Source organism: Patagioenas fasciata, chromosome 9, assembly GCF_037038585.1.
Source record: "Patagioenas fasciata isolate bPatFas1 chromosome 9, bPatFas1.hap1, whole genome shotgun sequence".
Classification (NCBI taxonomy): domain Eukaryota; kingdom Metazoa; phylum Chordata; class Aves; order Columbiformes; family Columbidae; genus Patagioenas; species Patagioenas fasciata.
This window is the reverse complement of record NC_092528.1, coordinates 6,082,247-6,154,054: the sequence shown is the minus strand read 5'-3', so window position 1 is coordinate 6,154,054 and position 71,808 is coordinate 6,082,247. Positions and strand designations below refer to the sequence as shown.

The following is a 71,808-nucleotide window of genomic DNA, read 5'->3' as shown; positions in this document are numbered from 1 at the left end:
GAGAGGGAGAGGAGATGAAGAGCAAGTTCTTGGTCCTTTATGGAGTTTCATAGCAAGGCTTCTCTCGTAGTGGTAAAGACTTTCTTTGGGTGGTTTCTTAGCTTTTTCCCAGGTGAAGGTGGATGCAGCCAGGAGATGTACATTGTAATTCATTAAAGGCTCTGGCTAACGAAGAGATTGCCTGGCTGTGAGTGGCATAAGAAGCTGCAGAAGCTGCGTTGAAGGATAGCTGAACCGCAGCTGCGTTCTGAAGAAGTCACAGCATGTCTAAGGTTCACCTGGTGCTGTTATTTCCAAGTGCCCAAATTAGCCAGAAGTCGGTTGGAAGTGGAAGGAGGGGGTGTGAACATCAGTGAGGGGCTCTCAGATGGATGGGTGGATGCATGTGCAATGTGCATGCTGGTGGTGGAGCTAAAAGTGCAGCAAGGAGACATTTTTATGGTGTCAAATATTGCCCTGTTCAACTCATTTTGGAGTAATAATCCCTCTCTGCCTTCAGATAATTCCTGCACCTATATTCTCTAGCTTGGATCCATATCCACCTCCCTTCCCTGCTGGATGCACCAGCTAGAAAGATGTTTATCTTTCTAGCACCCCACTGGTACCACAGACAAACTGAGATGGTGGGATGGGATGGGATGGGATGGGATGGGATGGGGTGGGATGGGATGGGATGGGATGGGGTAGGATAGGATGGGATGGGATGGGATGGGATGGGATGGGATGGGATGGGATGGGATGGGATGGGATGGGATGGGATGGAATGGGGTGGGGTGGGATGGGATGGGATGGGATGGGATGGGATGGGATGGGATGGGATGGGATGGGATGGGATGGGATGGGGTGGGATGGGGTGGAGTGGGGTGGGATGGGGTGGGGTGGGGTGGGATGGGATGGAGACAGGGGTAGGGATGGGATGCTTCGGGACTTTGTCATGGTCACACACAGCACTGGCTGTAGAGAAGATCCCAAGATACAGACTTCTGTCTCAGGACTTTGTTTCAACACTCAGATGAGGGATGAGGAGAAAAAGAAGCACCAGCTCGATAAAAAAAGGCAAACGCAGGTTGTGTGGGTCTATCACATCCCCAGATGCTCTTCTGCTTCTTGGGGATGTCAGCTCAGACTCAGCAAAACCTGTGGCCCTACGAGTGAACTGCGGGTAGGGTCAGAAATGCATCTGCAAGTGAAGGAGCCGTGCGTTTGCCGGAGCCATCGCGTTGTTCAGCACTTGAGCAGGATTTAGTGTCTTTTATGGGGACTGCTTATTTGTGAGGGACATTGGTGGGAGGGAAATGCAACTCCTGCCCAGCAGAGACTGTAGAAGACCACTTACCTGCCCAGGTGCTCTGGTGACCAAGATAAAGTCTTCATGGTAACGTGCACGGGCAGCAGCTTCTGATGATGAGAAGGTCACCAGGGATGCAGGAGCTTCATGTAGCTGTGGCAACATGGAGGGTATCAGCACCAGAGCTGTGTAGATATGTAGCATCCCTGTGGACGAGTCACCGTCCCTTCGGCTGTTTAAAAGACATACAGATGAGGTTCTTAGCGACATGGTTTAGCGCTAAAGCAAGGTTATGGTTGGACTCAATCTTAAGGGTCTTTTCCAACCAAAATGATTCTATAAACCTGAACACGTTGCGTTCTCATTTTGCTGGCTGAGCAGAAGAATACAGGGTTGTAATTCTTCCATGAAGACCCAAAGCTCCATCCCAAACCTGTCTTCAGAGCAAAGCCACACAGTCTCAGCCTCACCAAAAACCTTCTCACCCACAGAGCCCACCTGGACATGCTCTTTGCTCTCATTTACCAGCCCCAGGGAGACACATTGGCTGGGAACAGCGAGGGAATGCCAACATCTCCTCTCCCCGGAGCCAGATGCGATCACCTGCTCGTCAGAGCCAGCCGCGGGCTGTCTGTGTCAGCGAACAATCTGACAAAGTGCACCGGATGAAATTCTGCTGCCTTCTGTCTTTAGATAAGGGCGCTATCACTGACTCAACATATTTTATGTATAACACACCCGATGCAAAAAGCATTCAAGCATCAGGCTTGTTTAAATGTATTTGATGGTATCTGGGGAAAAACCAGTTAACACTTCTCGGCTCGCTGAGGGATGCGCTGTACGGCGAATCCCATCAGGAGGGGCCATCGTGCCCAAACAGGGAAAAAAGGAAGGGAGGGCGACACTGGTTGGAAATGTCACCTTCATAAGGTCACAATGAAGTAGTTTAGCCCTCCGAGGAGCACAAAGGAGGAGCAGGATGCACAGCCTGTCTGCAAACACTCCTTCTACCTCCACATCCGTGACAGCGGGGACATCTGGCCAATGTGTCAGTATTTATCGGTCAGTTCCAAACACACCTGAAGATCCAAGGGTTGGACTTCATGATCTCTGAGGTCTTTTCCAACCCAGTCGATTCTGTGGTTCTGTGATCTTGTAGGAGCCTGAGACCGCTGTGTCTCTTCGCCAACGCCAACGCCAGCACCATGGGTGTTGTCCCCAAACCTCTTCTCACCAACACACCCCTCTGCTTTCAACGGAGAACATCCCTCAGTATGACATTTCCACCTTCTGCCTGGGTTTGACCTCATTTTCCCGTACCTGGCAAGAAAGCAAGAGTTCAGAGAAACATCTTCCAGAAAATCAAAATGCCATCACCTTTTTTTTCAGAGTATTTTTTTTAAACTGGATTTTCCAAGAGCACAGAAAAAGCAGATAGAGGCAAATCACTCCTAAAGGTTTTTTTTTCTCTTTACAAGACAGTTCTTTATCTTGAATTTATGATCCTTGATCCAAGCTCTTGTGCTATCTGTAGGAAAATAGAGAGTTTTGGTGTGCCGTGCCAAAGAAAACACAACACACCTTTACTTCTGAACCAGCAGAGATTTTCTGGGGAGAAGTGAGAAATAAAGAGACACGTTACTCTGCCTATTACTTCTCATCAGTTCCATCTCTGCTCAGCAAACACAAGGTGGAGTTTGGACACAAAAATCCTCCATTGTACATATATCTTAACAGTGGACTTCATGCTATTTCATATGTTATCATTAATTATGAGCAATGATCAAATGACTTCAGGCATCATTTCCTTGGAAGCCCATCACTACTTTTCCCAGTGGTAAGGAAAAAATTGTGCAAACAGGAACCTCTGCTCCTTCTGAAAAGGCAAAATCCCAAATATAGACAACCTAATACTTGTTGATTGGTTTATTCTTGAGGTCCAGCTAATGCTTCTGGGATGTTTGGGGGTATCGGTCCAAACAGGTCGAAATACCGGGAGAGAGAAGGTGGTGGTGATCGGTACAAGAATGTACATTGCAGCACAGGGTCAGCACCAGGTTCTTCTTGTACAATGGAAAAAAACAGTGAAAATACTTGTCCCCTCTCCCATTTTTGCCATCACGGGGTGATATTTGAAATGCTCTGAGTGGCTTTAGCTTGCTGGAGTTTAACGATGCTTGGTGCAGGTGTCACCTTTTGGCAAGTCAATGATGGAGAGAATGAGTCCCCAGCCTCTCCCAGATGTTTGCCCCACGAGAGGATGAACCCCGCTCCCCACCTCCTCATTTTCGGGGGACTAAGAAGCATCAAAGCCAAGAAAAACTCACATGAAGCCTGGTTACCACCGTGGAGAAATTCTGCTGTCCCTTCTCATGGCTGCTAACTGAAGAAAAGCACGTTCCTTATCCTGGAGCCCCGTTTCTCCATCTGCAACGTGAGCAAACTGTTTGGGGAAAGAAAGATAAAAAAAAGATTTTAAAAAAAGCAAAAAACAAAACGCACACACACACAACCCACAAAAGACCAAACCAACCAACAAATACAAAAATTTAAAAAATAATAAAAAAACAAACCACTTAAAAATCCATGGAGGGGATTCATGAGCTACCTGCAAAAAAACCCGCACAACTATTGGTCTAAATTACAGGTTAACAAATGAATTATTATACCCTGTGAGTACCAAGGGGCAGCACTTTGCTGGTGTTCAGAATTTGGGAGGAAAACTCCAATACTACTACAAATAATAGAATGGAATGGAATGGAATGGAATGGAATGGAATGGAATGGAATGGAATGGAATGGAATAGGATACTATAATATACTATAATATCCTATAATATACTATAATATACTATACCATAATATAATATAATATAATATAATATAATATAATATAATATAATATAATATAATATAATATAATATTAATATAATATAATATAATATAATATAATATAATATAATATAATATAATATAATATAATATAATATAATATAATATAATATAATATAATATAATATAATATAATATAATATAATGCAATGAAATGTAATTAGGATAGGATAGGATAGGATAGAATAGAATAGAATAGAATAGAATAGAATAGAATAGAATAGAATAGAATAGAATAGAATAGAATAGAATAGAATAGAATAGAATAGAATAGAATAGAATAGAATAGGAGTGGTACAGTATAGTTTAGTGTAGTGTAGTATAGCATAGCATAGCATAGCATAGCATAGCATAGCATAGCATAGCATAGCATAGCATAGCATAGCATAGCATAGTATAGCCTAGCATAGCATAGCATAGCATAGCATAGTATGTATATGATAATATATTTTTTTTCTGTTTAAAACCCCTTCTCTGCTCCACGGTTGGGGTGCAGGAGGATGAGGAGGAGGTGAGGAAGAGCATGTGCATGTGTGTGTAGGGCGGCTGGGGCTGGTGGCAAAGGATCCCTTTGTGAAAAATCAGCAGTTCTCTGCTCTTTTATCCCAGGCAAAGATTACATTGAACTCCCAGGGGTCTCCGCTTCCTCAGATCCTTTTCAGCCTGAGTCACTGTAGCACTGCAGATAGTTTTGGGTGTCCTTTCATTTTTTTTGACAGTATTAAATATATACCCCAGTGAGCCATAAATCAGTGGTTTATCAGAGAATAAATCATAACTGTAATAAGGGACCACTTCTTTTTAATTGGACAGTGCACTAAATTAAACAGATATACTTCCTCAAAGAATACAAAAATGTGTCAGCTAGCCTTCTTTAATGAATTTTAATTTTAAATCACCTTTTCTTTGAAAGAAGAGCTATTTTCCCGGTTCGCCAGTAAAAGCATATTCTAACTGAAGGATTTGCTGAGTTTTATGGGTTATTGTAGTTGCACCACTTTATCTTTCATTCCTACGGTAATGTAGCAGCTTTTCCTCCAGGTTCAGATGGGTTTGTTTTGGGAAGGTTTTACCCAATGTGTTTCTGCAAATAGACAATTCAGTTCACAAAATCATCTATTAATTTGATGATGGGGAACTGGTTGGATGAGGCTTTATTTGTGAGACTACCTCTAATATCTGCCTGAACCCCGGGGAAAATCTCTGCACGGCAGTATTAATACTCTCCTAGATGACTTTTAAATAACTTGGGTAAAGTTCATGCTGAGCAATGACCCAAAGGAGCAAATTCCTTGGGAAGAGGAGAACTTGGTTTATTTTGTGAGCAAGTCTGGACCACATGATCAGGCGATCACAGAATCATTCAGGTTGGAAAAGACCCTCAGGATCAATGAGTCCAACCATAACTCAACAATGAAGTGTTAAATGTGTTAAAGGATTGGAGGCACAGCACAAACGAGGTAAAACTGTGAAATAAAGATTATGGCCTTTCTTGCACATCCTCATTCAGATCCAACCACTTTAAGGCAGCAACACCTGACGGAGAGTTGGGATTTTGGTCCTTTGGGAAATTCTGACATTTTTGGCATTTTCTTTTTGTCAGGCGGCTTTTGTGTCAACAGGGGGGTCAGTGTCACAGCTGAGCAAGTGTCACATTTGTAGGTGATGAACAAGAGGAGCCCTTGAGGAGGTGATGGATCCACTGCAGGAGCTGGGGATCTCCCACCCAATGTGGATTCAATGCGGGTGGGGAACAGGTCCTGGCGTCTGATGGGGTGGCGAGTGTGATGAGGCTGGTGAACAGGGAAGGGGAGGGTTCCAAAGCCAAGTAGGACTTTGGTAACGTATTGAAGGCAGAATTAGATGGCTTCCACTTAAAAAAAAAGAAGAAATGAAATTAAAAATTTAAAGGAAGTAAAAGAAAATATAGAAGAAGATAATTAAGAATTGAATGAATAATTAAATAAAATTTTAAAAATAAAAATAATCATTAAAATGAAAACAAACACCAAGTAGAATAAAAAATAGACCGAAGGAAAAGAAAATAATCAAAATTCAAATAAATAATTAAATCATTTTTAGAAGAAAATAATAAAAGAAAAATTTAAAAGAAAATTTTAAAATAAAAGAATAAAATAATGTAAAATCAAATAATTACATTAAAATAAAAATAAATAATAAAATTAAAATAATATAAAATTTAAAAAGAAAATACAAATAATGTAAAATTAAATAAATATTTTAAAAATAAAATTAGAATTAAAATAAAAAGAATATTTAATGAGAATAAATTAAAATAAAATAATGTGACATCAAATAAATAAATAATCTAAAAAAAAGTAAATAATAAAATTAAAATTAAATTAAAATATGAAACAAAAAATATAAATAATAAAATCAACACAATTTTTAAATAAAACAAAATATTTTTAAAGGAAAAATATAAAATATCAAACCAAATCAAAAACCACAACCAAAAACCTCCAAACTTTTTCAGTGTCCAATTCTACCACTGCAAAATGGCCCGGCCCAGCAGACATCCTGTGTCCCCATCCTGCACCCCGGGCTGTCCCCTCCCTCCCGTGGGGACGGTGACCGGTCACCTGGAGCCAGCTCAGCGTCCCCTCCCCTGTTGTGCCCGCACTGGTGTGTTCCCAGTCTGCTCCCAGTCTGTGCTGGAATGTCCCTCTGGTCCCCACCCTCCGCTCCACCATCCCCTCACAGCATCACAGGCTCTGTGACAATTTTCTTCTCGATGCACTGCTGGTAAAATCCTTACGAATTTGAATATCTTTTATTATCTTCAGGCCCGTGCTCCTATTTCCTGCCAACACCCTGGGTCTGGTTCCCTACCCGGAGCCCCCAGCGGGGTCACCGTAGGTAACAACTGGTGAGGAGCTCTGGGCAGAGCCCAACCAGGCACCACAAGACATCACAAAAATATCACATTATTTCAAATAATGGCTTTGGAGTAGGTATCATTCTCTTTTTGTGTTCTGCTGGCTACATTTCTAAGAAACTAAAGGCTTAGAAACATATAGAAAATTCTTTATCCTCATCATATCTGCTCTAGTATGGCTGTTTCTTGGTGTCATCATTTCTGTTAAAATGCTTTGAAACCATAGCGCTTTTTCTTTTCCCTACCTTTTATTTTTCTGTTAAATTCTGGAGTAGCCGAATGAAGACACTCACCCAGATCTGTATATTTCTTATACAAGTTATTAATTGTTCTGCAGCTTAAAAAGCAAAATAAATCTGCATGGTCACTGCCGTATATAGTACATTAAGCCTTGAAGCTTAATATTGTATATAAAGCATGTTTCTTCCTGCATAATGAGACTGGGAAATCTAGAAGACAGCTGTTTTTTTTTTTTCAACAAGCTTCCAAAATTATAAAAAAAATAATAAGTCCCCAATGAAGTATTTGGGAAAATGTTGAAAATGCTGCTTTTTTTTCCCCTACCTTCAGTTCAAAAGAGATTCGTCACCTCTGCCAGGCTGAACTTTGATTTTCTGTGTGTGCTGACTCGGTACCCGAATGCAAGAGGATGGGGGGGTCCTGCCTGTGTTAGGAAAATACCATCCAAATTGCTATATAATAACAGCAATATAGCACGGGAGCCGTGCGCAAGGAGCGGTATGCCATCTAGTGTGCGCTGCTCCGTTAATAAACCCCTTATTTACTGCTCACTTTAAAACATCACATTCTTCTGCTCCGCGGTGGTTTAACGAGTCTGCCATCGGTTTTTTGCACGGTATTTTGTGCTTAAATAACTTTTCAAGGCTGGGCACACCCTGTGCTAGACGGGATGTCTGGTTTAAATCTAGGCTCTCGGCGCTGGAGCATAGAACCACAGAATCATAGAATCACTTTGGTTGGAAAAGACCTTCAAGATCATTGAGTCCAGCCATTCCGCCACCCCTGGCACTGCCCCATGTCCCTGAGAACCTCATCTATGTGTATTTTCAACCCCTCCAGGGATGGTGACTCCAGCACTGCCCTGGGCAGCCTGTTCCAATGCCCAACAGCCCTTTGGGGAAGAAATTGTTCCCCACATCCAACCTCAACCTCCCCTGGCGCAACTTGAGGCCGTTTCCTCTCATCCTATCATTTTTAGTCTGCACGTGGGCTGCAAGGCAGAACCATGCAGGTTGGTGTCACGGAGGGTTTGCTCCTCCATCCGAGCACCGGGCAAACCACTGCCCAACATTCGTTTGTCTTTGCCATAGAAAGATCCACCATAAGTTTCCCTCTCCTCCAGTTCACGTTCAGCCCTGTCCCCCAGCATCACCACCAGGTCCTACAGGGAAGGAGCCCATGGGTGCAAGACCTTTGGGTGGATGGACAAGCTGGGTCTTCAGGGCTCTGGGTATACTTGGGCTCCCACGAGGAGATGGAGGACACCCCGAAGCAGGAAGGTGATCACCCCCTTGCTCGTTTGGGGTGTAGTGTCCAACCCGCCAGTGGGGAACTAGGAGGTCGACCAAAGTTGGGCCGGGAGAGCCCACCATGGCACGTGGCCACCAACGGCCTTCTGGTGTGATGTGCTCTTGGATTTTATTTAAATCAGCAAGACGAGAGGACAGTTCAGAGCACTGGATTAATTCCACTTTCTCCCTCTCGCTCTCTCTCTCCTTTTTTTTTTATTAGGAAAATAAAAGAGACTTTGAAATATTAAGAGAGAGTGGGATTAGAGCCCTCTCCTGCTACCCTAGTCTTTCCTCCCCTATTAATTTCCACTTGATTAGAATTCTTTTTGAAGTATTTAAATATGGACAATAGGAAAAAGGGAGGGTGAACTTATTGAATATCAGTTAAACTGTATTAATATAAGCTCAGTTCCAGCTTTTATATAGATACTTCATATATATGTATAGTTTCCACTAGGAATAAAGTAGATCTATCCCTCCTCCCCTACCTAAAGTAATTATGATTTAAAAAAAAACTATAATGAAACTCTTAAACTTTAATAGCCCATTTATAAATCCCCAGCTTAAAATTTAAATGCTTTAAAAAAAGTTTTAGAACTGTAGAAATTTGATCCCCCCCCCCTTTTTTTTCCCTTCTTTTTATTTTTTCTTTTACATAAGAGGCACTTTTATAGTGTAAAACTTTTGAAGCCACACGGCATTTCAGGAACAGTCCCCCCTGGCCTTGGTGGAAATGGGAGTTTTGAGGGGTTGGTAAGGAGGACGGAGGTGGTGGGACTCACCCTGTGCCAGCGAGATGGTCCCGGTGGTCTCACCGATGTGGTCCTGGTGGCCTCACCAAGGTCTGCAGAACATCTGGACGACAACTCCTCTCTTTGATGGCCAGCACCCAAAAGCTTTGACACTATATTGGGTGCGATCCAGAGGCCCTGAGCTTCTATTTTCTTGGTGAAGAGGAAATCCGGCATTGCTGGTGGACGGTCCCTGTGACAAACAGCGCTGGGTGCCCATGTCACGGTCATTCTGCACCTCCCGACACATCACCTGCCGGAAGCTGAGCTGTTCTTCGGGGTTTTATTTATAAATCGGTACTTTTTATAAACCAGATTTAGATATCTCCCTCCAGATTCATAAATCCTCTCAGCTAACCTAAGAACTGCAGTTTGATTTACAAACCATGACTTTGCGCATCAGATTTAACTCCCTGACTGACTTCTGAAATGTTCGATTGGCTTAGAAGTCAGGAGATGGATTTACAAATCCTAAAACAGATTTACAAATCCTAAAACATAATCACAAGTCATGCCAATAAGTTCTAAGGACGGGGGAAAAAAAAAGTGCTCATTTACAAATCTCCTATTTGCATTTGGAATACAAGAGACTGATTTATAGCCCAGGACTCGGAGGTCCTGTCACCTTTACGATCGGCTGTATAGATCCAGCTCTTCCATTTGAATGCAAAACGCCGACCTGTAAATCTTAGTTGGCTTTTCTAGATCTGATGGAGCCCAACCTCCAGCTGGGATGTAGGACACAACACCATCACCAGCCTCAAGAGATGACCACAAGCTGACCCACGAGAGCACACCACCAACCATGCCAATGCGAGGGACTCAACTACCACAGGTTCAATGGAATTATTTTTAAATGTAAGATGCTTAACACAAAGAAGATGGTTGCCCAAGCAGGGGACATATTTAGGAACATGCGTTGTGGCACGAGCTGTGATTCATGTCCATCATCTCCATCATCTCCACACCACCGCACTCTTCCATCCCATCTTCTAGGATGGGCTTAGCACCCAAATCATCACAACTCCCCATGTTGTGCTCTTATGGATGCATCAGTCCAGCTGATTGATTTTTGCGGTGCCTGCATTGTGGCTTGATGGGCCCTGCCTGAAGGGGAAAGAAAAGGGATCCTATATCTGCCTGTGGATAATTTGTTATAAATATCTTTTCAAAGTGTGTTGTTGTTTCTCTGAGGTGCTGGACCTCCGTACCACATTCCACAAATAAACTCGGTAATTCAGCTGCTTTCCCTTGCAAATTGTTGCTAATGACGCAAACTCCCGTCTTCCATAATGTTCTGGAGGGACTTAGAGGAAAAATAACTCGTCTACAACATCTAATGTTAAAATGTGCAAAAGCTCCTTCGTAATTCAAAGGTTTCTCTTTTTTGTACTACTCCATCTTCCAGATATACATCATAAAGCAACAACTGGCACTAATTCATTTTCTCCTTTGCAATCACCTGTAAAGGGAAAAACAGCAAGAGTTTTTCTACCAGGTGTAAACATGAGGAATAAAAGGCCAGATAACAATGAAGATTTCATGGCAACTCGCAGATCTGGGTACTCAAGTGTAAGGTCCGCCGTTAAATGATGGGCAGCAATTTTCAGATGACATCTTGTAAGCAGAAAGTTGAAAAATGCAGTCTGAGAGTAAATTTTCACAGAATCCCAGAATCCCAGAGTGTCAGGGACTGGAAGGGCCCTGGAAAGCTCATCCAGTGCAATCCCCCCATGGAGCAGGAACACCCAGCTGAGGTTCCACAGGAAGGTGTCCAGGCGGGTTTGAATGTCTGCACAGAAGGAGACTCCACAACCTCCCTGGGCAGCCTGGGCCAGGCTCTGACACCCTCACCCCAAACAAGTTTCTTCTCATCTTTAAGTGGAACCTCCTGTGTTCCAGTTTGCACCCATTGCCCCTTGTCCTATCACTGGTTGTCACCCAGAAGAGCCTGGCTCCATCCTCCTGACACTGCCCCTTTCCATATTGATCCCCAGGAATGAGTCCCCCCTCAGTCTCCTCTTCTCCAGCTCCAGAGCCCCAGCTCCCTCAGCCTTTCCTCACACGGGAGATGCTCCACTCCCTTCAGCATCTTCATTGCCCTTTTGGTGTCAGGAACGGGAGAATTTAGAGGAGGTCAGTGGAGGAGGTACCCATCACCAGAAAGCTTGGTCTTGTTTATTTTAGAAAGAAACAATCAATTTAAGGAATAACCCCCCACCACCACCCCTCCTGCACTCTCCTGAGGTGGGTTTTCACTGAAGATTTAGTCTGGGGGAGGAGATTTTCATCCCTTTTGCCATTTTTTGTGCTGGCTGGGCAATGAGCTGGGTTTATCTTACTGGTGGGACTTGGATTGCAAAGCAACGCCAAGATCCTCCTCACAACTTCACATCTTCTGCTCTCATCCCTTCCCTGGCGGAATATAAATAAAAGGCTCCTTTCCGAATTAAGATAGAGTTGGTACAACGCCCTGGCCTAAACCTAGATGCAAGAGCCAGACTTTAGGAGGCTGGCTTACTTCCTCACACCAAGATGCCCAAGAAAATGCCATTTCCATTTCCCTCCCACAGGGACAACTTCTGTCTAATATCCTTACGCTTTCTCCATCCGTCCCTTCCACCGCGTGCCCTCAGGAGCTAATAATAACATTGCCAAGCCTGTAATAAACATTGCCATCACTGCCTAACAGGCAGTCTGAAAAGGTTGATGATATATAAATAATTTTAAAAAGAAGAATTTTCCCATTTATCTGCGAGCATATGTGCGCGCTCGAGAGAGAAGAGAGTCAGCTATTAAAGATCCCACGTAGCCACAGGCAAATTCGAGCATCGTCTCCTTGCGGAGACCTTTTTAAGAAAGCAGAGATTACTCTGGCGGTTCAAGGTGCTATCGAGCTCGAACCAGGGACAATTACAAGGCTCCAGTTGGAGCGTCTGAGACGATGCTTATGTCTGATAAGGTTGAAGGGGAATAATGGAAGGAGGGAAGTGATAATGGACTGCTGAATGGGTGGGTTGAGGTATCATCGCCATAGAGCCTGGAGACAGAAGCAGCTGCTGATGCAGAGAGAGGATGTGGTTTTTTTCATTTTTTTCCCCATTTTGTTTCTATTTTCCCTGCATTAGAAAAAAAAAGCCTCTCTGAACATATACTTCAGAATGATTTTTTTCCTCCTAGCTCCAAGCAACACTAGTAATACCACTCACCAACGCGTTTTACGCCAGAAGAGCATTCATAAAGCAGGCGTGTGTGCCTTGCCTCTCTCATCGCTCAGTTCAAGAGGTTCAGAGACCATTTATTTTCTGTTCTCTGCCCATCGCCGCTTTCCTGAAGACCAGGCTGGACTCCATAGCTGCTCTCAAAGCACCCAAGGAACGTCCAAGCCAGGGGTGTCCACCCCGGAGATGAGATTGAAGAGCAATCTCTGCTTTCAGGTCCTGGACTCTTCCATCTGGCACTGGTCCTCCACTGTTTTCTTCTGTTTGGAAGATCCTTCTGTGTCTGTCTTTCCTTTTTGGAAGTATAAAATTAGGTCAGGATTTTATTTTCCTTCTTTAATCAAGGTAAGACAGAGTTGTCCCTACCTTTTGATATCTATCTCTACCACTGAAGGCCAGCAAGTACCATCAGAAATCCCTCTTTGGGCAGAGGGGGATTTTGGAAGAAAAAACAAATTAAGCCTTTCCTACATTGGAGGTCCAAAACCCCCATCTGACATACATAAATATAGAGGTTCTTGTGGAAAGAGAACACGTTGCTTGGCCCAAGAAAAGATGCTTTCAGTTTCCTGAGAGTTGGACAAATCCCGGATTCCGAGGTGTAAGATCTCCAGAGTATCCAAGGGAGACTTTGAGGGGTGGAGGGTGAATCACCAAACCAGACAGTCATCTGCCTTGACCAAAACTTGCAGAAAGGTTGTGCCAGACACATATGAACCCCCCAAACTGTGTCCTTTGCTTTAAAGAAGTCACAGAACTTCTTTAGGGGTGGGATTTTTCTCACCCGCCTTCGAATACTGACCCACCAAGAGCTCATCTAGGGGCTCCAGGGAGACGAACATGGCTTCATGGTATACAATTCACCCAACTTCTTCTGAAGATCAGCCTGGAGATGGGTGGATTGTGGTCAAGAATTGTCCATTTCTCTCTGAAGACCCTAACGTGAGCCTAAACAAAGAGTTCAGATGAAAACAAGCACTCTGTTCACCTCTAAAGGCAATGACATAACCCCACCTTTGAAATATAACTCACTTGCCTCCCAGGTTTGAAACCAGTAGAGATTTTGAGTTTTCAAGCAGGTCTTCTCGGCCAGATGGTGTCGGGTTTGGTGTATTCATGTGACTCCAGGATCTGGGCACTTAGGGGAGATAGGACAAGTTGTGAGAAGAATAAATGATAACACTATGAGTTTCACTCTGCTCACATCCATGTAATGCAAGACCCCTCTCTCTTTTGTCCCGTACCTGAAATGTACCCAGGGAAGGCAGCACATCTTTACACAGAGGGCACATGGAAAGGACAACATGCTAAGGCAGGTACGTTTTCATTTCTTTCTTACAACAAAAAGAAGTAGAAAGAGCTGGTGCTATCTGCAATGACTGAAGATATTTGGTGTTTGCTTCCTTACTACTTCGATTTACTCTTCCTCAATACTTCGATTTACTCTTCCTCACTACTTCGATTTACTCTTCCTCCACACAAGTGGGCAACAAAGATGCTGAAGGGAGTAGAGCTTCTCCCATGTGAGGAAAGGCTGAGGGAGCTGGGGCTCTGGAGCTTGGAGGAGACCGAGGGGTGACATCATTAATGTTTACAGATATATAAAGGGTGAGTGTCAGGAGGATGGAGCCAGGCTCTTCTGGGTGACAACCAGTGACAGGACAAGGGGCAATGGGTGCAAACTGGAACACAGGAGGTTCCACTTAAATTTGAGAAGAAACTTGTTCCCGGTGAGGGTGTCAGAGCCTGGCCCAGGCTGCCCAGGGAGGCTGTGGAGTCTCCTTCTCTGCAGACATTCAAACCCGCCTGGACACCTTCCTGTGGAACCTCAGCTGGGTGTTCCTGCTCCATGGGGGGATTGCACTGGATGAGCTTTCCAGGTCCCTTCCAGTCCGACATTCTGGGATTCTGGGATTCTGTGAAGCTCCCCACCTTGAACCTTTGGGTGAGGTAAAAACACGGAACTCAGAGCAACAAATTTCTGTATGAGCTTCACACAAACCTTCCCCCTGTTCTCCAGCATCTGCCTTTTCAGAGGAACAGGCAGGAGAAAAGAGCAGGTAATAGATGGAGAAATGCCTTTCTGCTCTCTGCCATTATAATGGACTAAAATAAAGAAGCTGCTGGGTGATGCCAGGAGAAAGGAGATTATATCTGTCCAGGTTATACTCTGGATACTAAATCCAAACGCATTTAAACCAAGATCAGTTGCTTTAAAAAAAAAAAAAAAAAAAAAGTTGATTTTCTTTCCAGCTCTTGGAAGTGAATCTATTTGGTGTGAGGCTGAAAGAAGACAGCGTGTAAGTAACTGAGAAAGTGTTTACTCAGTGAATTAGTTCAGCTTTCATTGTGCACAGAGGATTATGGCCTCAGCAGTGGATGAGCTCCATTTCAGGCTGGAGTGGCTCACTTAGCTACCTCCAGGGCAGGACTAATTATCATAGGACTTAGGCCATTAAAGGGCTTTAACTACCAGTGCTCTCTCCCAGGTCTGGATTAACTGTTTGCCTAGAGCAAACCGCCCAGATAACCATTCCGCCTAATGGTCTGCTTTGATTTCTCTGCCCCCACTGCCCACCCCTTTCGCCTTTACACTTTAGGTTATTGGCAGATCCGGAACAATAGCTGAGAATATTAATACCATTGCTGCAAAATGTCAAAGGGGTTTTATTACAGATTTTTTTCCTCCTCTTTTTCTCTGTCATTGCTAAAATAATTTTAGAAAGTGGTATATTGTATGGCAGAGAGCCCCTTACCTGATGCAGGTGGATTAATAGGGGCTGCTCATGACCCCCAAGGGAATATACAGAAATGCCCACAGAGCCCAGCTCTGTCTTACTCAGTTGTCTACATGACAATAATTGTAGTAGAAAGCATTCTACATAGAAATAGCAAAACACTGTTGTGCCCCGAGGCACTAAACAGCCAAGATGAGAGCAGAGTTATTACCCTGCTTCGCAGAAGAAGGTACAGAAGGTTTAAATGGTTTGCCCAAGGTGACAGATGGAGAATGCGGTGGCGGCCGATCTGCTCCTTATCATTAAAAATACATTTGAAAAAATTATCTAGCAATTCTTCTTGAAGACCAGTCTTCTCAGCTCGTCTGGTAGCATGTCAGCACATCTGGGTAGTTTTCGGGATGGAAGAAGATACAACCCAAGAGCATAAAATCAGATGCAGCTTGGACAGGCGGTCTCTTCCAGTACAAGGCCTCAGGTGGGCATGGAAGGAATCCGGCAGCTGGAAACAAAATAGGTGGTTCTGCTCACCACAGAGCTGGTTTGTGCTGAAGGTTTGTGGGTTCAGAGCGATAGTTTATTTTCCATTCCGCCTTCCGGTTTTACACAGCGAAAGAAACACTGTTTAGCACCAATCCCCAGGTTGAGTGTGTGTGGCCCAATTCAGCAACCGTCTACATGCACATTTGGTCATGTTCATGTAACTCAGGTGTTTTGGAAAGAGTATTTAACCAGCTGAAGCTCGTGAAATCCATGGCAGCACAGATTAAAAACTGGGATTAATATTTGTACTCCTCCATGTACTTACATTCTTCACAAATACGTAAATAAATAGGTATTTGTGCACAACAATATATAAAAATCAGTATGATTCTTGTGGTGCTTCTTGTTGTTACCAAATCACCGGAGCGCAGCTCAGAAACGTGTCCTGACCCAACCAGACGATGTTTTAGATCGGTAGTAGATGCTCAGCTTCATATATTCATAGCCTTCTCAAACTGGAGAAGGCTGCATGTCTCTGAGGTTAACTACATGCTCAAAAAGCCAAAAACAGATGTAAAATGAAGCCCCAAAAAGGATGTGACTGAGCACAGCCTGCGTAGATTAAACCAACTCAGATTATCTACGTAAAATCAAGTGCCTGCCCATAACAGGGTGTTTCTTCCTCCTCTGATGCTTTTCCCCATCACTTTGCTCCCAGCCTCTCTTGGCTAACTACGTCCTGCACTTTATAGCCCAGCCTACAGCTTTCACAGCGTTTTTCAGAGCTCTGAAGTCTCTCGCTGATGGTTGAAACGTGCCAAAATTGCGTTCTGCTGCTTCGTCTATATGGAAATTGTCTAATTTCTGCCTTCCTCTGATCTCTTACTCTGAGGATAATGGGGTTTAGTACTTTCCCTTCTTGCCCCTGCTGCAGGTGTGAACTGGAATACAAGACAAACTGCTTGCTGGAGTGCAAGTTATTTGTTGTTTGGAGATGAATGGAGCTGGTTTTCATTTCCTGTGATGCCGAGTATTAAATTCCTTCCGCTCGTCATTTACCCATTGCTTGACATCTCCTGCTTTCAACTCATTCATTCCTCATCGCATCTGAAAGCCATCACATTGAAGCCCATCAAGAAAAACATAACTGAAGCAACTCACTAAGAAAAAAAGAGGCCGGTAATTGTGCAACAGCAAGCAGGTACCTTTGAGGAAAATGCATTTCTCAGAGGAAAAGTAGAATATCTGAGGATTTCCCCTCTTGGTACCAAGGATGCTCCAAGACTGGCTGAAACATCTGCTTTGGAAATCTGTCAGAAAAGACTCAAAAATAAGAAACAGGACTGGAATAATCAAGGAGCAAGCAAATCTGCTTGGCTAAGAGCTAAGCCCAGGCAGGGAAAACATGTTCTGGTGCTTCTTTCTCTTATTTATCAAATGCAGGTTTCCCACCTTCTATTGAAACCACAATTAACTTGCGAATGTAGGCTACAAAATTAATTTTCCACCAGCTGCTGTTCTGTAGCTGAGAGGAAATAAGTCAATGAAACACCAACGCGAGCTCTGATATGGCCCTCAAGACAAGTTCTGCCCTGATAAAAAGAAATGAAACTAATAAGCCCAGCCCAGCTTACACAGAGCCCAGGACTAAAGGGGTTGCAAGCCCACTTGGAGATATTCCATCCACATCACTCCTGTCACTAACACGAACAACAGGGATAGAAAACAGCAGGCTGAACTCTACAGCCAGCTCAGCTGTTGTGCAGGACTGTGTTGAGTTTGAATTAAAACAGTACCAGAAATCTCAGGTGTAGGTCTGTATTCTGAGAAGGCAGTCCTCATTTTGGAGAGACAACCAGCTTGTCATAGCCAGGCATCCTTGAGTCCCATCCCCAAGCCTGTGCTGGGTCTCTTCATCCCACATTTGGAGACCAGACAGACACTAGCATCCCACTTACCCCGAAGACAAAAGTATATGCACAGCAAAAGAAGGTCCACCAAATGGGTGAGTACTATACTGTGTAGGCTGTGGACTGGGACAGGTTTGCCTTTTTTTTCTCCTTGGTATTTCTCGCATTTCAGCAACATTTCCCGTCCTTTTGCTATGATCCCGGTGTGTCCTTCTCCCCTGAGCTGGGATGATGGCTGGAGCTACAGCTGTGGCCCAATCTGAACCACCATGACATCCCAATCATCTGTCCCACTTGGCTGTCACAGTACATCCTTAGCCCAGACCCAGGTTTTATTCCTCTGGTGTCTTCCACCCTTGGTGGCCACAGGGACGCGCATCGTTCCTACCTCTCCAGCTCAAGGATTAAATTAAAGGTGTTCTTGCACATCCCCCTGTTGCAAGGGGATCCATTAGATCCCTAACACATCCCAGTGCTGCAGCCAAAAGATGAGACAAGGTAGATAATGGCTTTAACTGACTGGGACCACGAGGTCTTTGTGTTTTTATATACTCTATGGTAAAACATAACTTTGCCACCACGTATTGTGAACAGACGCAGCTCTTGACGGCAAGCGAGAGAAGTTCCTGCTGCAGATGCAGAAGGCATTAGTCATGGTGAAAAGTAGCTGAATACATCATCTGCTCAGAGATGCGGGGTTCTTTTTTCTGAAGGCTGGCTCTACAGGAGACAGCTGTGCTGAGGAACGGAGAAAAGACTCTTGAAACAAAGAGCAAGATTAGCTGGGAACCGAAAACAGCCGCTCTAGAAAAAAAAAGCAATAACCCATTCCACATGGACACAATGGCGTGTTATGGGAGAACGGCTAATCTTGTAGCATAGGCGCAGAACTCGGCGCTGGGAGGAGATAACAAAGATCAGGGGCTCTTGTGTTACGGGTCAGCTGCTGGCCCCCAGCTTTACGTCTCCTCAGCAAGACACAACAGGCACTGTCACACAGTGTCACTATGCCTGCGAGAGATAAGCTCCTGGACGAAAAACAGCTGGCTCCAGCTCAAGCCAGGCAAGATGGAAATGATGCTTCTAGGAACTGAAAAAAAGAGAATTGATTCAGGCATTTTCTAAGACAATGCAGATGCTCTCTTCCCCCTCACACAGGCACACTGGGGGACTAGGACTGCTCTCACTCCTTAAGGCTCAGCCTATGATAGTCTCCCATGGTACTGTGGTCCCTCTCCTGCTCTCCCCTCTCTTTCTGCGAACCCTGGTGAGACACGGGACTTCACCGAGTCATGTTTGAGATGTCTCTTCTCCAAGACAAGGCTGGCACCACCACATCAAGATGAGTCGCAAAGAACAGAGGATGCCAACGAATGGGAGCAAGATTTCTCTCCTTACCCTGTCACAAACCTGTTCTGGGGGCACAGCACCTCCTACACATATAAAAGGGACAAAGGTGTTGGGTGGAATAGCAGGAATATTTGGAAATTCTAGGAAGAAGATGTTCCATTCATTTTAATCCAAGAACTGTTAGGTTCTTCTAAGCATTATCAGCATGGGAGGGAGCTATTCCCCACGTGGAAGAATTAATGAACTGTGTTTTCCTCCGGGCTTCAACTTCTCTATCCCTTCCACAATTACCACAGTTTCCAAAATAACTTCCTGCTCTACTCCCTAGTTTTCTTCTACCTGCCCATGAAGTCTGCTTGACATGCTCTGGAAATCGGACAAAAAAGAAGAGATACAAGCTACCATCTGCTAGCCAGGGTGATGTCTAGGTGGAGAAAAAGGGAAGAAGTCACCTCTTGAGTTAATTATCACATCTAGAGTTAATCCAGTTGACCTACCAAAGCAGTCACCTGGAATATGGCAATTCCTTCTGCGTGGCACGGATTAGCCGACTGAACTTGAACTTCCTCTCTCCTACATGGTTGCCTCTTCCTCCCTATGCGTGCCTTTTCTGAGACATGTGGGTTGTCTTCTGATGAAGAATTCGCAAGGTCTCCATCTCATGCCAATGTGGAATAAAGGACAAAGAATTCCTCATGAAAGAGAATTCATGTTTTCTATCCAGCTCACACAGAGTAAAGGGCAAGAAGTCTCCTCATTGGCAGCTCCACAACACCTGCCTCCAAGGACGCTTTCCTGCTAATCCCCAGTAACAGGAAGATTTTTGTGCCCTGAAGCGTGAAGGTTTATGTCTCTTCCCCAGCGCTGGTTGTTTTGTTTAAAATTCAGAGCATTATAAATTCTAAAATAGCATCTGCGTTCCCTTTCCTGGGGATGTTCCAGCAGCTGAGATCTGCTGACTTGGTTCTTTCGGCAATGATGCTTTTCGCGGTGGTGCAAGCAAATCCAGCGAGGACGGCAGCGGGAGGGCTTGAACATCCTTCCAGGAGGAGAAAGAGGCTGAGTGACCAGGTCACCCCATCACTTGGGTTGTCAGCCATCCCCGTCCCTTCTCTAGGACATGTCATTGTCACACAAGGAAGCCCTCAGACCTGCTCATGGTGTCCCCACCAACAGAGCAGATGGTTGAGCATCTGCTCATTCATTGTGTTCAAGGTATAACCTTCTTATTTCATATCTGCTCTCCTGAGATGTGTATGGCTCCCACAGGCTTGGAGGTTGCCACAATCTGGGGACACAGAAGAGCAGGTTGACCCCATGGCAAGGTCACCAGTTGAACATGAGCCACCTTGCAGAACATAGGGACTACCGCTGCCCGGTAGCCTGCTCCAGACTCTGGGAAAGCACTTAGGATTTCCTACATGTTTCCTTCTGCTGAACAACAAAGTTATTCAGATTATTCTTCTGCCTGCCCCCGATTTGATGCTCCTTGCAATGGCTGTGTCCATCTGCGACTGGTGGATCTGGGACACGGTTTCCAAAAGTTGGGTTGCCAACTGCTCTGCCTGTTAAAAGTTTGACATCCAGCTCGCACAAACCTCTTCCTCCTCTTAAATCATGTGCAGTGTACTTCTTGGTAGGGCACAAAGAAAAGCCAAGCATCTTAGAGAAAAATTAATGTGCTCTCATGGATATGTATAAAAGCGCCCAAGTCTGTGAGGGCAAACTGTGTGTTTTCTCCTCTTTGGACTTGCTCCTTGCTCCTCTTAACACGTGGAACCAATGTCTCCCTTGGACCGTGATGGGGTAACTTGGAGAGGTCGGCAGAATTGCTGCAGATGGACCCTTGGCTGGTTTTATTTTCCTATTGAACCCTGATGGAAACGCATGCACAGCAAGTCACGGCCTGTCCCTTTTCCTTTCTCCTTTCTCTCTCTCTCTTTTTTTATTTTTTTTATTTCTTCCAGGAGTGCTGATGATAAGAAAAGCAATGTCTAAATCTTCTTAATGGTGTTTATGCAAGCAGTTTTGCTTAGCTGCAGTCCCTGCCACCCCCTCCCTCGTCCACCCTCCCCTCCCATCTTCCTGCTAATATCGCTGCTTCATTCCTTTCCCTGTTGGCTATTACTATGGACTACAGCGAATCTAAAACTAAATAATCCCCTTAGTGTCAAGTTTTCTGGGCTGAGCAAATAAATCTAACCAAATGCATTATCTAGGTGGAGGAGGCTGTTGTAAGGGGGAAAAAAGATAAAAGCTATTTTACTTTAAGGCAAAGAGTAAAACCATCATTTTTCATTCGCATTGTACTTTTAAAGTTGTTTTTTTAATTTTATTTTAACTTTACTGTTCAATCTCTTTCTCTTTCCATCGTAATTAAGGGGGAAAAAAAATGCAGCAAAGCTTCTGATTTCAAGCATTAAAGAGAGGGAGAAAGACACACCAGATAAGGTGCCATTCAAATCCCCCTCTCAGACGGGTAATTCTGATCAGGCAGAAAAGCAGTCTAAATAAATAAACCCTTCCCCATGTCCCCTTCCCTGCGGGAGGGGGGGCACCAAGGATATTAGAAAACTCATTTACAGGAGGAAGAGCACATGGCAGATCTGCACGTTGCAGGACAAGTCGGTGGCTCATAGGTGTTTGTGTGCAAGATGGCAAAACAATTTGGCGATGAATCACCCTGAGTTTGGAAGCAGCGTTAACCCAAACCTGGGGACAAGGTGATTCAGATCCGGAGAACCATGGGCTTAACTTGTATTTGCACCTGACGGGTCTTTGCAAGCGCAAGCGAAGCCGCTCAGCTCTGCACCAGCTCCTGTCTTTGGCAAATCCACGGCCAGCATCGGACCCACTGGATTTGCACCAGCCAAAAATCTGGCCAATATCATCCCCGTAGCTGCTGGCATTCACAGGCTTGCTCAGCTCTGCCTTTTTCACCAGCCTTCCCTCTTTTCCGGGTGTCTATACTACATGTACACTACGTATGTATTTTACATATATATATATATAAAATACTATGATTCTACAATAATGAGCAACAGAACAAGAAGAAATGGCCTCAAGTTGAGCCAGGGGAGGTTGAGGTTGGATGTGAGGAACAATTTCTTCCCCAAAGGGCTGTGGGGCATTGGAACAGGCTGCCCAGGGCAGTGCTGGAGTCACCATCCCTGGAGGGTTGGACAGACGGACATGAGGTTCTCAGGACATGGGGCAGTGCCAGGGGTGGGTTATGGTTGAACCCCCTGCCTCTTTATTTTCCCTTTTTTAAATTTTACAACCTTATAATTTTTGAGACCCCTCTGGTTTGGAGAGAAAACCCCGTGGTGAAAAATAGAGGGTTTGTTTTATCAGTTCTTTTTATAAATCTTCTCAAAATAAGTAAAATCTCAGGCATTGCTCACATTGAGAAAAAAAAAAAAACAGCAAAGACCACTCCACTGCATGTTGGGGATCAAGATCCACAATGGATGTCACAAGTAATCCCAGGCCAGCTCTTGACCTGCTCTTGGTCCTCACAGCAAGGACACCAGATGAGGACCAGGCTAAATCAACTTGCAATACAATAATGCAAGCATCTTACTCATTTTAATCTAACACTCCTTTAAACATCTGCCCAAAACTGCCTGCTGGGCTATGGATGAACTCCAAAAGTTGAGGAAGAACAGCAATCCTTGATAAACAAGCTGTATTATCTGAGAAGATCACACTGGATTACCCATGTGCCCTAAGATATTCTGCAGTTCCTACCACGGTCTTACGACACCACCCAGCACTTCTGTCCCCTGGAAAAACACCACGTGCAATGGGATTCACGGGCACAATATTTTCTGTAAAATCTGGCTTTGATTCCTGCCAATATTAATGGTAATTTTGGAGACCTAGCGGAATATCGAGTGTGTTCCAGTGAGCTCCTGATGATCTGCAAAGTCCCAGTAAGTGTGTGCTGGTACACACCGAGCTGCCTGCACTGCCAGGAGGTGCTTCCATACCCATAACCCTTCTAGAGCGTCCTGCTCGGAAAACAGGTGTCCCCACTCCTCATATTAGTGTTTTGGCTGGAATCTCCTCCCGTAGAAATAACTGTATCCCAGGGGCATCGCTATAAAACACGCGATGACTAATAAAACAAAGTTTTGGTGGCCGTTTTTACTCACTCCACTTGCAGCTCTACTTTTACTACGCAAATAGGAATAACTGATGTCTGTCACCTGTGACATCCACCCATTCCCGAAAAGGAGATTCTAAACAAAACCATTTTCCACCCTCATTGTCCACAGTTGTTCCCCTCCCACCGCAGAGAATCCTCACGGCAGAGCAGCATGGGGTGCATCCTCATGCTGGACAGGGCTACTCCTGCTTTCCCCACCACCTGGACAGCAGTGCTACATCACAGGGCTTCCTAAACTTCTTTTTAACAGTGCTTTCCCCTCCGAGTTCAATGTCTTGGCCTCTGTTGTAGAGTTTGACCAACCCCCATGTGGAGAATTTTTTCTTAAGTCTTGAATTTCCCCTTGTAAGTTGTGTCTGTCAACTCTTGCCCCTTGGCTGGGGGACTTCGCACAGGTCCTGTCTTCTCCATAAACCTTCTTGAAGCTAAATCCACCTCTTTTCTATGTTCAGCAAACCCAATCCCTTGTTTGTACAAGGAGGGGGCCCCACATAATCCACAGCACACAAAAAATAATCTCCCTTGCCCTGAGAACTGTGCTGCTGCTGCTTCAACCACCACGCACTGAGACTTCATCATTCAGGAGCACATAGATGAATCATGTTCCATTTGATGTTCCTCAGGACCCCCAATCCTTCTCTACAAACCCCTTCCAGAGTGCTGTGGATGGGAGAGCAGCATGTCCCACCAGTTCTTGGTGTGCAAACTCTCCTTTGCCAATGAGACCACCTGTCCATGGACCTTCAGCCCCACTGGAGAACCCCATCTCCTGCTTTCTCACTAGGTTGCCACCTTCCTCCTAAGCAGAAGATGGTATTTGCTTCCCACCACTTGCCTGTTGTCCAAGCACTTGCTTGCAGTTTAAGGGGTTGTTTAGCAGAACATCACATCTTACAGAAATCCCATCTTACAGAAGTTTTATGGAGGGTTCTGTGCCCATCCCAGGACTTAGAGTCAATCTGGATCCTTTCCCGAAACTTCACATTCGTGGATCTTGTCTGATGCTCTGCCATTCACTTCCTCTGCCTCTTCCTGTTTTGTATAAGGCTGAATCACCGTTGTCTACCGGGGTAGCCTGCCAGGTGACTGATCCTGGGTTGGGGCCAGGATGGATTGAGCCTGTCATACGATGTATGGGATTTCTGGGTCCAAGCCCGGAGGGTTTGAGAGGAGGAGTAGGACCAGGAGCCAAGCAGAGACACGACAGCTCCTGGGACATGAGGCAGCAAGAGCAGGGAGCAGAATTTGCTGTGGGGGGTTGGTTGAACATGGCCCTGATCATCTCTCATCACCAAAGAACTCCTTGGTGCCACTGCTAGCAACAATAACTGCGTAAAGCTAAAGAAAAGCTCTGCCCTCCTGCATGGGGAGGCCCCCTTGCAGTTTCACTGCCCTTTTCCCCTCTCATGGTCAGGTTTGTATAATAACTGAACCCAGGAACAAGCAGCTGGAACTGACAGAACTTCTCAAGTGCCACCATCAATCTGTACTAACTGTTCTTACATTTGGGGAGGTTTCTGCCTTTTTGCTCACACAAAAGTGCAGAAGTGATTTGTCCAGATCTCTCCGGTTCTGAGCACCACAGGTCCCTCTCCTCCTGGACCTCAGACACGCTTGCTGTGGTGCAACAAGTTACTTCACGCTGTAGCGTTCCTGACATGGGGCTACGTGATGTCCTACCCATTGAGAGATGCAAGGTGGTCAGAAATGCATCAGCCCATGGTGAGACCTGGGAAAGTTGAGGCAGATGCAGTAGGAACATATAGATGGAGGATGCCAGGATGGAGAGATGGAGGATGCAGGGATGGAGGATGTGGGGATGGAGAGATGGAGGATGTAGGAATGGAGTGATGCAGGGATGGAGAGATGGAGGATGCGGGGATGGAGGATGCGGGGATGGAGGATGCGGGGATGGAGTGATGGAGGATGCAAGGAGGGAGGATGCAGGGATGGAGAGATGGAGGATGTGGAGATGGAGGATGCAGGGATGGAGAGATGGAGGATGTGGAGATGGAGGATGCAGGGATGGAGAGATGGAGGATGCGGGGATGAAGAGATGGAGGATGCAGGGATGGAGGGATGCAAGGATGGAGGGATATAGCAGACAGTCATTACATCACAAGTCTAAGCACAGGGTCAGTCAGTGACCAACAGAAGACTGAATGTTTATACACTGTTAATGACAACATCAATAAACTGCAGCTTCGCCACAGGCTTCACAATTTTACACTGTGACAACTTACCCCTGGATTACTTAATTAGCAGGTTGCCCCCTTCTTCAGAAACCCAACATGTCTTCACTTCAGAACCTTTGCCACGTGTGTCCTTCCTCTTTTAGAAACCTGGTGAAAACATTTTCACTGCCTTCCCACAGTTTGCTTGAACACCATGTGTAGGCTGTGCCATCCTGTGTGATTTTCCATATTACCCCAAATTTATCGCTGGGTGGTGATTTAGCTGCCAATGCCCCAAGAAACTTCCCTTCTCTGGGTGTTTTGCAACGTTTTTCTGCTGGGCACAGAAACCTGACGACAAAGGTGCGTTGCTCCCAGGCAAAACTTTTCCCTGGCATGTGCCAAATTTTGGCATCGAGCTTTGCCCATCACTCGGCAGGTCGGGGATGCCCAGAGGTTGCTCTCCTGTGGCTTCTCTCTTCAGCTGAAACAAGGAGGGTTTAGAGTCCGCTCAACCCACCAAATGAAGCAGGCTAATTACTCACAGCTTCTCCTTGCAATCTGGGTGTATCCCTCTCCTGTGGCTTTCACGAGCAAGCTGTGACTGGAAAAGATTTCCAGCATTGCTGCGCCAGATCTCTGCCAAAATCAGCTGAATCTGCTCCCACCATTGTTTTCGACCACATCATTTACCCAGAGGTTTGTTTTTGTCTATCGGCTCTTCACGCCGCCGATTGCTGTAGGTTCCCAACAGTTTTTGAACGGGTGACAGGTGACAAACGTGAGAACAGCCTGCTAAAGAAACGGGACCACCTTAAATCGCACTGCCAGCTTTCTGTCACCGTAGCATTCCAGGGCTGGGAGTGCGTGATGGATTCGACCTTGATTATATTGATGATAATCCATCTGCACAAACACTATGTATGCGTGTATATATATATATACCTACAGACATATATACACATACATACGTGCAAAAAGAAAGCCACATTTTTCTTACAAGGCCTTTTAGTGCCATAAGAATATGGCACTGAAAAGGACCTGAGTTGGCTTGTCTCTTCATGATATCCCTTTTATAATCTCTTTTTTTTTCGTTTGATTCCTACGAGTTTGGCCTTTTTGGTAGGCTCTTCCAGAATATGAATCTTCCCATGGTCACTGATTTCCTGCTTAAATTTATTCATGGCTGTTTTCTGTCACTTGGCTCTTGCGACAATGCTGCCCTTTGACTGCAGTGACTCATCTCCCCGTTTCATCCCGAGATACTCCCTGTGTATTCCCCCAGTTTCCCTTTTACTGGAGTAACCAAGCCAAGCTCTTTCCTCCTCATGTGTGGGACACGTTTCTGCCCCATTTGCCCCAAACACTTCCCTCTCTCCACTGGGAACAGCTTGCCTGAGACACCCCAGAATTGCATTTGTATCACATCAGCACCACGGCTCTTCTTGCCACCAGGCACCAAACCTTCTTCCCCCCATCATCCCACGGAAAGCCCGTTGCTGCCCCACCAGCCTTCACTTCACCTCCTTTTCTGGCCCACACCTGTGACCCAGATCTGAGTGTCTTCTAATATCTTTGGGCATTGTCCATCTTCATCTTTCAGGTCATGCTGGACTGTCATGTCCAGCCTCTGGCCCTCACACAGCTGAGTGTATTGTACAAAGACTCAGCCCCATCTTTTCACCTGATCCTGTGTTTCAATAGGTCCCTGCGCTGCACCTGTGCATCGACCCACACTTGTTTTTGCCCTTCCCGAGCAGAGCAGTCTCATAGGCAGTAACAGGGTTATCCTTCTAGCTCAGCTACGCTGGAACCCAGCTTCACGTGAACCTCACACATAATGATTTTCCCCACCTCCCTACACCTGGATGAACAATCAGTAATTGAGGCTCTAGCATTACTCACGCGTAGCCCCTGGCACGTCTGCTGGGACTGTCGGTGATACACCACAGGCCTTTCACAGCACACCTGCCTTTTGCTCCCAGGTGCTCCTGCTGTGCTTTTCTCCCTTGTTTCCTCTGCAAGGGCCGTTCACACGGCTTCACAGCACAGATGCTTTGGGTCACCCACTGCACATGCACCAGCGAGGGCTCCAGGAGGTGACGCGTCTGAAGAGACAGCAACCACCAAATGACTTTGTCACAGCACTGCAGTAATTTCCACAGAAACCTCGTAGTAATATAGAATAGAATCATTTTGGTTAGAAAAGAACCTCAAGATCATTGAGTCCAACCATTCCCCCACCCCTGGCACTGCACCATGTCCCTGAGAACCTCATGTCCGTCTGTCCAACCCTCCAGGGACGGTGACTCCAGCACTGCCCTGGGCAGCCTGTTCCAATGCCCCACAGCCCTTTGGGGAAGAAATTGTTCCCAGATCCAACCTCAGCCTCCCCTGGCACAACTTGAGGCCGTTTCCTCTGCTCCTGGCGCTTGTTCCTGGGGAGCAGAGCCCGACCCCCCTGGCTCCAAGCTCCTTTCAGGCAGTTCAGAGATCAGAAGGTCTCCCCTCAGCTCCTGTTCTCCAGCTGAACCCCCCAGGTCCCTCAGCCGCTCCCATCACACTTGTGCTCCAGCCCCTCACCAGCTCCATTCCCTTCTCTCAACTCGCTCCAGCACCTCAATATGTGTCTCCTTTTTCATATCGTACACAGGAGATCGTACACGTCTCACTGATGTTCCTGGGCTGACTGCCCCACACAGACTGCAGAACAGCACCATTTCTGAAATAATTCAGCGGTTTGGGGTGACCTCCAACCATCATCACATCAAGACATGTTGTCCCCGTGAGGACAGAGAGGGAAAGGGAGGTATCCTCACCAGGTCTGGTGACACCTCTCCATGCTGACCCAGGGGACCACACCGCAGAAGCCCCCAGCCTCTATTCAAGAAATTACACCTGTATTACATTTGTAAAAAATAAAACACCTTAAGAGTGTACTAAACACATCCCTCCTACTTAAAACGTCACCATGAGGTAGCCCAAAAGCTTTGTGAAAGCCACGGGGCACATCTTCATTTAGACAAAGCTGCCATGAGGTTCAGGGCCAATAACAACACAATAATAGTAATAATAACAATAATTAACACAGGGAGGAGTTTTGGGCAGATCCGCCGCAAGACGCATGGAGGACACGGGTTCCACTTCGGTATTTATAGCTCCTCCTGGTCCAAAGCAACAGAAGCCCTGAGAAGGTCTGAAATGAGTCACCAAAGGGTCCCAGCTCATTGGAGACACAAAGCATTTTGTTTCCACCGTGACATCGTTCAGTGGCATTATTTACAAGGGAATTTTTCAAAAATAGAGCGGTTTTAGGACAAAGTGGAAGGGTTTCCTATAAATGTGAAAGCTGGACCTCCTGGGATTGTCATAACTTTACCTTCCCTTGGTGTTTTCCTCTCCTAATTCAGTTTTTGATAAAATGGGTGCAGCTTTCAAAGCCTGAGAGCGTTGGAGTCAGCACGAGCGCCAGTAAAAGAAGTTTGTAAGTAAATCTAACAGAAACCATAGACTATACATAGTAGCGAAGCTTGATGCAGCAGTTCTGCTGACCCTTTTTCATAAAATAAGAATAAATAACTGAAAATAACGCAGAATGCATTTGCATGCAGGGTGTTTTTATCTTTTTTTTTTTTCCTGAGAATAACTCAGTGCTGTTAGACATAATTTAGGCCAAGAGTTTAGTGGAAGTCAAACAACAAATATAGCATTTTGCAGGAGCTGGTTGCAATAGTGGTTTAAGGAAAGCCGTGGGGATGATATTCCAGATACACAGCTCAGGGCTCCATGATCCATCATTCCCAGCTGAGCATCCCGACTCTTCCCCATGGAGCAAAAGGCGACAGGAGACCACGGCCAGAAAGAGCGGGCAAAGCAGAAAAAGTTGGGAGGGTGTTTCTGGAACAAAAAGCAGAGATATTTTTAAGATGCTGATTTAGAGCGCTATTAAAAATGCTGCCCACATAGCCTTTTAACCCTCAAAGATATCAGATAACTTTTTCTTCCCCCTGCAGTGAGATGAAGTGGCTGTCATTATCTGCGAAGGTCTGTATCATATTGGAATCTGCCGGCGCAGGTCAGCGAGTCCGTGGTGTTCTGGTCCCAGCTCCGGCGCTGAATTACATTTCCCAGGCACAATGGCTGCAGAATGGGTGGGTGCTTTGTCATTTAAACTGCATAAAGAGGCAGAAATTGATTTTTATTGTGGATCTTCATATCTAATAAAGCTCTGAGGGGCTCTTTTCTTCTCCGATTGAATGGCCATTGAATGCTTTCAATCTAGTTCTGTGTTTCATGCCTAAACTGAATAGTGGCAGGAGGAAAATAGATGGGGGGAAGAGAGGCCAAGTCACTTTCCAGATTGAAAAGGATACAGAAGAGAAATAAATAAAAAAATAAAATAAAAATGAATTAGAAAAAAAAAAGAAAAGAAAAAAAGCCATTTAAGTGGAAAGGAGAACTTTCCTGACGCCGAGGAAAAATTGCTTTGTGCAAGGTGCGGGCGCACGATGCGGTTGCATGGATGAGGATGCAGCTGCATGGTGGTGTGGAAAGACATGGGACTGGATTAAATGTTAGCGAGGGACCCTGGTGCTGCCTGCATCTGCATCCCATGCTGGAAACCACCAGCTCCCTGCTCAAAACACATTAATGTTGCACATCCCAGAGCTGCCTGGCCTGCATTGCCCTCAGTAACTCATATTTTGCTTAGGTTGCTGTAAAATGGGAATGACTCGGGTTATGTTGACATTAATTACAGGAGAGATTGTTTTAGAATACAGTGGTTTTTAATGTAATTAGTATCTAGTTCACCACGTCCTCCTCAAATCAACAAAGAGACAATAATACATAATGGCTTCTCAGTTACTCTTTGATATGTATTGCTCGTTTAGTCCCGTTCCCCTTGGGAAGCTTCATCACAATTAACACGGCCAGTAGCGTTAGCATTAATTGGTCGTGCCAATGGTCTGATCTAAGGTCCTAAAGAGTTCTCCTGTAGCACTGCAGACTGTGGTCAGACACCCCTGGGAGCTCTGCCTAATTGAATGTCGAGTCTCTTGCTCGTTAGACCCCGGAGAAAGAGTCATTACAAGCTTGTAGGCTCAGCTTAGAAGGAGCAGTCCATGAGATGAAGGAAACACTCCCTGGAAGGGGTCTCCCAAAGCAGAACCCCACCAGGGTGTCTTCCTGTCCATACCACCAACCTGGAGCTCTCCTGCACACCCAGTCTTCATCTTCAAGCTCTGCCCAACTTCTTTGAGTCCAGTTTGTGGAAGCTGAGCTCAGAGGTGTCAAGATGTCTACTGCTGTAGATGCAGTTCTTAACTGCAACACAATAAGGACAACAAATCCTTGACAAACGCTCAAACTGAGCAAATGTAAAACTCCGAGCCCTGTGTCTGAAGAGCTGGTCCTTAAGTTTGAGCATCCCTGTCCTTCCTTGTATCCAAGAGCATTAAAACCTCACGGAGAGCCCCCCAAAATGCGCAGTGCCTCCTCAGAGCCACTGGTTACTGTGGTCAGGGGGACAGCGGGATTCCTGGCAGAGTATGGATGCTCAGATTGCATCTTCTCTCCCACCTACATCCCCGGCTGCTTTATTCTCAGCATGTAAAAAAGAAATATAGAAGATGCCAGCTGGATCCTTCCTCCCCTGTTCTGGAGAAGACGACTTTAAAAGTTAAGCAAAGCAAACCTCCTGCTGGATACATGACTCCTTACCTCCACACTTCCGTCAGGAAAGAGATTTTCCTTAGGCTGCTATAAAATGGGAATGACTCAGTTTATGTTGACATTAATTAGAGGAGAGATTGCTCTACAATACAGTGGGTTTTAATGTCATTTGGCTTCTCACTTACCTGTTTCATCACCCTTAGAAACCTCGTCCAAACAGGTTTGCAGGTAAGCCCCAGGCAGTCAAAGGAATGCCAAATAATAGCAATAAAAAAATAGAGTGGTTACAACTTTAACTTCCCTCTGAAAATCTTAAACCAAGTTATTCAGAGATTGGGAGAAGGAAAGAAGCTGTTCGTCCTTATCCCACCCTGTGGCAGAGAGCTCGGCACGAACCTTTGTCAGAGGACCTGCCCTTCCTAGCACTGCGCTTTTTGGAAATCAGGACCCAAACACAGCATCTAGAAAAAGAAATATATATATATATTAAAAAAATTATATATATCTACATATATATATGTAAATTCCAAGTTGTTGGTACAAATCCTACTTGTCTTTGCCAGGAGCTCAGTGGAATCTCGCAATGCATTGATGATCCAGAAACCCAACATGCCGGGCTGTATTGAAAAAGAGAGAATAATACGGAAGATGCTGTAATGGAATTACAGAACGGCATGATACACCTTCACTCAGAATAATGTTTCCTATTCCGGCCTCTCTGCCTCAAAACGCAGACACGGGAAAGGTCTCGGGGAGGGCAAAGGAAATTATTAAGGGCATGGAAAGACGTCCATGCAAAGAGAGATTAGAAAGATCATGGCTATATAATTTAGAGGCGACATGAATAAGAGAGGCCATGATAGAGATATATAAAATAATTTGCCTTTTCCTGGCTTGCAGAGCTTTTGCATGCTCAGCCTGTACGGGTTTTCCTTCAAATCCACACAGGACTCGGACGTGCTTGGCGAGCAGGAAAACAAACACCATGGAGCTGGAGGGCATTCCCCAAGAGCCTGGAGTACAGAGTGTTATTTGAGCTTCAAAACGAGTCATTTTAAACAACGTGGTCTTTTTTTCTGGTCCCAGATTCAAGGATTATCCGTTATCATCTCAGCCAAAGGAGGAGCCAGCCCCTGTTCCTTGAACCAGCTTTGTGCTCAGAAGATCCTGTTTTAGACCCAGCTCTAACATCCTGCAGGTCTCCTTTCTCACACCCCACCAACATCTACAGAACCCCAAAAGCAAACAAATCCTTATTTTCAGCACAGGACAAGGATGGAAATGAAGCTTTTGACCTGGAAACTGTCTCTCAGGGGAGAGAGGGTCTGTCTCCCCTCCCAGAGAGCATCTTGTGTAAATGCTCTGGTAACTGTTTTAAGCAAAGATAATGTGAATTTTGGACAGGTACAAAAGGGCTCATATGCCTCAATACTTGTCTGTTCCTCCCAGCTGCACTGATTGGCCTAACAAAAGGTTATGAGATCTCTCTATACAGAGTTGCCTCTATTCAAGAGGAAACACTTCTGACACTCTTACGATACCATCCAAACTCCAGGCCTTACAAAACAGTCGTCTTGGACAAAGACTCACCACCTGAGGGCCAGAATGGAAGGGGAAAGAACCCAGAATACAACAAAAGTATGAAGAATACAGACAACAAAGGTGCAAGTAAGAACGATCCGAATTAAATGGCGAGATTCCAGATGAACTCGAGAGACATAAATACCTCGTCTAACCTCAATACACAATGGGAGCAGCAATGAAAGCAGACATAAGCTGGGTACCAAATAGCTTGTTCTCAAGTTTCCTCGAGGGGCAGAGAGGTCCACAGCACTTAGCGGAATGGTTTCTGTTCCCTTTGGGTTCTGCCAAGGTCCAGAGTTTAAAAGTCTGGGATGTTTAGAAGAGCCGATGGGAGCAGCAGAGGTACCTGGAACACAGGACCCCAGCTGGGTTGGGGACCAGAGCCTGGGGAAGGAGGGATGCAGGTCAGGGCTAACAGGGAAATTTCCTTGAACACAAGTCTGAGAACAGGGCAGCATTTCTCAAAACAGCTTATTTCCATATATATATATTTAAAAACAAACAAAAACCCCACTAACTTTTGATGTCATCAATAGCAGGGAAAGCATGGAAGGCCTTTGAAGGATGGAGGCAGTTGAATAGATTTGTGCACAGTGTCTAAGAGTTAAGTGCTAATAGTTAAGATAATAAGTAGTTAAATAGTTAAGGTAATAATATTAATACTAATAATATTAAAATAATAGTTGAATAGTTAAGATAATAATAGTTTAATAGATTTGTGCAAGGTTCCTAACAGTTAAATACTAATACCTAAGAGCTCTTAGATCCCCAATGTCATTTTGCAACAAATCCAGGCACAGCCAGACCCCACAAAACCCTCTAGGTCTGGCTGGTATTTCCTCACCAATACAAGGTCCAAGCAGCTGAGGATCCCATCAAAGAACAGCACAGCAGACTCACACCTGAAATAGAGACCTTTATCTGCAGCTTAAATAAACGCAAACCACGTTGAACTGATTCTCCCCTGAATGAGGAGCAAACTTGCTGAAATAGCAGCTGGGACAGGTTAGAGACATCATAATTGTTATGGGAGGTGGTGCCCAGAATTGCAGCCAGGCTGGCCAGGTTTATATTAATAAACTGAGGGGATATCACCAACTGTTGTGAGTCGTTGAGCTTTGTACTCATAGCACTCCCATTAAGGCATTTGTATTGGAATGTGGAATGTTTCCAGCCTGAAAAAGCCGGGGAAGAAACAGAGTTGAAACAAATCCTCTCTTAAATACCAACTCTTAACTATAGGTTATGAGTCCTTTAAAAAAATAACGTAGCCTCGAGGAGAGAGGTAACTGTAAAAAGTCATCTTTATTTTTGTTATCCGATGTTGGCAGGCAGCTGAACCCACAGTGAGGGAGATGAAGGACAGATGCCACTCTCCTGGGCTTTTTTGCCCGGTGTCCCCCTGTACGTGACTCTGATCCCAGGGGAGGGCTGCGCTGAGGGTCAATTATCAGTAAGTTTTAAAAGTGCTGCTCCGGGTGATGATAAGAGCTCCGGGCGAGGCGGTCAAAGCCAGGCTGAAATGAGTGATCGCGGTGGTTGACGGTGACCCGTGACACCAGGTGAGTCTGTCAGGCTTAAGGCGGCGAAGGGGATTTTTCTCCGTGTCCCTCTGAAGCATCCTCCCTCGTTTGCGCTGTCGCAGATTTGTCTGACGCCCTGTCAGAGATTTATTCATGGGAATTGGTTTAGCCATGGAAAAATAAACAGCAGCTTCTCGCTACAGGGAGATGGTTGGTCTGTGTCCAGTGAAGACCTGATTTCCAAGTAGCTCCTGGAAGACCATGTCACCTTCACCTCCCATCGGTGCTTCTCCCAACCCACCCCTCCATTAGATGGCATGCATATGGAATCCCATACGATAGAGCCACTGCATTTTTATGAATAACTACAAAAGATGCAAACCTTCACAAAAATTATCCAAGAGTAAAAAACGCCTCTTCCATTCCTCGCTCTTCCACCTTTCTTCTACTTCACAGCATGGTTATCTTTGAACTAATTCACCATTTCAGTTCATTTTTTAACCACTGCAAGAGGCAGGGTTTGGAGATGGATGGCTTACCACTCTGATCTGGTAGGACAGATCCTCAATCTCTGCACGCCTATATAGATTTTAGATCAGCAGAGTATCATGTCTGATATCACGTGGTCTTTTAATGCTGTTGAGGAGGTGGCGCTGGGCAGTATTCACACTGCAATTCTGAATCTGCCATACCTGCTAAGTATTTCCTGTATTCTTCATATTATATTTGCTTGTTGCAACACCTATTTGCTTGGGCACTCCTTGTTTTGAGGTGTAACGGTCTGGTTTTTAACCTCAGAAGCGTTGACATCTTGGATCCAAACAGGGTTCTGGTAACAGAAATCAGCTCCCCAGGTCTGCAAAGTCGTGGCTGCTCTTTCAGCCTTGTCTGGGTGGTTTATTTTGCCATGAACTTGAGCTGCTCTGTTGCAGCGGTTTTGGTTTTCTCTTTTCACCAGGGCTCCCACCCTGCTGGAGCGTGTGCATCGGTGGAAACTGCTCCTCATCTCTATTAAAAATTATTCAAAATGATGCAGGGAGTAGAAGTTTGAGTTAATTACAAATTATTCTCCATTTCACTAGCATTTTATTAACAAATCCACATTAATCCAGTATTAAAGCAGGGCGGGATTATGGGATTTCTCTCATCTGAAGCTTGGAGCAAGGGAAGTCTATAATAAACCCACCTATTCATTTGACACAAAGCTGTTCTATCAAATCTACCCCAACACGTGGCCCACCCCCCCCTTCCTTGCGACATACATATGCAATCCTATACAATAAAAACGGTGTATTTTTACCATGAGCTAGAACGGATACAAAAATGACTATGGGGTAAAATTGCCTTTCCAGTACCTCTGGCCTTGAAGTCACTTCTCTGGTTTTCCAGAGTCCCTTGTCACCAGTAGAAGAGTTGACCCCATAGCAACCTATTTAACCGCTTAAAAGCGAGATGAGATCACGCAAAAGGACGTTTCCTCTGAAAACTGTGGTTTACACCACGAGGTGGGACACACCGAAGGAAGAAAAGGACCTGAGCACGTTTGGAGAGAGCTGGAAGAAGATGGAAAAGCAGAACTGTTTCATCTCCATCCTGCCACGGTCCTCAAAACTGTCTTGAAAGTTTCCCCAGAAAGGAGCCAGCTAAGGGACTGAAGTAGTTTGCTTTAAGGTATAATCCTTTTAATAAAATGTAAGGGTCAGAATTTCACGTTGGCAGTGAATATTTTGCTAAATAGGGCATGATGAGTTTGCTGTTCTGCTCCCAGTCTGGTCGCTCGCGCTCGTGTGTCCTGGCGTGTAATTATTGCGTGAAATTGCCGTCTCCGCTGGGGCTGGTGCAGGTTGATCCGGCCCAAGTGCAGCAGCTCCTGAGCTGAAATTTCCCTTCTTCATTTTACAGACTTCTGACTAGAAAAACATTTTCCCCGGCGCAAAACAAATATCCAGAGAAAACGAAGAAAAAGTTCAGGTTTTGCAGACCTTCCTTGTCTCACTGATGGGGTCACCAGGAATATCTGAACACTGAATTTTATACCTACAAAACCTATGCGTTTTCCCACAGGTTTTGGATGAAATAAAAAGGGGGTTTGCTCATGGATAATTCTGCGATGTGCCTGAGGAATGGGGCTCCTTCAGAACCATGGGATTTTGGGGGGGATTTTTTAGTGTCTCTTTCTATTACCTGCAGTCCATGTCTGTTTTCCTGTTAATATTTTTTGAGACTAGTAAACAAGTGCAGATGCACAGGCAGAGAGAAATGCTACCCCGCTTCCCCAAAAATAAGACCTACCCTGCAAATAAGCCCCAGCATGATTTTTCAGGATGCTCAAAATATAAGTACTACGCCAAAAATTAGCCCTAGTTACAGTTCCTAAAATAAAGTCAATTTAAATAGTGTGCAGACAGCTATACGTGTAAAAAAGTCAAATTAATTGGCAATAGAATGCGGTGATGACATGAATATATTTGAATAAATGTTGGGTTTTTGTTCAAGAATAAATGTAGATTGTTGTTTTTGGAAAAATGAGACACCCCTGAAAATAAGTCCTAACACATCTTTTTGAGCAAAAATTAATATAAGACCCTGTGTTATTTTGGGGAAACAGGGTATTCTCAGGATATCAGCCCTTGCCTGTCTCTGAGCTGGTGATTTTGATGTGTCCTCAGTGCTCAGAGCCTGGCCAAGCACTAATTCCAAGCCAGGCATGGACAGAGCTTCTCCAGCTCCTTGAAAAGCCAAGGGAGACGCACGGAGAAGCGACCAAGAGCGACAATCACACCTGAATTAATTACCGCCTTTTTTCCATGGTTGTGGTGGAACAGCCACCACCCTCCAGAGCGCTGCGGGGAGGACTGGGCCGTAGCTTTTTCTTTACAAGACCATTTATTGTCTATTTCTACTCATTGCCAAGGCAATTTGGAGGACAAACAACTGTCCCGTAAGGAGCCCCTTGATAAACATGTCTGCGGAGGGAAGCTGACAGCAATAGATGAGATTCCTCCTGCCCACAGCCAGTCCCAAGATCCGAGGCAAAATGCACCATCTGCATCAGGTCCTATTAAGTAAATTAATGCTCTAGAATATTTTAAAAATAAAAATGTAGTAAAAAGAGAAAGAACCCAAGGAAGTTCTTTCACAAATTAGTCATGATTTGCAAGAAAAATGGTGCGATCAAGGGAGCTCGAGGACAACAAATGAGCCCAAGGCTGAAACGTTCATTGAGCAGACTGTCTGTGTGGAGAAGTTTTTTCTCTCCCACATCTTCTGATGGGTTTTTTGACCATGGGTCAAAATATGGGTGCACATGCCCACTTACACAGAAGGCAACGGTCCCCTAAGCTGGGCCTAAGCCTGATCTTGGAGCTGGAGGGGAGGCAGCAGAGCCCAACACGAGCAGTATTCAAGGGACTCCCAGCCTGTTTGCAGCTCTGCCCCAAGCTGCCTGGAGGAGCTGGAGGGATAGACAGACGTCACTGTCATTCTGGACAAGTGACACTGAGGACAACAGAAGATCTGGGTCAGGGAAAGCAGAGGCATCTTCCATGGGATCCCATCTCATGGGCAATGACGGGGGCTGGGGCATGATGACCACAGGCAACACCAGGTCCTTGCTGGGGACAAAAGGCACAGACTCACAGACTGGTTGGGCTGAAGGGACCTCTGTAGATCCCCCAGTGCAACCCCTGCTCACGCAGGGTCACAGAGCAGATCACACAGGTGGGTCCAGGCGGGTTTGAATGTCTCAGAGAAGGAGACTCCACACCCGCTCTGGGCAGCCTGGGCCAGGCTCTGGCACCTCCCAGCAAAGAAGTTTCTGCTCATGTTCAGATGGAGCCTCCTGTGTTTCAGTCTGTGCCCGTTGCCCCTCACCCTGGTGTTGGGCACCACTGAACAGAGTCTGGTCCATCCTCTGACACCCACCCTGAGCTACTGATCCATTGATCAGATCCCTCTCAGCTTCTCTTCTCCAGCTCAACAGCCCCAGCTCTCTCAGTGTCTCCTCAGCACAAAGATGCTCCAGACCCCTCAGCATCTTTGTGTCCCTGCACTGGACTCTCTTCAGTAATTCCTTGTCCTTCTTAAACTGGGGAGCCCAGAACTGGACACAACTCCAGATGTGGCCTCACCAGGGCAGAGCAGAGGGGGAGCAACAACCTCCAACCTCCCTTGACCACTTTTCTTAATGCACCCCAGGTACCGTTGGCTTCTTGGCCACAAGGACACATTGGTGTCTCATGGTCAACTTGTTGTTGACCAGGACCCTACGCTTGCCTTCACAGAATCACAGAATCATTTCGGTTGGAAGAGACCCTCAAGATCACTGAGTCCAACCATAACCCACCCCTGGCACTGCACCACGTCCTGAGAACCTCATGTCCGTCTGTCCAACCCTCCAGGGATGGTGACTCCAGCACTGCCCTGGGCAGCCTGTTCCAATGCCCCACAGCCCTTTGGGGAAGAAATCGTTCCCCAGATCCAACCTCAACCTCCCCTGTTCCTGCAGCCAGAGCCACTCCATTCAACACAACTGAACAACACGCTGCACACGGCTTCCAAAAAAGCCGGTCTCAAAATAACTCGCACTCTAATGCGAGCAGTAGACAAAGCCAAAGAAAAGCAGAGGAGCAGGCACCCTTCAAGCTAAAGCATGTTATTAAGGAATATTCCTTTTTTGAAGTTTGTTGATTTTATTTTTATCATATTTTAGCACAAACCCTTTTCATGTTATAAATTAAGTAACTGCTGCAGAAGGGTTATTTTTTTTTTTAGATGCATTTCCTATAGAGAGATTTTTAAAGTTTCCAGTACAAAAAAAAAATCATGGAAAGCTGTGTTGAATTATGTGATACATTGAAATTAAAATGAAATTCCAAATTATCTTGCAGTCAGGGGCTGATGTGGACTGAGTGATAATAAATAAAGGTTAAAAGGACATTGGCAAGTCTTTTTTCACGGCTTTCAATTTTTCCCCTCCCTGTTGTTTGTAAAAACCTCTTAGAAGATTAAAAATAATATTTCTTTCCCTATTGATTTTTTTCCTTTTTTTTTTTTTTCCCCACATTTGAAAACAGCATTTATTTATTTTCTGTGTTTCTAATGGAGCTGGGATTAATGTGGCTTTATTTGTTCTCTGCTCGGCTGTTGCCTGATGCAGGGACGCGGTGCAACCCAGGCTGGGGGCTCGTTAGCAGGACGGCCCCAAAAACCTCATCAAAGCCCCAGCCAGGGGCCAAGGGCAGCAGTAAATATTTTGACCCTGGGTCAGACACCCAAATAACTCACCTCATTTCACTTCCACACTTGATATCCCCAGCTCTAGGCTTGGTCCAAAGGCTCCGTCCATTGTGTTCCGGCGGGAAGAGGAGATGGTGTCCACTTCTGAACGGAGGATCTGCAAAAACATAGAGTGGGAAATAAGTGTTTTCACCTCTGCGTGGAAGGCAAGGCTTTAATAAAACATCCTGAGCCTGCTCGGGGGGTGGGAAGGTACATAAAAGGATTTCTCTTGTCAAAAATACCACTCTTCATCTTGGTGTGTCTGGGTTTTGTGGTTTGGGATAAGTTCTGGTGGGACAGAGGCATTTTCTCATTGGTTTTCATTTTTTCAATTTGGCTGGGCTTTGGGGATGGGGAAAGTCAGGTTTGAAAGCAATCTAAACATGGAGACTTTAGACCATGTTGTGGTCCCTGCTCAGGGCAGCGGGTTGGACTAAATGAAGGTCCCTTCCAAACCAAACTATTCTATTCTAACGGTGTAAACCATAATGGATATTACAGTCTTCATTAGCTGGAGGGAGAGGATTTTGGTGCAGTAAATATTAAACTATTTAAAAATACATAAGCAACAGAAAACTGAGATAGTCATATTACTCATATAAGCACTCAAGACAAATTTATGAATTTTAAATGGACGTATTGTGCGTGCCCATAAGGATGGTTGACTATACAACTATTTAAATACATTTCCAAGCTAAGTTGGAGGAGGAGAACAAAATAAAAACTCAAGTGCCTTAATGCTTTTAGATCAAGAGGAAGAGGCTCTGGTAAGACTTGGAATTTGCCAAGTAGATTATTAGTTACTAATTGCTCACTGCGGTGTAGCCTGCACTACGTGGGCTGTTTGCAGCTCCATGGGGGTGAAAATGCCATGGGAGGTGAAAATTTGGCGCTAGTTTAATAAGTTTCAGTTCAGCAGATACCTGCGGGAAGAGGAAACGCCAGGAAAGATTGTTTTCTTTCAGCATAATTCATCAGAATTGGGATAGACTTGTTTCTGGATGCCACGCTTCAGGTATATATTTTTAAAGATATAATCCTACCACTCTGTGACAGAAGTTCAATCAAGCTAAAATTTGGCCTTATCCATTGACGGTGAGGGTCAGTTCAGGGAAAGATGTGAGTTTTAGAAACCGCAGCAGTAAACTGTTAAATGAAATATTTGGTGAGGTCGTTTGTGGTGAATAAAGCTTTCCGTGCTTCTTCCCCCCCATTAGCCCAGAAAACAAGGGATCAAATCATCTTCACTCTTCCCAACCTTGTCCACCAACATTTTTCTGTTAAGAAGACCAACGTTACACGGCGGGGAAAGCAGTTTTCTTTAGTAAATACCGATTTCTACTAATAAAAAACATGGTTTTGTAACAGGATGTGTCTTCCTGTCCACAAACCCTGTGTCTCCAGTGAGCTGGCTGGGGGTACAGCCAGGACTTTGGGGTTCAAACCCCTCAAAAAAAAGAGTACAGTAGAATTAGGGGGGTTGGAGCCAGATGATAAGAATCTGAGATGTTATTCATGGTCCATCTCAGCATCATGAAGATCCTTGACTGATCAAGGCTGGAAGGGCATCCTCACCTCGCTTTCCCCATCAGCCTTGTGGGGAGGAGGGTGGCATTTTACTATTGATTTTTACTAATGATTAAGGATGCTGGGGATGCAGATGTCGGGGACACCCCCTGATGGGAAATCCTCTCCTAGGTTGTTCATTTTTCAGTGCCTCGGCACGTCATAAGTAAAACAAAAGCTATTAATGCCTCTGTTGTTTTGTTCAGGCTGTAAGCTCTTTAGAACGGGGAGAGCCTGCCAAGACATATTTGTGTAGGACCCAGCATGGCATGAACTTACCAGTCAAAAAAACACCACCAAGAGATGCTGCTGCGTTTTAATTCCTCAGGGTGGTGGCTGGTGCCTTCGTGGACCCCCGTTGGAGACGTGAAATATTCAGGATCTGTCTGCAAAATCATTTCTGAGGGGCAGGAAAAAGAAACAAGAAGAGAATTAAACAAACCCCTCCCCACTTTGAGGTCTGCGCTGGGAAGGCAGCAACAAGTCCTAAAAGGCTGCTTGGTTTGCAACTCCCAAGTTTCGGCAGAGCGGACTTTCTTATCGCTCTGCCTGCAACGCGGAGGAGACTTTATTAGCATCTTCTGCGGTAATCCCAGCAAAACTGAAGGGGGAGAAGAAAAAAGTGTCAGATCAAAAGGGGGAGTATGAAAGCGGGCGGCTAAGCAGGTTGCTGGGATGCTAATGATTGCTTCCTTCATTCTCTGAGTGTCACGCACAACATCTCTAAGCCCCGCGCAGCGCGTAAGCCACACAAATAGCCATATTTGTTAACATTCATGTGACTCTTTCGTCTGAGCTGTATTTCCTTGAGAACACCACAATGAAGAGTTTCTTTTAATAGGGATCAACCGGGAAAAACAACTGTGAGGGACTTTTCTCTCCCTCTCCCTCCCTCCCTCTCTCTCTCACTCCCTCTCTCACTCTCTCTAAACCTTTTACACTGCGGTTGAACAAGCCTCTGGATAAAGACTTTATCCAAAAACCCCCTCTTTAAAGTTATTTCAAATTTCTCTGCAAGGCTTTCAGAAATCTGTTTGTTTGAGGGCAGAATTAGATGTGACCGGCGTTTTATTGTGACATAAAACCATATTTCTTCCCTGGAAGATTAAAAAATAAAATCGGTTAATAAGAAAAGCTGTCAGCAACAGAAAATGGCTGACATAATCCGTTTATCCTCCGAGCAATAAAGATATTGGTCCTTGGGAGTCTATCCTCTCTCTCATGTTATTTCGCCCAAAACATTATCTTCCCAGCATTCTGATGGATTAAGAAGTCATATGGGAGATAGCAGGGAAATGACAGATACAAAAAAAAATAATATCCTTTCATTTCCCCTCCTCCCTGCACTCTCTGTCTCTCCCTTTCTCTCTCCCGTTTTCTCGCCAGCCCCTCCTTCCCCTGCCGCCCTCTTTCTTCTTTCACTCTGTCCCCTTGGAAAACTGGCCCAGCTCTTTATTCCCAGCATCCCTACGCCGGCGAGGTGGGGAGAAGCGACACGGAACGTCTTGCGTGTCTTGGTCCCTTCTCCCGCACGTGGATGCTGACGGCTCAGAACCATTCGGTATCTGAACATCTCCTAGATTTTTAGGCACTGCGGTCACAGTTGTCTGTCCCCACATTGAAACGTGTCTGAGCAACTTGTGGGGGGAAGAGAGATGAAACCCACCACTGGGTTTGTGTGGAGCAGAAATGGGGTTTTTTGGTGGTGAAATTTACAGATGAAGGCTCTGGGCTTTGGAGGCTCTGGTCCTTGGTTTTTGGAGGCTTTGGTCTTTGGAGGCTCTGGTCCTTAGTCTTTGGTGGTTCTGGTCCTTGGTCTTCGGAGGTTTTGGTCTTTGGAGACTCTGGTCTTTGGTGGCTCTGGTCCTTGGTCTTTGGAGACTCTGGTCTTTGGTGGCTCTGGTCCTTGGTCTTTGGAGACTCTGGTCTTTGGTGGCTCTGGTCCTTGGTCTTTGGAGACTCTGGTCTTTGGAGACTCTGGTCCTTGGTCTTTAGAAGCTCTGGTCTTTGGAAAACTCTTCTGCACTCCAGAGCATCTTCTTGACACCCTCCTCTAGTGAAGTGTGGCCACCACAGACTGTCATCTCCACAGCAGATGAGTGAGCAGGCCTGGTGGCCTCATGCTTAGTCTTGTCTGTCTGTCTTTCTGGAGGTCTGGGCACAAAGCTGAAGTCCCAGGGCTCTGAGATGCTGCTTTGACCCTGACACCTCCCAGCACAACGTGTCTGGTGGCTTTGTGTTCTGCTTGAGCAGACTTTGCATTTCCCCTTCTCTCAGAGACTCAGACATCTCTGTGCCAACAGCTCATGTCCTGCCATGGATCTGTCTGACCAGGGCTTGCGCCAGCACCAGAACATATTCCCCGAAAGGCTTTGGTGATGTAGGACTCAGGATGGAGAATTTCATCCCTTCCCCCTGCCCAGGGCAGGACCACGCAGATCTAAAGCATCTCTGAGGGATGTTCACCCAACCTCTGCCAAAATACATCCACTACTGGCCATGTCGCCACCTCCACAGGAAATTTATTCCAGCGCTTCTCTATCCTCGGCACCAGCACGTTTTTCTGAGCATCTGACTTAAATCTTCCACATTGCAATTCAGGGTTGTTATTTCTCTTCCCATCCCCAGCAGACACGAAGAACAATTTATTGTTTTTCTCCTTTTTTATCAGCAACTTCTCAGTCAGCAGAAGACTATCCAGAGAGGAAATGAGGAGGAGGACTGATCTCCTTCTCCCCATCCCATCTGTTCCTTCTCCAGCTGAGACTTTCCAGCAAGATTGTGTTTTTCTAGATCTAAAACCACTTTCCTGCCCATGTCGTCCTCAGCTGTGATCCAGCCCAGGTCCCTGGGGACGGGCATGGACTCCTCTCACCTTCCTCTTCCTCACCACTATCTCCTGCTCACCTCACAGCCCCAACTCACTCGGTTCCAGGTGACTGAAATGTGTTACCAAGCAGTTTTTGCCACAAGAAGTCAAAATACATGGAAATTCTAAAGAAAAATGTCACCTGCCTTGGGAAATTTCATGACAATTCTCCTCTTTTTTATTCTCCTTTTCAGCTTGTGAACATTTTAATTCATTTCTTCACTTTTTGCCCAGCAGAATCAGTTGTATTTGCTATTTTGTGTGATTTAATGGATTATCAAGGATGTGTTGTCAACTTTTTAGCTCGCTGTTTACCCCACACCCGGATTGGATTATTCGCCCATGAACGTTTCCCCAGATCCGTCCAACTATATCCACAAACATCCTTATTCTGACAACCACGTCGTGAAGTAAAAAATACATATACCCAGCATAAAATGCAGCATTTAAGATCTTGAGTCTCACCTAAAAGAGAGAATGTGATCAGTCGGAATGCCCATTAAGACTGCAGCACCAGGCCATGGGCACGGTCTGTGTCTCATGAACAAAGCGATTTGCTTTCTTTCGTCAAAAAACCTACGAGGAAAAAGGAAACCACCAATTGAATTAGGCAGAAGGGAGCTGAACCAGGTTGAGAATTGTTTCAACACAGCATTCCTAGCTGTATTTTGGACTGCACTAGTAAGAGCAAAAGGTTGGTTTATTTTAAATAGAAGATCCTGAAGAGCTTGTTAGAGCACTTTAAATATAGTAAAAACCAAAATCATAGTAAAACAAAAGACAGTAAAATATAGTAAATAAATATAGTGAAAAATCAAAATAAATATAGTAAAAAAATATTGTAAACTGTCATTTTCACTCCAAGTTTTAGTCTACGCTATCTTCCCATAAAAAGTATATAACATAGAAGTTTTATCGGCCACTAATCATTCTTAAAAGCCCTTAAATGCCTTTTATTCTTTATTTAATGAATAGAAATATCTCCTTGATGTTACGTCTGAAGCTACCGGAGGGGCTGCGGATTCAGTGGGGAACATCTGAGAGACGACCCTGATACCAGTGTGAATACGAGCAGCTGATTTTCCCAGGTCTGAAGAACCGCTTTGTTAGATGATCTCCAAACCTGACCAGACCGTTATAACACATTGAGAACACCCGTTTATGGCCAGAAAACATATTCCTTTGTCGAGCAGAGCTTTGAGCTGGAAATTATATTCAGCCTTAACTCCATCCATCACTTCTATGTCTATCCAGACACCAGCAGAGGATCAAAAAATATTGTTATTTATTTCCTCGATGGGGCAACTGAAGCAAAGAAGAGCTTAGAGACCCTTTCCCAAAAGCTGGCAGGCAATTCCAGGGGTGAAGAATCTCCAGAAATACCTGGAAATATAGAAGTACGTGGAAAAACCAGAACAAGGGAGTCATCTGCCTATCAGCACCAATTCAGGGTGTTCTCTGGGGAGGAAGTCGCACTGATTACCAAATAAACAGAGGCTGTTGGCGGCAGAGGTGGAGGGAGATGAGTCTATTTACTTCCAGCTGAGCAAATTTGTCAACTGCCTGTAAAACACATGATTACTATGGAATTACATGCATTACATTCGGGGTGTATTCTTATTCTTATTTAAAACATAGATAGTCTCTAGGACTGGAGTCAGATGAAAACCGAGGATTAAATACAAGAAACAAAACCGGAATTCAGTAGCAGCTGAACACAGAAAATACTAAAGTGAGAAAGAATTAGAAGCAAGGCCAGGATTTAAAGAATAGAGAGGAGTCAACATCACAGACCTGGGCCAGTCCTCAAACAGCCACCTAGACATTTCTAAAGTCCTCAGACCAGTATATGCTTTATATTTAACAGTTGTACACCCTTCAAGCCTCCTTCATGGGTTATGGTTTCTCTCTAGATGAGTTTCATTGGTATCACATGAAAATCCCACTGTGCTACTGGGTGACCTTGGGCAGGACACTTCTATTTTCCACATTTTCATTCCCCCTCTGCGAAATGGTGGGGGGAAAACTCCTAAAATATGCAGAAACCTCCCGATGAGGACTGTGCCAGCAATGAGAGGGAGGAGGCACAAACGCTTCCCGAAGGCAGAACGGCTGGTGGGCAGCGTGATGGGTTAAGGTGGTGGCACCTTCATGGAGGAGCCCAGTCGATGCTTCTGCACCCAACCGTTCACAGTCCTGCCATGATTTATGGGGTTTAAAAGCTCTGAGGGGGCTTTGCATTTCTCCCATCTCACCTGTGGCACCACCAAGATCAGGGAATCTCCCAGGGCTGGCTCCTCTGGTGGGACTTCTCCTCTATATGTGCGTGAAGGCTCTGAGCCCAGTGACTTCTTGCACTGTGATGTATCTCCCAGACTATAAACCCATTTATTTTGTGATGTGAAGAGAGAAACTCTTCTGCCGAACTCACTCATACCAGTTGAAGAGGCAAGACTGGAAGCACAGGGCTGTGGGCGGCAGCTGTGGACATACCATCACCCTTTGGCACAACCAGAGAAGATGATCATAAGGGTGTCTTTCAACCAAAATGATTCTATGATTTGGACAGTCAGATTTGGCATCAGGCCACCCTCTGTGACCCCGTGTTGTGGGGGTCTGGTGTTTCAGACACTGTTCAGCGTGGTCTTTGCTCTCCAGTAGTGCCTGGAGATAGCCCTACCAAGACAAGGCCACTTTGCTGGGAGGTGCTGTTCGTACATCAGAAGCCCCACCTTTCCAAAAGTCCCCAGCAGGGATGGATCTGCGAAGGTCTGGAGGTGATGCAGAGGCTCACGCAGCAGACTGGCAGCAGCTCTGGCAGCACAAGCATTTCCCAAGTCACAGACTGGTGTCCCATGTAGGGAATGGCAGAAGATGTGCCAGGGAGGGTCAGCGGGACATGAGGCAAAGGTTCTTCACCCAGAGGTGCTGGACACTGAACAGGCTCCCAGGGAGGTGTCACGGCCCCAACCTAGCAGTGTTCAAGAAGAGACTGGACAACGTCCTCAGACACACGGGGTGACCGGTGGGGTTGTCACTGCAGGGACAGGAGTTGGACTCCATGATCCTTGTGGGTCCCTTCCAGCTCAGGACATTCTACGATTTCCCTTTCTCTGGTGGCACCCCAAGGGCTCCTCAAGATGTGGTGAGATGCTGTGAAGACTAGATCCCAAGTTCACCTTTTCCCAAATAATTTGGAGCAGCCTGAAAGCCCCTCATTGGCACTGACCTTGAGCATCTGCACCTCTGCTGACGTCCCACAGCACCCTAAGAGTCCTGCTCCATTGGCACAAGAGCCAGCAAGGAGGATGGAGAGGAGGAGACACAGACACACACACGCTCACAGGGATAAAAAGGATAACCGGATCCATGAAAATAAGCCAAGCGCTGCCATCGTCGGTCTAAATGCAGATAAGTATTGTACTGAAAACAAAGATTACTTGTACTTTGTAGATAGAGACGTGTTTTGTTACAGGATGCTTTGTATGGAATTGGGTCACAGCAGAATATGAGCCAACCCCCCCCGCCCGCCTCCTCCCACCCTCCCTCTCCGCCTGCCTATCCTTTGAATCTGGAGCCAAATCTCAAGGGTAACCGAGTAGAAATCGCTACAGTTTTGCCGGGCTGGTTTTTTTTTCCCTTGGCTGGGATTTGCTTTTCATTTGTGGGGCAATACTCGCGCCTCTGTGCCATTCAGCTATTAATTAATGTCACTGATGATGAGCTGCTCGCTCTCAGCCTTGTGTTTTCACAGCTCTGGAGGGGAAGGGGAGGTGAGGTGCATCCAAAGGATCCCAAATTCAAGGGACAAGGGAAGCACCAAAACCTCGCTGTCCTCCCCACTACCCCAACCCTCTTGTCATCTCTTTGTCCCCTCGTCTGGTACACGCGCTGTGCCCATCACCTTGGTGTCTGACCACTCACCTCATATCATCTCCTGTTGCCCTTCCCGCATCCTTCTGCTTCAGGAAAGACCTTTGGACTCCCATGATTTAGGGGGTTGTCCTGCTCTTCGCAGCTACTCCAGACACAAGCCTGTGTCTTGGTGACCATCTACCATGCGTTGGAACTGATCAAAAACCCAACGTTAACAACCCTGGCCAGTTAAAGTCTTTCTACATACCCGGCATCTCAATTTCTCATTCAAGACATCCCAACCCAGATTAAATATCCCCAGAAACCTCTGATCTGTGCCTGGTTATGGTCTCCCTTGGTTCTGATGTTGGCGCTCCTTCAGAGCCATGTCTTGTTGGCCAGGAAAGCCACAAAGGACTGCCAAATTCTGGCCACACCATGCCCACAAATGTCCATACACAGCTGGAGAGATGGATGGATTTTTCTCCAGCTAAGGAAGCTAGAAAGAGACCTTTTCTCTTTTTTGATCTCCAGGGAAGGTAAAACATTTGGATTCTACAAAGCACAACAAGTATTTTGACTTAATGGGTATTAAATAATTTATTGGCATGTGCGTTGTTGGATTACGGTGTGATTGCTGGTGGCTGGTCGCTCTTTATTCTGCCCATAAGAAGTCAAACTTCCAAAGGTACATGATGGAAACTGATGTTACTGCACTTTTACTGGTCTTGTGGACAGACTAACAATCTCTAAACCCTCTCCCACGTGTTGGGCTTCTCCCCATCACCAAAAGCCATGGAAACCACAGGTTTTGGGCTGGTATTCCACATCAGGAGCACCGTGGATGAGGCACTAGGGGTGCGACACCTCTAACCTGTGTTGTCCAGAATGAGTTATCAGACTTAAAATTTACATTACGCCACATCTTCAGCAGCTAAAATAACATACAGGTCAGTTTAGACCTTTCTCATCTCCTTGGGGGATTTAAGTAGGTGCCCAAGCGTTTGTGATGCTGAGTCAGGGCTCACGTTCCTCCACCCGCCGCATTTCACTCGAGGGCCCGATCCAGCCACCATTAGAGCTGATGAATCCCAGATCGAGAGAGGACGTCACGGCGCGGCATAAAGTTTTTATGGGTGAATATGGGGAATGAGGTGCATAACTCACCGACGCCGCTGCCGCTTGTGAGTAATGCGCCCATTCCGCGCTCCCGCGGATAAAACCTTTATGGCCCGCCGCAGCACCGGGGATTGCATCTAATATATGCACCGCCATAATGACGAGCACTGAAAACATGTCTTTTTTAAGCTGTTTTCTCCCCTTTTCTCCTTCCCACCCTTAAATACCCCTCGGCGTCTGCTTCGTGGTGCTTTACTTCTGCTTTGTCAACCGCCTGGGGAACCCGCTCCATCGATATTCCGGACAAGGTTTTGATTTGGGGGAAAAAAAAACCGGCACAGAGTGAGCGGCATAATTTAAAAATCAAAGAAATTCATTTCAGTAGTAAAAGGTTAACAGCCTTTAGGAGGAACACTTTTTAATCACCCACGTCTAGACTCTATCACTTGAATCACCGGCAGCAGGAGTGAAATATGGCTAAGCCCCCGTCACCAAACAGCACCTAAAGACTGTTGTATTTAATCATGTCTGTGCACTAGTTATGGATTTTCATTATGATTCCCGATGCTGTTGCGCTGTGTAAAATATTAATATCCATAGTAATGATGCATGAAGCTTGGAGTGTAATTTCTTCACTCTCCTTGTCTGATATTAAATTGTTACCACTTTATCATTTGTGTAGAACTGCACGTTTCAATTAATCTTTCCGTATCAGCAGCCCTGATTAATATAGATCATGATTCATAAGCTTATCGTCACTATAGTTTTAACAGATCATTTATAAAGATCTTAAATTTCAGGGCCTGGGAGGCGCAGCCACTCCGTCCAAGGCTTTTCTCACTTCTGGTTCCAGCAGGTTTCACCACTCAAACAACTAATTCCGGGGAGGAAAATTAGCCAGATAAAAATTCCAGCTTGATGTTTTTTAACTTTACCCATGAACTTTTTCCCCGTTGGCCTCACCGAGCAGAAGATGCTCACCAGCTTTGGTCCATCCCCTCCGCGGGATCTGCCCCGGGCTCCCTCACGGGTTCTGCAGCTCCTCAATAATTCCTCACCTCCATCTCCACGTCACGGTGGTTTTTGGCGTTCCGGAACCAGCTGGAAGACACGTGCTGGAGTCACCGCCTGTAGAAACCCCGGGGGCACACGTTTGCCTGGAAAATTAATGGCAAAACCGCAGCAACCCCGCTCGGCTGCGGATGAGCAGACAGCATCTCACGTGCGGGAGCGCAGGCATTCTCAGGACACCGTTATAATCGTCCTAATGAAGAACAGCAACCAATTAGTCATTTTTTAGTGGATAGAGTTGGAAAAGACGCATTAGATAGTTTAAAACATCCATCAAAGGTCCCTATCTGGCTTTCTGTATATTCTCCAGGGCTTTGTCAAGTGATTTTAAGTGTCTCAAATAATGGAGAGACTCATGAGACTATTTAAAATCCTAATAGATGATTTTTTTTTTTCCTCCCTACTTAAATATTTTCTTTCCTGACAGTCCTGGAATTCCTAATTATAACCCTCAGTTCAGCTTTGTGAAGAGAACGTGGGGTTAAGACGGAGGAACAGCTCTGGGAATCCCACCGAGGATGATGCACAAGCCACGTAGGGGCAGGAACATGGAAAAGGGGGAGTTAGCAAATCTCTGCCGTCTCTTCCCCAGCCCCTATGCCCGTGGTACCCCTGCGCATCGCTCCCGAGCGCCTCCATCCCTGGGTAGCATCACCCAGAGCAGGATGCCGGTGGCTCCTTTCCCTTCTACCAACATGAGGATGACGACGGAAAAACTGATTTTTATTTTTAACCTCCCGCACTCCCTGACTTACAAGGGGGAAGGGAGTTAAAAAAACACCCTGGGAAGTATACATCCGTATCTGAAATCTATACAGCAAGACAGATCTAGCTGGAGCAGTCTTTAGGGCATATATGCATTACCAGGCTGGAGTGAAATATAGCCTGAAATTTGTCTCCTCAGATGAGATAATGTAGTTGCGTTAACAGCTGCAACTGTCACTTTCAAGTGAAGTAGTGGGTATTGTGTTGAGTACATTTGCAGGGCAATTTTCCAGTTGGAATAAAAGCTTTCCGAGGTGAATTTTACTTGGTTTTTATCCATCTATCTAAGGTTATTTTTATATATATATTATACAAATATTGACTGGTTCTGAGGGCAATAGAGGTAAAATATTGCACTAGGAAAGAAAATAGTTCCCAAGTCTCCGTCTATATATTTTGGCCTCAGCTAAAGGCTCAGGGCAATATATGCCATTTTCCCCCTCAGGGCACAAAATTTTACTGCTCTTGCTTCTTAGCTATTTTATTATCCCTTTGTATGTTTGTAAAGAAGAAAGAGATAGGGTAGTGCTGGGCTCGGGGGTTTCTGCACAAAGCAATGCGCTTTGGAAGAGTTTTGCATGAAACGTGAATTTGCATTGCCAGGATCTGCGTTTGGAAAGTGCTGTAGAAAAAACCAATATCATTCCTCATGTTTGGGGATTTTTTTTTTTCCCCCCAAAATAAATATAATAAATTCTCAACATAGGAGTTCCAATGGAGATCAGGGCTCTGCTGTCCCAGGCTCTCTGGAATACATTTTATGTAGCGTAGATACTGGGCAATTTATGCATGTTGCAGAAAAGCGGTGCCGGTTTAAGACGATGTGGGTTTTTAGTGGCCACATGGGCCCACCCATCTCTTCATGAAGCCGAGATGAGAAGTCACCGTGCACACAGAAGAGGTTGGTGCCCAAACCCCTTTAGATGCTCAGGAAGGGCAAAGAAAAAGTCTCAAAATTTGCCCCTGAAATCTTGGGTACCACTTTTTGGATGAAAGTGCCAGCAGAGACCCTGGGGTGCAAGCGAGGTGTCCAAGGAGATGATTTATCTCAGTGTTTGTTGCACGAACAAGAGAATGTCCAGCTCTGGGCTTCACCAAGGACATCGTGCAGGTGGAGAGGAACCAAAGACATCAAGGGTTGGGGGGAACTGCTGATGGTGAGATGTTTGGGGAACAAAACCAGAATCACAGAATCCCAGAATGTCAGGGGTTGGAAGGGACCTGGAAAGCTCATTCAGTGCAATCCCCCCATGGAGCAGGAACACCCAGCTGAGGTTCCACAGGAAGGTGTCCAGGCGGGTTTGAATGTCTGCAGAGAAGGAGACTCCACAACCTCCCTGGGCAGCCTGGGCCAGGCTCTGACACCCTCACCCCAAACAAGTTTCTTCTCAAATTTAAGTAGAACCTCCTGTGTTCCAGTTTGCACCCATTGCCCCTTGTCCTGTCACTGGTTGTCACCCAGAAGAGCCTGGCTCCATCCTCCTTACACTGCCCCTTTCCATATTGATCCCCAGGAATGAGTCCCCCCTCAGTCTCCTCTTCTCCAGCTCCAGAGCCCCAGCTCCCTCAGCCTTTCCTCACACGGGAGATGCTCCACTCCCTTCAGCATCTTGGTGGCTGCGCTGGACTCTCTCCAGCAGTTCCCTGTCCTTCTGGAACTGAGGGGTCACAACTGGACATAATATTCCAGGTGTGATCTCACCAGAGCAGCAAAAAGCGAGATGCCAGCTCTTCAGGGGCTCTGGGCACCCTCTTGTTGGAGAACAGGGCAAGTCTGAAAGGCTGCAAGTAGGAAACTAATTTTTACCCGCAAGGATAAACGCCAGCTGGGATGAGTGATGGGAGGTGTTTGCTTCTCATTGTTGGCAAGTGAAGATGCATTTGCTCCTCTGCTGCACATGCCTGGACAAACCAACAGAGGGAAGAAAACCAAAGTGTGGTTCTCCAAAGGTTCTTGTAGCTCTGCTTTGGTCTGTGTCTTCCCCTTGGACCTCTGCAAGCCCCGTCCAGCTCTTCTCATATCTGTGATGGCCTTAGAGGAGGCATCTGGCTTGGGCATCCACAGCAAAGCCACTTGCCACCCAAGCCATCCTGCAGAGCCAACCCAGCTGCAGATACAGCCACCCAAACGTTGTCCCCAGAGAGGTGGCAGCGAACCCACCACCGTACCCATTACCGAGCAGTCAGAGAGGATCCAGAGAGGAAACAAATCACCGGTGGCACCTATAGCCACACGCAGAAATTAGAGAGTCTGACTATAAGGTCACAATAAATCAGTGCGCTGACAAGGAGATCTACCCTTTGTCCAGGGTAGAAGATTTATCTCTGACCCCAAGCAGGGGCATTTCTTCCTTGATTTGTTAAACGCCGAGCAGAAAATGGAGCTAGATCCGAAGCCTGATGAGTACCTGATTGCAAATGCGAGTGCCCAGCCCCACGCCGGCTCTTTCCTCCCCCCCACAGACACACACGCTCCTTCTCACGATGCTGCATTAAGTTTCTAAAGAGTCTCTGTTTTTTATTTTTCTGTCCGTGACGGACCAGCTTTGGCAGAACTGGATTATGTGGTTTGTTTTCCTGATGACATTTCAATCAGAGGGCTTTCTCTCACAAAACGCCAACAAGCGCTGAGGAAGAGCCATCAGCGGAATGGGACGGGTGTTTGCCAGAGGGACGCGGAAAGACCATGCTGGGATGCAGGAGGAATCATAGAACCATTTTGGTTGGAAGAGACCCTCAAGATCATGAAGTCCAACCATAACCCAGCCCTGGCACTGCCCCATGTCCTGAGAACCTCATGTCCGTCTGTCCAGCCCTCCAGGGATGGTGACTCCAGCACTGCCCTGGGCGGCCTGTTCCAATGCCCCACAGCCCTTTGGGGAAGAAATTGTTCCCCACATCCAACCTGAAACCAACACAACTAAAGGAAAAATAAGAGTCTGAATGCCCAGGGTTTCTTTTAGAAGAGTCTTTCAAGCTCAAGGCTAAAATTCAGGAGGGAATGAGTTTTGCATATCTGTGAAGCGCCAGAGTGAAGGACCGTGACACTGTTTTCCACGCACGGTTGGACGGGGTCAAGATGACCAAAAGAGCTTTGCTAAGACCTGCAATCAGGAGGAGAAGAACTACAGGAACAGAACAACTGCCTGGTCCAGAACCAACCATCCTGACTCACCTAGCCAAGAGATCTGGGATGTCTTCTGCACCACCAACCAGCTCCAGGAGCACATCACCTTCACCCCAACATGGCAAACAGGATTTCCTCCTTCGCCTCCACCTCTACAGACATTCTGAGTCTACCTGTGACAGTTTTAAACATGACTTATAGCAGCCAAAACTAAATTAACTCAACTAAAACGATGCTGCCATCCCATCACCAAGACAGCAAGCAATGTAGGCGTCGGTAGCAGAAACAGGCAATACAAGGAATAATCAACTATGTTAATTTTTCTATTGCTTTACAAGCCTTCAACTCTTGCACCAAAGCTCTTACTTTTCCATTTTTTCCATCTCTCACCACTAAATTATTCCTTAACTGACTTTTGTCACGATTTGAGGAACTTTCGACGTGTTCTAAATGCAAACATGCCCATAAATCTCACAGTAAAAACTTAGCCTGAGAAGCCTGCATGATCATAAACAGTAAATATTTTGCTGTGGCAGTGGTTCATAGGGGAAAAATTAGCATTTCACTTTGGTTTGGCCCAAATGTGTTTTGATTTCCTTGGAGATTGTTGAGGGGTTTTTTTGGTTCCGTCTCCTCTAATATAAATAATAATGTAGCCAGATGCTTGGTACATAAACACATGGCTGATGAGCAAAGGGATGTGAAGGATAATGTTCATCATCTTTAAAACACTGGCAAAAAAAAGGCTACTGATTTTAAACTGGATAAAATACATGGCATAAACCAAATGTTAATATCCCAGTAGGTTCATAGTCTGCCTGTAGTGACAGGAATCACATGGAGTGGCTGGCATTTGGGGTTTTATCCCGCAATCTTGACCCTTCTGTACAAGTTTCCAAAAAATTTAGAGGTCTCTAATTTTACAGAAGAGGGGTGGAATGTGGTGGTGTGACTGTGCCACGATACAAACCAATAGTTGTCTAAAACCAGTGCAAGGGAGCGCAGGATCTGACTCACCTTTTGGTTCCCCTCGCCACTGCTCCAGTTGAAGTCATCGGAAGAAGGAGGTTCAGTCCTGAGCAGGACCACAAATGTCTCTGCTGTGTATCCAACGACTCTAGAAATTACAGATTCCTCTGGAAAACAGATTACTTCTTTCAAGAAAAACATATGTGAACCATATCTGAACAACAACTTACCTCTGAATAGCGAATATATTATTAAATAGGGTATGTTAAATATTTATCACCTTTCTATGCCTATCAATCTAAATTAACAAGATTTCGGTGTATCACAGTTTGGGTTGATTCCCGTTGTCAAACTTTGCTCAACATCCTCCTCGATTCCTGCACATTACAACTATGACAGCAGTATAGAATCAATACCTCGCTTGTAGAAAAGTCTATAACCACGTAGGAGAAAATTCCCAGAACCCCCTTCTCCAGAAAAATTTGCATAGAGTTTCGCATTTCTGTTCCATTGGTGCCACCTATTGGTCAGTGCACATCTCAACCCATGAAAACAGAGTCATTTCCTTTGGGGAGTGGTGACAGCGACATGGGCCTCTCGCCAACAATGGCCAACCACAGTCATGATGAAGACACCACCCGGGACCAGTATGAGAGCAAGCTCCTTGGTCCCATTGGGACATTCAGCTCTATTGACCATTTTCCACCAAGTCCAGCTCATGAACCTGCAATTAAACAGCTCAAACAGTCCTACTGCTGGTTTCTGCTTAGCCTGGCCACCACTTTTGTCCTCTGGAGACAATGAGTTATTGGTCTGGCCAACAAAGCATGTGGTGCCCATCACAGCCTGCCCAACCTCAAGTGATCACACCTGGACAAAAGCTCTCCTTGGTTTTAGGTTTGACACAAACTAGACACAATCTTTGATGTCTCAGCTGAACAGTTTTCTTAAGACCAATTCTATTCGCTTTCTCTATTGATCAGGTCTTCCTCAGGAGGACTTCCCAGACAAAAGGATGGAAAATAAGTCCCTGATTTAGGAAAATGAATAATTTATGAAGACTGACCACTTTATCTCCCTGAAGAGCATCTACCAGGAGAAACGCATTGGGCAGCCTTGGTAAAGAGAACAGCTGTAGTCTGACCTAAATCTGCCAGCCAAAAGACCTCTCCACAGTACTTCTCTGCAAAGTTTAGGCTTGAAGTTATTAAAGGCCTCTGGCAAGCAGATATTGGCAATTATCTGAGGACAGCAGCAAATTCCGGGCTGGGGCTTTGTGCCAGCTCCTCCTACGGTTCCAACAAAGAACCTGTTTCCTCAGTAGTGATCTCCTTGCCAAGGATGTCCCCAGCAATTTATCATAGGATCATTTTGGTTGGAAAAGATCTTTAAGATCATCAGTTCCAGCCACTAACTCACCATCACCAAGTCCACCTGTAAACCATGTCCCTAAGAACTGGTCATAGCCAGTATCCAAACCATCCTCAAAGACAGGAAATCAGAGGGAGAACTTGTGGGCTGGGCAACACCAAAATTCACGGATGAATTGGAATGAGTCCCCATGTGATGAGTTATTTCTAACAACAGTTTCTCCCACATCATCCTCCATCGAGGCTGGAGCCACCTGAAAGGTGTTCAGCTCCCGCTCACCTCCATCCCATCCTTCCCAGAATTTCCCAGCTCTCCCAGAGCCCCCCCGGCTCTGATCCCAACCCAGCCCTTCCCGTCCCTTACGCTTTCATTTCTGTTTCTTTACATCTTTATTAAACTGTACAGCCACTTTGATAGGAAAATTGAAAAGAAAAAGATATGAGGAACAACAAAAAAAGCACCATAATTATGAAGATTCAATTTAATTTTAAAGGTTGTGGAAGGAGGAAAAAAAAAAGAAGCAGGAGAAGAAGAAACCAAATTAATTTAGCAGGAAAGCATTGCATGAAATATTGTTGGAGTTTAATAACCATGCAAAGACAGATGATATGTGTGGAAAAATTAGTTGTAGGACCTCATAATAGTCTATTAATATTTTCTACAGGCGCAGAAACCCTTTGCTGAATGATTGTAACAAAGTAATCTTTTTTTTTTTTTTTTAAAGACATTAAAAAATATCTTCAAAAGAAGGAGACGGCAGCAATGTACGTACTGTATGGAGCGGAGACCCCGGCGAGGCGCATCAGATCCCAGGCGAGATTGAGTGCGGGTTTCTCTGCTCTGCTGTGATGGAGCATGTCCCACCAGGCGGCTTGCTGGGGACCATTGTCCACAGTGGTGGGATAAGGGCCCTTGCCATGGCAAAGGTTGGCACTGATCTTGGGCATCTCCAAGCAGAAGAGGTCAAGGGCAGAGTGAGCCAGCACTGCGTCCTTGTGGCCAGGAAGGCCAATGGTACCTGGGGTGGGTTAGAAGGGGGTGGTCAGTAGGTCAGAGAGGTTCTCCTGCCCCTCTGCTCTGCCCTGGGGAGACCACACCTGGAATATTGTGTCCAGTTGTGGCCCCTCAGCTCCAGAAGGACAGGGAACTGCTGGAGAGAGTCCAGCGCAGCCACCAAGATGCTGAAGGGAGTGGAGCATCTCCCGTGTGAGGAAAGGCTGAGGGAGCTGGGGCTCTGGAGCTGGAGAAGAGGAGACTGAGGGGGGACTCATTCCTGGGGATCAATATGGAAAGGGGCAGTGTCAGGAGGATGGAGCCAGGCTCTTCTGGGTGACAACCAGTGACAGGACAAGGGGCAATGGGTGCAAACTGGAACACAGGAGGTTCCACTGAAAGATGAGAAGAAACTTGTTTGGGGTGAGGGTGTCAGAGCCTGGCCCAGGCTGCCCAGGGAGGTTGTGGAGTCTCCTTCTGTGCAGACATTCAAACCCGCCTGGACACCTTCCTGTGGAACCTCAGCTGGGTGTTCCTGCTCCATGGGGGATTGCACTGGATGAGCTTTACAGGTCCCTTCCAGTCCCTGACATTCTGGGTGCTGTGATCAGTGGGGCTGAGTGAAGAGGTCCACAAAGGGGCCACACACACATCGACATGTTTCTGTTTCTCCTTCATCTCCAGGGAGATGTTAGACTCAGCTCTGCTGCCCTTGACTCTGCCATTACAGGCCTGTTTTCTCTAGATAATCACACCAGAGCCTTAAAGACCAGCCACTACTTCCATGGCAGAGTCTGCTGCCATCATGACAAGACAGCAATGGGCAGGTGCCCCACAAACATAGCCTCAGAAGACCAAATGCCATGATCAAGCTCTTGCTGAGCCTGGAACAGCCTTGAGTTTACGCTAAGACACGGTACCGGAGCAGGACAAGAGCGCTAGCTGAGGACTATGCTGGCTGCAGAGCTCCACAACCTTGGTGCAAATGGGAAGATACTTGCATTGATTTGTCATCTTCTGCTCCTCGACAGAGACAGGGCAAAGACCTCCCCACCACGGCGTGATGGTAGAAAGCTGATGGTGCTGAGGAGCAGGATGACTGAGCTTAGGCCAGCAGAGCTGGTGAGGGGTGGGAGCACAAGTGTGATGGGAGCGGCTGAGGGACCTGGGGGGTTCAGCTGGAGAACAGGAGCTGAGGGGAGACCTTCTGATCTCTGAACTGCCTGAAAGGAGCTTGGAGCCAGGGGGGTCGGGCTCTGCTCCCCAGGAACAAGCGCCAGGAGCAGAGGAAACGGCCTCAAGTTGCGCCAGGGGAGGTTGAGGTTGGATGTGGGGAACAATTTCTTCCCCAAAGGGCTGTGGGGCATTGGAACAGGCTGCCCAGGGCAGTGCTGGAGTCACCAGCCCTGGAGGGTTGGACAGACGGACATGAGGTTCTCAGGGACATGGGGCAGTGCCGGGGCTGGGGGAACAGTTGGACTCGATGATCTTGAGGGGCTTTTCCAACCAAAACCATTCTGTGATTGTTGCTGCTTGAAGGTTGAGGCAGCTGGAAGCAGCCCAGATTTTGGGAAGACAAAGAGCATGGGTCAGGCCACAGAAGCGTCATACCCATCTTCAGCAGCTGGTGGCTGCTCTCTAAAGATGCATTTTTGGTGGAGGTAAAGCCTTGTGATCGTGCCACCAAGGATGTCCTTAAAATTGCTGTTTACAGCCAGCTCAAGTAAAGCATCACCATGACTGGACCGAAACAAAGGATGGTAACGAGAGCGAGGGAGGAGACGTCTCTGTCTGCAGATGTTTCCACTTGGTCTCTCAAAAGGATGTGTTTCCTTGGTCCTAAATGGGATTTGCTTTAGCTCCAGACAAAACCCTTAGGATCCGGTAAACTCAACTAGGTCACTCCCGCAAGGACAGAATAAAATGAAATCAAGAAATGAGATGAAACGCCGAAGTGAATAAAATAATAAATTAAAATATGGAATAAAATAGAAAATAGAATAAAATAGAGTAAAATAGAATAAAATAGAACAATATAGAACAGAATAATATAGAATAATATAGAATAATATAAAATAAAATAAAATAAAATAAAATAAAATAAAATAAAAATCCCAGAACAAAACCAAACTGCAATTCCTCATTCAGCTTCCCCTTTCTCCCATTTTAATCTGTATAGCACCATCCAGCTCCAGCCTCCCCCCTTCCCCTTTTTTTAAATACAGTCTAATCCTGAGTGTGAACTGATGTAGTTTGTGTGTTAGGGGGGAAAAAAATCTCTCTCTCTTTCTGCCTTTTTTTTTCCCTTCTTCTTTCCTTGGCCCAGTTCATTATTTTTCTTTCTTGTCACTCAGTGTGATAGGTTGAACAGAAGTGCACAGATGAGCACTGAAAACGGTGTCACAAGGCCTTAATCTAGTCTTTAATGCCTGACTTCAGAGATGTCATTTATCTTCTAACTGCAGCAGGCTTCCACCAACTTTATCTCTAATAATATATTGATGGATTAAAAGGGTCGGGCAGGAGACCGGGCTGGAAAAATTGCTTATTGACATCAAAATACAGTGCCCTCAACCTGATAAACATGGAGGGGCTCGTGTATCTCCCAGAATAGTTGGCGTTGCTATATTTCTTATTTTTTTTTTCCCCTAGCGTGTTTCTCCCAGGTTCATGGGGTGGTCCAGTAAAATAAACAAACGGAACAAATAAATAGGAAATATAGTTTCTGCATTGACGCAACCTAGCGGAAACCCAGCTATTCCTGTAATGGTTTTTTAATGACAGTGACATGCAGGGTTATTTATCGCAGGGTGCAAAGCTGCATTTCAAAGCGACCTGACGGGGAGATGCTGCCATTGTTTTAGGGGGTCAGGGGGTGTCGGGATGAGACTGGAGCTGCATTTCGGGCAGCTGCTTCTTTCCCCGGTAGTGTAAAAGTCGGGAGCTGTCTGGCAATCTTTATGGCTGAAATTCATCCCTGCCCGTACAGGTCTCATGCAGGAGGAATTAAATCGGGGAGGAGAAGGGACCAGTGCACAGAGCATCGGCAGGAATGCTGCCCAACCTCTGCTCGCCACCGCAAACCCCATGGATCGGTGGGGGAAATGCTAATTGCTCGTTGTTTTGGGGATGGTATAGCCTTATACATACTCCACATGCAGCCAGAGATGCTCCTCAGCCACCACGGGCATATCCCTGATTTCATAGAATCACATAACAGTTCGGTTTGAAGGGACGTTCCCAGCTTCCTCAGTTCCCCCCTGCCATGAGCAGGGACATCTTCACCAGCTCAGGTTGCTCAGAGCCCCGTCCAGCCTGGCCTGGGATGGCTCCAGGGATGGTTCATCCACCACCTCTCTGCCCAACCTGGGCCAGGCTCTCACCACCCTCAGGGCCAACAATTCCCCTTTATCCAGCCTGAATCTCCCATCTTCTAGTTTAAAACCATCACCCCTCGTCCTATCGTCTGCTCCTTGCCCAATTTCAGCAGTTTTCTTTGCACAAGTTGGCTTGAGGAGCGCTCCTCCAACACAAAGAATCTGGGCTGCGACCAAACATCTTCCCAACGCTATGGGACTCGACATTCCATAACCTCCACCAAAGGGAGGAGAATGCTTCTCCACCATGTTCTGGTCGGTTTTACTAATCCTACAGGGTTACTGGCAATGAACAGTGGTAACAACCAGCTTTGGTAGGAACAGGCACAGGTGACAACGTTTTCTTGCAGTGGGATGGACAAGGTTCAAGAACTCACCTTACGAACGTTGCATCGCTGGGGAAAGGAGAAGCTCCTACCAAGTCCACTGCAATGTCACCCTCATTTGTCCCTTGCTAAGGAAGCTTGTTGCAAATAGAGATGACCAAAAAGCACAGATCTTCATCCTGAGGAAAGGTCCAACACTGCAAGTCAGTTTTACGGTAAAACCAGGCTGAAGAGCAGAGTCTATAAGCCTCCTCATGTAAGAAAAAGTTGAGAAAAACATACTAAACAGGACATTGCAATTTAGACTGATGTTCCTGGTCCATTCCCTGGTCCACCTGCTTATCAACAGGGCTCACTCAAAACTACCACCCACCGTGCACAGTGACGGACACATTCCCCTAAACCTGGGAAGCCCACGAGCCACTGAGACAGGTGCAGAGATAAATCCTGTCACCAGAGAAACCATTTCATTTCCTTTTTCCTGGAAAGAAATTCCATGCAAATCAATCTTCCCACAGAAAATTCTGATTCTTGGCAAAACGCCTTTTTCTGATCGGAAACTGCCTCGACTTGCAAACATCTGAGCGGCCGCGGTGACAAGAAGAGTCACATTTCATTCCCACGTGTATCGAGAGGGATTTTGTGTGAAGGCAAGCTCGGCGGTCCTTGAGGAGGTGCTAAAGTTGCAAACATCATCATTGCAAGAGCTTTTAATTATCAAGAGTTCAGGCTGCTTTGATCATACCCCAAAACTCCAGCGAGGTGGTTTGGAGCAGTGTCAGATGGCCCAGCAGAGACCACGTTCGGTCCTTAGCTTGGAAGAGATGGGTTTGCTAGAACTAACGAGCTTACGCGTCCCAAAACACTCGCCATTCCCCGATAGATGGAAATGGAATTAATACTGTGGCGCATCACACGGACCACATCAGGTATAAAGATCTCCAGGATGTAGAACCCCTAAAAATAAAGCTCAGCGACCAAGTCTGTTGGAGCGAATAAAGGACCCTGCACTCCGATTCAATGTGAATCACGCTAGAGCCATTTATTACAGAAACAAGCCTCCTTATATATGCAACTATTCTCTGATCACGCATCCACGCTCCAATCATGCATTCACTAATCGGGTATCATCTATGCTCTCTATGCTTAGAGAGCAGTGTAGGGGAAAGGGACCTGAGGGTCCTGGGGACAGCAGGGTGACCATGAGCCAGCACTGGGCCCTTGTGGCCAGGAAGGCCAATGGTACCTGGGGTGGGTTAGAAGGGGGTGGTCAGTAGGTCAGAGAGGTTCTCCTGCCCCTCTGCTCTGCCCTGGGGAGACCACACCTGGAATATTGTGTCCAGTTGTGGCCCCTCAGCTCCAGAAGGACAGGGAACTGCTGCAGAGAGTCCAGCGCAGCCACCAAGATGCTGAAGGGAGTGGAGCATCTCCCGTGTGAGGAAAGGCTGAGGGAGCTGGGGCTCTGGAGCTGGAGAAGAGGAGACTGAGGGGGGACTCATTCCTGGGGATCAAGATGGAAAGGGTGTCCCTTCCAACCCGACATTCTGTGATTCTGGATTCTATGTTCACAAGCTGTCCACACACTGGAGTCTCACTGCCGACAGGTCCGTTGATTTACATCATGTTGAGGCCTTGTTATTGTAGAACTGCCTCATCCCCACAGCAGGTCCTGTTCTCAGCTTTCCGAGGTGGCCTTGAAATTCCTTTGGGCCTGGCTAGTTCAGTAACAAATCTCCATCTAACAGAAACCCACCCACACAAGCCCAGTAGAAATACACTCTGGAAAACCAGCACTGATAACCACTATTCCTTTTCAGGAACCATAACAAGCACAAATGGACAAAAACCCAAACTGGTGTCCCAGTTCCTCAGCTGGGAATGATTGGCAGGCGGCAGAACACGAGCCTTGCATTCTAAGAGCATCTTTCCGAAATTTACCCGCTGCAACGCCGAATTTATCGGCTGAATTTATCAGCTGAAATGCCTCAGAATTATGGGAAGCTGCCTCTGGCCGACCACTTGATGGGAGGAACGGCACCGAGGGTTTTTGGCGTGTGGAAGTAAAGCGGCTGAGGCGTTCTCCCCTACACCTGCCACTCGCTCCGCGTTGCGTTTTATCTCAGCGCCGTCTTCTAATTTCACTATGGCGAATGACTATCGCAAGGCGTTCTTGCAACAGGGAGCTAAAATGACAAACGGCCAGGATTGCTGCATTTCAAATCTAAATGGAATGAATTACTGTAGTTAAAAATAGTGATTTAATACCTATGTTCTGCTAAGAAAAAAAAATACGACTTTTTTTGTAAGTGCCATTCTTTACATGTGTCTTTTTCAGGCTCCTTGGCAAGCAGAGAAATACCCCCAAATGAGTTGGTTTTCTCCCCTAGAAATGGAATTCTCTGCAGTTTTTTGCAGGACTCTGTTTCCTTCCCACTAAATTCCCTGGAAGGCTGAAAGTGCTGTAACCAGTGCAGAATTTGGCCGGTTGCTTTCAGCATCTCACTATTCTCCGAGACATTTTGCAGCTCGACTTTTTCCACTATTCCCTTTGATTCCATCTTCCTGAATTTCCAGCTCATCGCTTGTCACCCCTGATATCACTATTTTTCACCATTAGGCGTTAACATATTTAACATGGAAATTATTTCACTACTTAATGAAGCAGTAAACTCTCCAGGTGCTTTTTTTTCCAGGGTTGATCACTTAAAATAACAAATCTCCGTATCACACTTGGCCATTCTTACCTGTTTTCCTACTATTCTAAGTGATTTCCGATGATTTAACGGACCGGTTCCCAAAAGGCGTGCGCATCCATTTGTTGTGCTGCATCCCGCCTCTTCCAAGGTGCCTTCTCCCTCGAACCCTCAAGAATCACATTGTCAAAACCCTCATTATTTTATAACTTCTCTGCCCCTCTCTCCTCACCTTGTTAAATACTGCCCGAGCAAAGGAGTTCAGTAGCTCTGCCATTTTAGCGACACCATTGATTTTGTCTCCCTCTTCATTTATTAATGGAACTACTTTCTCTCTAGTATTCCCTTTTCCCTGATATAATTGTAAAAGCTCTTTTTATTCCCCTTAAGCCTTTCTGCTCTCTGAGCTGGCCTTATCTTTTCCCTGCAAGCCTTAACTGAGTGTATATTCTTGTTTAGTTCTCTTTCCCTTCCCCATTTTTCACTATAGGTTCTTTCTTTCCGCTCCTATCTTTTGCCGGCGCTTTGTTATGCCACATTGGATGCTACTTGTCCTTCCATTTATTTTGAGGAGAACGGGAGCGTGTCCCACTCTATGGGGTTATTCTGGCATTTCTGGCCCTTTCTCGCCCCTCGGGATTTAACGCATCTCCTGGATAAGGCGCATCATCCATGCCAAGTCCCACGCCTTGGCACCCCGACATCCCAGAGGGACCAAAACATCTCTCCCAAATGACAAATTATTTCCTTCCCACCGGCAACTCAAAGGCAATGCTCGTTTCCAAACCCGAGGTTTCCAGAATGCAAGTTCACAGGGTGGTTTTAATTATTAGAGCAAGTAGAGCTGCCCAACAGAGGCAAAAGACTGGATGGATTTTACCTTCAGGCAATTTCTGAGTGGGTTTGTGTGTTACGAGCACTGTAATACCAGTGGGTCAGACCAAAGGGCTCAGGAGCCACCTCGGTTCTCTGGGTCTCCTGCTTTTTGCAAGTGCGTATCTTCCAAAAGCAACAGAACATTGCTCTTTGTTGCAAGAGTATCTTCTTTCCAAACAGGTAATGGCTTGAAAGACATTTAAAAATCGCAGTACTTTTTAAAATGAGATGGGAATAATCACAAGACCAGAAAACAATGCCTCTGAGGAGAGATTGAAAAAGTTGGGGTTGCTCAGCTGGAGAAGAGGTGGGACATCGCACTAATCTCCGAGTACGGAGTCAGCTTATGGAAAGAGGAAGGGATAGCTTTTCTTCCTGGTAGGTGAGATAAGTAGTCGTGAGCTTAAACCACAGCAGGAGAGGCTAAGGCTGGATATGAGAGGAGCCTTTCCAGTGTTGAGGCTGCTGAAGAGCAGTGATGAGCTATTCAGGAGCGGGTTGTATTGATGGAGGGATCTTTTCAACAAGCAAGATCAACACTCACCTGGAGCAGCATGATCCAGCTGGTCCTGCCGCAAAGGTCATCCCAAGGTCCTACCCAGCTCCGTTTTCAGACACAGAATCCCAGAACGTCAGGGGCTGGAAGGGACCTGGAAAGCTCATCCAGTGCAATCCCCCCATGGAGCAGGAACACCCAGCTGAGGTTCCACAGGAAGGTGTCCAGGCGGGTTTGAATGTCTGCACAGAAGGAGACTCCACAGCCTCCCTGGGCAGCCTGGGCCACGCTCTGCCACCCTCACCCCAAACAAGTTTCTTCTCAAATTTAAGTGGAACCCCCTGTGTTCCAGTTTGCACCCATTGCCCCTTGTCCTGTCACTGGTTGTCACTGAGAAGAGCCTGGCTCCATCCTCCTGACACTGCCCCTTTCCACATTGATCCCCAGGAATGAGTCCCCCTTCAGTCTCCTCTTCTCCAGCTCCAGAGCCCCAGCTCCCTCAGCCTTTCCTCACACGGGAGATGCTCCACTCCCTTCAGCATCTTGGTGGCTGCGCTGGACTCTCTCCAGCAGTTCCCTGTCCTTCTGGAACTGAGGGGCCACAACTGGACACAATATTCCAGGTGTGGTCTCCCCAGGGCAGAGCAGAGGGGCAGGAGAACCTCTCTGACCTACTGACCACCCCCTTCTAACCCACCCCAGGTACCATTGGCCTTCCTGGCCACAAGGGCCCAGTGGTGGCTCATGGTCACCCTGCTCTCCCCAGACCCCCAGGTCCCTTTCCCCTACACTGCTCTCTAATAGGTCATTCCCCAACTTACACTGGAACCTGGGGTTGTTCCTGCCCACATTCAAGACTCTGCACTTGCCCTTGTTCTATTTCATTCAATTTCTCCCCGCCCAACTCTCCAGCCTGTCCAGGTCTCTGATGGCAGCACAGCTTCCAGTGTCAGCCACTCCTCCCAGCTTGGTGTCATCAGCAAACTTGGTGACAGCCACTCTATTCCCTCATCCAAATCATTGATTAATATATCGAATCATACTGGCCCCTAGGATTTCACTGAGCTTGCTGTCCTAAGCAAGCACCAAGGAGCAAGATTCAGTGTTTTTTGGATACTCCTATAGCACTGTGGGGTTTTGGTGGATACAGAGAACATCTCAGAAGATCTGCTTGGTGTCCAACTCTCCCAGCGAGCAGAGCCAGCATTTTAAGCACTGCTGAAGCCCAGGGTTCTGTAAAAACGTTATCAAGAACGTGAAAAACACAGAAAAGCAGGCAGAGTTATGAAGGTAAAAGCTGCCAGGAGCGGGGCTGCCGGCAAACCCGGCCCAGGAGAACCTCAACCCAAAAAGGCAGGCACAGCAAGGGGAAGGCGGGCACTGCCCCCTTCTCCAAGTCTCCCCTGTGTTACAGTAATTACAGAAAATTAAAGAGATATCCAAAGATTGCTGAGAGAGCCCCAAGAAGGGCTGGTAGATGTCCCACGCTGCTGTCGCTGCCATTGGACCCACAGAAAATGGGGCTGGAATGAGAAAACTCAGAAACATGTGGCAGGAAACAGTTAATTAGAATCCATTTCTTTGGAATCTAATTTTCAGGTATTGAGTATTTATAGATGGAAAGGCACTTACCTTGTCCTTAGTCCAGAGGACCGCAGAGAAGATGCTCATACAAGGGCTGTGAGAAGAAAGGTTCTAGATGGATGTTCTAGATTGATGCCAACAGCTGGGAAGCTTCTGGAAACTGGAAAAAGTGCAGCGTTAAACTTGTTTCTGTGGGTATCCTGTAATGTAAACTATTGCTACCACTATTATAACAAGTAAATAATAATAATCTATTAAAAACAGTTGGGCAATATCACAGATTTTTGGCCGATCTGGAAGAGACACCTGCAGCACAGGGTGAGTTTCGCAGTGAGATGTGGCCCTCACAGTCATCTGCTTGGGACAAGACCAATAAATCTTCTAGCCCAGAAGCCAGCTCCAGCATATCTGTTATTTAGGAAGAGATGAGTCAGTGCCAATACAATCAGGCTTGGATTTGGCATCACCACAACCATACTGGGATGCTCAGGGACATAAAAACGTAGAGTACGACTCTTTTGGCTACACCATCCAACACATCCAACCAGGCTGGGTACAGAAGAAGACACAAACTCCTAATCTTTGTAACTTTTCTAGCAATTCTTCCATTATTCCAGGCACACCCATGAAATTCCTGCAAGAGAGCAAAGATTTCCCATTAACTCCTCAAAAGATAACACAGGGTTAGTGCATTTCCACGCTTTTGAAGACCACATCATGCGAGTTCTTCGTCCCACCATCCCTCTCCAGAGCAACTGGGGCTTTTGCCTTACTGGTTTTGCTGGGAGACATTTCCAGAGCCTCAGTGTTTTAAGGACAGAAGCACACCACACCACTGGCCCCAGCATTCCTCTGGTGTAATCATGGCAAGTCTTACAGAATTTTAAGGAAGCGGGGGGTAAAGAAAGGAGGTCCATGTTTGCAGAAAAAAATAAATAATAACATAATTATTATACAATAATATATGTAATATAATATATAATAATATATTATATAAATGCCTCTTCATGTGCAGAAAACATAGGAAGTGACCCTACCTAAATTTGGCTGGGTCCGTGAATATCCTCTTTGGGGTGATTTGCCCACCATACGTAGCACAACCTAGAGATTCCCTTCCATGCACTCTGAGCAAATTGCATGTGGTTTAGTGAATCCTGACTGCAACTACAAATAATCTGATTATCTCTTTCCTCCTTTTATACTTGGTTTTATACGGGAATCCACCTCAAACTCTTTATGAAGCTGAGGTGCTGCTGGAGAGCTGAGCAGAATATTGTGCATGTGTTCCTCATGCACTAAGGGCTTTCTTCTTGCTGACCATGACTTGAGGTTGCTCTTCTGTTTTGGGTTCACAAGCTGGAAAGTGAGCCCTGATTCCATCCTGCTTCAAGGTCTGTGCTGTGGTTGAGGACAGCGAGTCATGGGGTGCATCATGAGGTCACCATGGTGCACCATGGTGTGCACTTTCATAAGGTCTTATGAAAGTGGTTCATCAGTTCAAGACAAGGAGAAAGGACAAATGGTTCCATAGCAAGCTCGAGTCTTGTCTAGAATGATACAATGTTTGGATTCTTAGGGATAAGAGGGCAAATAGTTGAGCCAGCGTCTCCTCAAGACCCGGACTGTGCTCAGAAGCAACCGTGAGCTGCGAACCAGTAGGGGAATTCCCAACCAGCACTCTGTCCTTGCATACAATCTTCCACTTCTCTTTGCAGATCACACAATAGAATCATGGAATCATTTTGGTTGGAAAAGAACCTCAAGATAATAGAGTCCAACCATAACCCACCCCTGGCACTGCCCCATGTCCTGAGAACCTCATGTCCGTCTGTCCAACCCTCCAGGGATGGTGACTCCAGCACTGCCCTGGGCAGCCTGTTCCAATGCCCCACAGCCCTTTGGGGAAGAAATTGTTCCCCACATCCAACCTCAGCCTCCCCTGGCGCAACTTGAGGCCGTTTCCTCTGCTCCTGGCGCTTGTTCCTGGGGAGCAGAGCCCGACCCCCCTGGCTCCAAGCTCCTTTCAGGCAGTTCAGAGATCAGAAGGTCTCCCCTCAGCTCCTGTTCTCCAGCTGAACCCCCCAGGTCCCTCAGCCGCTCCCATCAGAGTTTCTCTCTAGACCTCTGGGTCTCTAGATATTGCTGTTGAACCTTCTTCTCCCCTAAGGGCTGAATGCAGGTTGTACAGGATGATTGGTAAACACTAAATACATGATATTCCAACAGAGAATATCATTCCAGTATCCCAAAACTCTGGCTTTTCAGCTACTGCTGCTTTGGCCCAACCTTGATTTCTGGCCCTTGAGAGACGCTGTTAGCAACAACAGTCAAGCACACTGAAGCAAAGCCGGAAATTTCCAACAAATGGAGGGCAGAACCCAAGTTTTTGGTGCACCGCAACCCCCCATCCCTCCAGAACCCCACAACCAGCAGCGAGGAGAAAACGCGTCACATCCATGAAGCGCTGGGTGGGTTCCACATTGTGCGTGCGGAGCAGCAGAGATGCGGCAGGCGGCTCCGGGCACGTCCCCTCCTTCTGTTTCTTCCGAATCCTTTATTTTCTTCCCCCCTTTCTCATTCTGTCTTTGCTTGAATTTCAAGGTTAAAAAAAAAGTCAGGATACAATAGTAAATATGTAAGATTAGCTCCTAAAATATGTTAGCAAGTGAAAGCTAAAGAAAGCCAAATGAATTTAAAAAACGGCTTTCTTGAAGCTTAGAACAGAGACAGTTCTTTTGATCCTTTATCACACAATAACAAAAAAAGCGCCAAGCGAGATACATATATATAATATACATATAATATATGTATTTATATTCTCCATGTGCGCGGGTATGCGGGTGTGTGTGTGCACGAGTGTGTGTACGCGTGTATTTTAATTCACATAGGCTTTCCTTTCTTTAAAATGCTGCAAGAAGCTTTTTTTTCTGCAGATTTCTTTTTCTTTCTTTTTTTTGATATTTCAAAGCTGGCAGTTCAGTAAATGGCTGGAACTGCCACATCTCTGTTCTTGCTAAAGAAATCAATGCTAATCCTATTACTGGCAGTTATCACCTATCCCAGAAACCGCGGCTAAAAGAGAAAAAAACCACTGAGATGTCAAAGTAGGAAAAAAGCATGGGGGAGGGGGAGAAAGCGCCCTTCATTCACTTTCAAACAGTGATTGTTTTCTTATTTTTGATCATTTTTTCCTGTTAAGAGAGAAACTAAACCAGCAAAAAAAAGAAAGAAAGAAAGAATTAAACCCACACTCGCACAACATGAAGGGCCCGATTTAAACCTACGCGCGCACACGTCAGCCTGGGCACTGAGGGTCACACCGTGGGGTCCTGAGGCTGGACGGGACTCTGAGCGACCTGAGCTGGTGAGGATGTCCCTGCTGATAGCAGGGGTTGGACTGAATGGGCTTCGAAGGTCCCTTCAGCCCAAACCATCCTGTGATTCCATGATTCCTTGGTACGGAGCAATTCCTGGGTGCAAGGTGGGCTCCGACCTTCACATCTGCAATCGGTGGCAGGACTGAGCATCTCAGAAGTCTTGGGTAGATCAGTGCAAACTGCACTTCATTGTCTGGGTGGGGTCCTGGGTCCCTCAAAGTTATTTCAGTACATCTAGGTCCTTGTTTATCCTCCCACGTGCTCCCGCAATCTGCTCGCACTCCTTGAGCATCCTCAGGGTATGGCTCCCCTGCTTGGCATTTCAAGGTCCCTGATCACAACCACAAGATGCTGAAAAGACGGAGCTCCTGAGCTCAGCTCACTCTGTGAAGGTCCTGTTGGGTAACCCTGCCTGGCCCACTTAGTGCTTCATGAATTCAGAATCATAGAAGGACCCACAAGGATCATGGAGTTCCACTCCTGTCCCTGCAGTGACAACCCCACAGGTCACCCCATGTGTCTGAGGACGTTGTCCAGTCTCTTCTTGAACACTGTCAGGTTGGGGCCGTGACACCTCCCTGGGAGCCTGTTCAGTGTCCAGCACCTCTGGGTGAAGAACCTTTTCCTCATGGCCAACTGGCCCTCCCCTGGCACATCTTCCTGTCGTTCCCTTGGGAACAGTGAGACACCCCAACTGAATATGTATAACTCTAAAAGCCAAGAGGAGCAGCAGTTTTTGAACCTGTACTAAGGAAGAATCACCCAATTCCATTAGGCCACAGCGGCCTCCTGATGGCCAGAAGCAAGATGTTGGTCATCGCTCCAATACGCTGAGGTATCAACCGAACAGCTCGCAGGCCACGAGCAAGAAAGCAGAGCACAAACCAAACAAGCAGCCGGGAAAGAAACAAAAATAAACCCAGATCAAAGGCCTGGACAACCAGGAACAGGGTGGCTGCTCCACCTGGCCACAAGTCGATGCATTTTCACAGCACGTCACTCTCATTGCAAGTACCACGAGTGCTCCTTCCAACCTCTCGCTCTTTAAGCAAAATTTCAGGTAATTTTGGGCACTAACTCACTGCCAGTGAATCACTGGAAATATTCAGAGCGTATTGAAGAGATTTTTCTCCATCTTTAAACTCTGGGGAAGCGTTAGGATCAATTTAGGCCTTTGAGAATATCTTGACTTGTGCAATGAGTTTGCAAACCCAAGGGATGGAGAAGGCACTGGATGCTACAAGAGGAGGCAATAAAACCCAGACACCTCATTTTTGGTGTTATTTGCAACCAGTAAAACCAAACAAAGAAATTGTTCCCCAGATCCAACCTCAGGGAGCTGTGAGGGTATGTGCTTGGCTATGCTTGGAGGTGGTAAAGGAAATTAATTGTCAATTACAAACTCAAATTACTCCTGATTTGACTCACGGGGAAAAATGGCATTTTGGCTACAGATTGTTAAGAGATCTTTTCATGGTTTTTAGTACAGTTGAAGTATTTTTTAACAAAAGACTATTCTTTGATGCTTAACAGTATGTCAAGGTATCATTCAAATAATTCAGAAGTATCAAAAGATTTATGGCTTGGGTTTTTTGGCCTTGTTTTCCATCTTAAAAATGAAGGCCGGTAACTCAGCTGAAGGTCTGGTCTGGAATATTGAATGTAATCAGCCATACTATTAGAAAATCCAAGCCTGCGCAATTAGAAGCGTTATTCCATATTTATACACTATCAGCTCTCTCCCAATATCAATATTTAGCAATTCTCCTTACAACTATGGGGGTTTTATCCACTTGTGTAGTTTCATCAATGGGAAGATGGGCCTACTGCAAGCACTGAATTTGAAAGACATAAAGAACCTCCT

At 46.1% G+C, this 71,808-nt stretch overlaps 3 long non-coding RNA genes across 6 annotated transcripts; all 3 read right to left on the bottom strand.

Annotated features, from left to right (window-relative positions):
• Positions 1-29,082: 29,082 nt before the first annotated feature.
• LOC136104857 (uncharacterized) lies at positions 29,083-49,032 on the bottom strand. 3 transcript variants are annotated; one of them, XR_011740439.1, is made up of 7 exons: positions 46,201-46,346; positions 45,329-45,508; positions 44,411-44,521; positions 41,356-41,476; positions 39,517-39,625; positions 30,655-30,775; positions 29,083-29,347 (listed from the first exon to the last, which is right to left on the bottom strand). It is a non-coding gene; the product is annotated as an uncharacterized lncRNA (long non-coding RNA). The 3 variants fall into 3 exon arrangements; XR_010651811.2 differs by lacking the exons at positions 45,329-45,508; positions 46,201-46,346 and adding an exon at positions 47,870-49,032; XR_011740440.1 differs by lacking the exons at positions 29,083-29,347; positions 30,655-30,775 and adding an exon at positions 33,434-34,366.
• Positions 49,033-49,138: 106 nt separating this feature from the next.
• LOC139828620 (uncharacterized) lies at positions 49,139-55,007 on the bottom strand. Of its 2 annotated transcripts, XR_011740438.1 has the most exons (4): positions 54,900-55,007; positions 53,931-54,055; positions 49,901-50,183; positions 49,146-49,193 (listed from the first exon to the last, which is right to left on the bottom strand). It is a non-coding gene; the product is annotated as an uncharacterized lncRNA (long non-coding RNA). The 2 variants fall into 2 exon arrangements; XR_011740437.1 differs by having other exon boundaries at positions 49,139-50,183.
• A 1,993-nt stretch (positions 55,008-57,000) lies between these two features.
• LOC136104846 (uncharacterized) lies at positions 57,001-65,171 on the bottom strand. The gene is made up of 4 exons (XR_010651806.2): positions 65,032-65,171; positions 63,663-63,781; positions 60,970-61,097; positions 57,001-57,240 (listed from the first exon to the last, which is right to left on the bottom strand). It is a non-coding gene; the product is annotated as an uncharacterized lncRNA (long non-coding RNA).
• Positions 65,172-71,808: the final 6,637 nt, after the last annotated feature.